The sequence below is a fragment of the Ambystoma mexicanum genome, chromosome 2p (genome assembly GCF_040938575.1).
Source record: "Ambystoma mexicanum isolate Mex_15411 chromosome 2p, UKY_AmexF1_1, whole genome shotgun sequence".
Classification (NCBI taxonomy): Eukaryota; Metazoa; Chordata; class Amphibia; order Caudata; family Ambystomatidae; genus Ambystoma; species Ambystoma mexicanum.
In genome coordinates this window covers 1,105,150,181-1,105,222,269 of record NC_090923.1, presented here as the reverse complement: position 1 = coordinate 1,105,222,269, position 72,089 = coordinate 1,105,150,181, and positions in this window count along the sequence as shown.

Sequence of the window (72,089 nt, the reverse complement as noted above, 5' to 3'; positions counted from 1 at the left end):
GAGCTTTCTCTAACAGCGCTGCGATGCCCGAGGGCAGTTGTGCGCTTTAAAAATGCAAATAAATACATTTCTTCAGAAGGTTGTCTCGACATTTCACCAGATTTCACCAGGCGCAGGACATTGTGCTTCTGTCATTTTTCCCCAGTTGCACTTCTCCAGAGGAGGAGCAGTGGCAGAAGTTGGATGTCAAGAGGCCTGTCTTGCCATTCCTGGACAGGACTGCTTTCATTAGACATTTTGTCACATTTGGAGGTCTAAAGTCAGGAATGAGGGCGCCTGTCCCTGCTAATAGCCGATGGACTCAGCAGGCTATTGCTTTAGCCTACACAGTGGGGCAGGTTTCATTGCAACCCTCTATTCAGGGTGCTCAACGAAAGGCATGGCGGCGACCTGGGCTGACCCTAATACTTTCACCAGACACTGTCGGTTTGCTGTGTCCTGCTTGCATGGCACCATGTAGTGAGCATATAGTGTTTTCCTTAAATATACTGTCATTCAAAGCACTGCATTTATTACTGCTTTGGATGACAGTACATTTCAGGAAACTAATATCCTGGTGCGGTAGGTCCCTGCACCGTGCTCGCTGCAGCCAACAGGGTGGACCTAAAAAGTACCTGCGCCCCTGTTAGGGAGAATTTTCATTTAATTCTCTTCCACCTTAGAGACCCCCAGCTCTTTTGCTGGAATTAGGACTTTTTAATTTTAACTCCTGAGTGAGTAGGACCTTTTTCTCACTCCCTCCTGTGTTTTTCCCTGACTAGGATTTTATGTTTTCACTGTTTTTGGTTTGGAGTCTGACAAACTCCCTACCCTCAGTGCAGTGTCACTGCCCATGGATTTCTCTTGACGTTTAAATACCTTTTCTTGGATAAACTACTGTTCCCAAGAATAGTAAGGTGCAATTTATCTTACCTTCTTACTTTGTAGGCCCAGCATGCACTATCTTATGTGGGCTGCTGGGGGGGTTACCTAGTAGGCCTGTACCCTACTTTCTCATGTAGCATTTTTTGTTACACTTACTACTTTAAATGGCTGGTGGCAGTGGTTTACCTTTTATTAATAGTGTGCATACTTACTGCAGGCTGAACCCTCAGCTGCAGTACAGCACCCATGGTTGACCATTTTGTCAAAATGGCCCGTCTTCCTATTTCGCCATTTTCTGCTTGTAAGGTCTTTCTTGGCTTTTACTCTGTAAGTTGAGACAGGTTTGAGCCCTTTGTGTGTTTTGCCTTTGCCGCGCTTCAGCTCTGAAGACCGTCCCTGGCTTCAGTGTGTCAGGAAGTACAGGAAATGAGGGAGGGTCCTGAAACTCCTGTGTCCTTTGTCTCTAGGTGTGCCTGAACGAAACCAGTCCTGATTGGCCGGTTGGCTGTCCGGGAAGGAGAGCCTCCCTGCTGGGTGATTGACAGCCTAGGGCTGTGAATGAAAGAGAATGAGCTTAAAAGGCGAGATTCTTGGGACTACAGGCAGAGACGACCACTGGAAGAAACATCCAAAGAGGAAATCATGAAGAGAAGCCCACTGCAATTTCCTGGACCTCGAAGTGCCCAGTGAAGCCCTGCTGCTGTGCAAACCTCCCTTTTCAAATCGACAGAGAAGCTCCAGTCGGAATGACTTCTCCCCTTGAGCTGGTGGGACCAACTAGCCCCGAGACGAACTCCACTTTGGTGCAACCCCCATCTTGCTGTGCCTCTCCAGTGCCGCAGAAGGACAATGCCATGGGGTGAGTGTCCATTATCGAGTGCAACGTCTTCCGCGGAATGAATCCAGCCAAAAGCTCCAGGAGCCAGGGAGCAAGGAAAGTCCGACCAAGAATATTCATTCTCGATCAGTGCTGTTTGAAAGGTGCTGAAACCACAAAGAGCCGCTGAATCTAAAAAAAATCTGTAGCTGACAAAGTCCTCTCCCAAGTAGTGCTGCAGGAGCGCACCAGACGTCCTCCCTCTTGTCACCACGACTGAGGCCCAGGAAAAAGGGTCTGCTTGGCTGTAGCAAGACGGAATCCAGCTGGAACACTTCCTTCAAACCAGAGGTACTTTGGGGGCTTCGGTATGTACCTTATTGCCATAAATCATGCTTTCTCACTTGAGAAGTGCACTGGCTTAACTGTTGAAGTTGATCTCAACTCCACTTGTGCATCAGAACTATTGACTTGGTCCAATTGACTTTGGCTGTTCTGGCTCCTTAAAGGCCCCCTTCTGAATCTATTGGCTTTGGTATTGCTTGTCCCCTCATAGGTTGTAATTTGTTGAACACATTTACTACTGTGAAAGGCTTACCTAGATTTCATTAGAGGAATCAAACTGCCTTCACATTATGCATAGCTCTCAACCATTTGTGTCGCAAAGGCGGGTGAAAACATCCGATTTTATTTTTGGCGGGTGAAAGGCCCATTGAAATGAATGGGCGTGCAGGAGGCTTGGCGGGTGAGTTAGCTGTTTACAAGGCTGGTGACACCCGCCAAAGGCGTGTGAGTTGAGAGCAATGCATTATTATTTTCTTCTTTTTTTTACTTGTATATAATCAAATATTGATTTTTACAAGATCTTTGTGCAGGTCGGTGAACATAGTGTAGTTGTAGAAAGATCCGAGTTGTGCAGACAGACAACGAAGGCGAATAGTTCGTAGATAGAGCATGATAAACATTGTTGGTGAGTCACTCTAAATTTTAAAAGTTAATGAGCCGCAGTTTTAGTCCGAAGGGGACAAACGTGAATTGATCTTTTTGAAGGCAGCTTCTAGTAGCTTCACCGTGGCAATAGTCCATTTTGAATTTTCCCCGGCGATCAGGTGGCTCCACCAAACTTCTTCTTCTGCGATGTCCAGATCAGCCCATAGCGGGGTCAGATACACTAATTTTTTATTTTTTTTTATTTTTATTGAAACATCAGTCAAAATATGTCACAGTATAGTACCGTGACATCAGACTTTTATTACAAACAAGTTTCATCAAAAAATTCAATTAATGTACTTTCCATTAGGATTGTCCTTCTGTGTTCTCTAGATCAAGTGCATCTATAAAGTTGACTATCGCACAGCAAAGTTTTACACCATTCCCGGCCATTGCCTGCGACCACCAATCACGTGCTTCTGGATCCGCTGGGCAAAAGTTGCCTAAATGTAAGGATCGTTTTGTTGTGAGCGACGTGCATTTGGTTATCAGATGTTCGATAGATTCAGGTTCTTTCATACAGAAACGACATCTGTCGTTGTTTACTTTATTTGAATGGCGAAGCCACAATGCTGCTTTTGTATTGATTGCATTTAATCGAATTCGCAAAAACTGAGCCCGGTGATGACGGGAAGGACAATTTGCCAAGTATTTACATAGAACACCCAGCTTGTGTTGTCCAATTCCGGTGTCTAAAGTTGTAACCATCTTGCAACGTTGGTCATTGTTCTGGATCCAATGCATGGTGTCGACCTTTTGCTTAACCGATTGAGGTCGCATTATCAGTTCATCAGTGTTTGAATTGGCATGAGCAAGGATGTTTGTCAGGCGTTGTTTCCACTCTTCAAGTAATACTGAGTTCCCAGGTCCAGATCTAGTGAGAAAGGGCTGATAGGCAGGTGGATTGGACGGCATAATCATTTTTCTAAATGCCATCAGAGATTTCCAAATTACGCAAGCATGAAGCGAATTTATGGAAAGTTCGTATCTTAATTGGATCATTGAAGTATAGGTTGGTAGCTTCAGGACACGCCGCCAGAAAACACCTTCAAGCTTCTGCCAGAAGGCCGCATCAATGGACCACCCTGCTTCGGATCCATAAGTAATCGCTGGAACGACTTTCTGCAGATAGAATTTCAGGGTTGGGGTGAGTGCGAATTTGCCATAAGATTTATCTAGTAGCTGGGCTTGAATTCCAAACTGTACCATTCGGGCTTTCAAGTCTACTTTCCAAGGAGTTTCACAAAGTGAATTATTAAAGGATATCCTCAAATATCTAATTGAGTCGACCACATCTAGTGGTTTTTTGTTGATATGCCAGGTGAAAGGACGTTGCTTATTAGATTTTGGTTTGCCGATAATAATAATTTTGGTCTTGTCGGTGTTAATTGACAAATCATTGCAGTCGAGGTATTCATTTAAGTTGGCCAATTGCCGTTGTAGGCCTATCTGGGTTTTGTCCAGTAGGACTATGTCATCTGCGTAAATTAAGTGACCGATTTCGATGTTATTTAAAGTTGGTGGAAAGCATCTCACGTTTATTCGGTGTTCAGGTATGTCGGCAATGAACAATTTGAATAGCTCAGCTGCTAATGGACATCCTTGTTTCACCCCTGTATTTGTTGGTATAGGGTTAGAAAGAGCACCTTGGTTGTTTAGTCGGATGCTGATTGAGGTATTTGAGTGTAGCGCTCTTATTGGATCTATCAAGCTACTTGGGCAGTTCCATTTCTTTAATTTAGCCCAGAGTTTTGAGCGATTAATGGTATCAAAAGCACTGCGTACAGTTTGGTTTTGGCCCTTTTACTTTCCAATTTTAGAATTGTCATTAGGAGCAGGTTTACTTCCACCCCAACCCCTTTTGTAAAACCGGTTTGCCGGATGTCGGGGATTGAGTTCGTCATTGACCAGTGCGTGAGCTGTAAGCGTAAAAACGATGCGAAAATTTTCCCAATGGTGTCCAACAAGGCAATCGGGCGATAGTTGGATGGATCTGCCCGATTGCCTTTTTTATATATTGGGACTATTATTGCTTCTCGCCAAGATCCGGGAATTGTTGTTGTTGTGGATATTCTGGCAAACAGGAGTTCTATCAGTTTAGCCCATTCCTCCACGTTATCTTTTAACATGATGTTTGTTGTTAAGTCGGGGCCCGCAGCATTAGAGTTTTTCAATGCTTGTATTGCAGTTTTTATGTCGGCGGCGGTAACTCGTAGTCCCCATGAAGTTAAGTTTGAATCTGGAACACTTTGTTCTTCATGTTGTATGTTACTGAAGATCTTTGCATAATGTAGTGTCCATTGATCGGGGGCAATTACGTTTATCGTCGTCGGCTGATGTTTGGAATTTCCAGTATTTAATATGGCCCAAGTTTCACGGGAGTTATTCTGAATTAGCTGTTTCAATAGTGACTCCGCTTTGTCTTGTTCAATTATGGTTTTTTGTGATTTAAGCCAATTACGGTACAATTGTCGCCGATTTTGGATGTCGTCAATAATGGAACTTCTATTGTCGGTGGACTTAATCAACTTCTTTAGCTTCCTCACATCTCGTCGCATTTCTCTTTTCGCCGATGTTATTATCATGGATGAAGCATGTTTATGTAAATGACCCATGGTTAAGTTGGGAGTATGTGCGGTGACAAAGTCGGAGAATAATGGAGTGTACTCAATCAGTGAATCGTCTTTGGTATCAAAGTTCTGTCTTATTTCCTGAAGGTTCCTTCTGTTTATTCTGAGACGGTTGCCACCTGCAGTCACTGAAATCGGAATTTCATAGGAACGAGAGTTCGATGACCATCCTAGCAGACAGGTAAGTCGCAAAAGATTGTGATCGCTCGTTGACATAGGCAAGATTGTTAAAGACAGGTTTTTCTCGAATAGGTTATGTGAGACCCAGAAGTAGTCAATGATTGAATGGGTCTTGTTATTTGACCACGTTTGACTTGGCGGTTGGTCCCCTGAGACATTCCCATTAACCATTAGACAGTTCCTTGTGCGAAGGGCGCGGCTCCATAGCATGCCACGGATGGGAATGTCTTTGTCTAGAGCTGGCTTGTAACTCTGCGTTTCACGCTCGTATTTAAACCAGGCACAATTAAAGTCTCCTGCACAAATGATTGAAAGATTCCTGTATTTCAATATGGCCTCATCAAGAATGTGGAGCATAGATCTAAGAAAAAGCTTGGTACTGATTTTATGTGGATTCCAATAACCATTTAAAATGAGCAGATGTGTCCTGGCGTCATCAATTTGATGATTTGATTGTAATAAGGCGCCTTGTATAAAAGGATTTGGGGCAAATGAGGCCTTAAGCTGCCACCATATATTGATTTTAATCATCATTAATAGGCCAGAAGAGGGGCGACCCTTTGGACCTTTGACAGCAGGATTTAATAAGGTCGTAAAGCCATCTCTCATAGGGGGTATACTTAACCAGGTTTCTTGGAGGCAGATGATAAATGCCTTGTCCAGATTGACATCAAATTGATTAAATAAGTGGGAAGACCCCCTGGTATTCCAAGAGAGAATTTCACGTGTACATTCAATTACACGGACTGATGGCTAATTCCGATCTGTAGTGCTATTCGTCGAGTTGTTCTTCGGGGTCCGATTCGTCCCAGATCTTTGAGATTCAACACGTGGTGATTTCTGTCTGTACTCCACATATCTTTGTTCACGATGTCTGAGAACGGAGTGCTCCGGACTAGTTTTCCGATTGCTTGTGACCAAATTTTGCGGTTTAATTGAAATGTCAAAGCCATAGCTCAGTAATTCGTTTGCAGCTTGCAGAATAGTGTTCCGTACTAAGGCGGATGGAATGTGCAGGAGCACTTGATCACAGCGTCGTTCCGTTGCATATTCCACAATTCTTATGTCAGCTGACACTATCGTTCGTAGTGACGGAATGCAAGTGAATAGTTTCATCACGTTCTTCCTGTTCATGTTCAAATCATGATCATCGTGATGAAGATTTTGCAATCTAAGTTTGTAGGGTGTTAAGCCGACACTAGAACCTAATGAAGTAGATGCCTGAGAATGATAATGAACTGACCTATTCCCATGCGAAGTTATGTGTTTTGGGTTCAAATGGGAAAACTTTTGTTCCTTATTTGGCCTCGTCCTCGCTGGATTTTTGTCAGTGTTCGTGGATCGATTAAGATCATACGTTGTCAACGGTAAGCGAGCCGATTGTAAAGCTTCTTGAGCTGTGTCCGGTCCAGAGTTTTGATGGTCGATTGGCAAGTCCTCAGAGTATGTAGATAGGTCGCAAATATCAATTGTAGAGCTGGAAAGATTATTTGGAACAATTACTGAGTCAGAGTCAACTCTTTGACGTTTATTCGGATGGACTTTTGGGGAATCAAGCTCCCTTGCCTGTTTTATTTGGTTTTTCCCAATGTTTGAATCGTTTTGGTTAACTACTTTGGCCTGATTAAATAATCCGGGGGTGGGGACCTTCGGTAAGTTTCTAATCAGGTTTCGAGAGTTCAGGGATGATGTACATTTCTTGACTCCCTGTCTTAGTGTTGTCGAGCGTGAATTCAGAACAGAACGTTTGATGTGGTTTACAGCGTTAAAGACTTTTGCTTCTGTTTGTTTTGAAGGGCCCTGAAAGATGCCAAAAGAGGCCGCGGACTTCGTCTGCGGGAGCTGAGATAAACGGCCATTTGTTGAGAGAATTTTTGAATGGTCACAATCGGAGGCTTCTTGAATTAAAAGAGGTTTGTTTAAGCTAGTCGCAGGAGCTTGCTGTGGAACAGAGATCAATGAGTTGGATGTCTTTTCGATTGAAGTTAAGGTTTGACCTACTGTTGACTGGATTGTTGCCTTTGTTGCAGCCTGCATGGAAGCGTCCTGCGTTAGAATTCTTTGGAATTCAGAGTTTCGCATGGACGTTGAGTCTGTAGTTTGGTACTCAGTTTTGGAACAGATTTCAGTTGAGAAATGTCGCATCCATTTCACCGCCTCAAGAAGGCCGTCAGACAAGGAGTCATTTTGGCAATGATGTCGAGCAGCGAGATCGCTTAGGCGTTCTTGCCAACGCATTGTCCTTTCGGCCTCCTGAGTCAACTGGTCCTGTAAAAAGTTTGTTACAGTCTCAAAGCTGTCCATCTTTTCCTTTAGTGAAATGATAAGTGTGGACTGGTCCTTGTATGCATCAAGCAAGGATTCATACATTTTTAGAAAAGGCAAGAGTGCTGTAGATGATGCAGCTAATACATTGTTGTAGATCTGCATTGCTGCTGCTGATGAAAGGCTCGGTTTAGGACCCGCTCCAGTCTGATCTCCTAAATTAGACTGATTGCTATTTATAGAGTCTAAATGAGAATCTGGTGTTAATACAGCATCGCCAGTTACATTCGCAAGTACTTCTTTTGGGGCAGGTTGAGTGTTTGAGGACAAATTCTTATTTTTTATTGGATACACGAAAGGTGTAGTTTGATGTTGTGATTGGGCATTGTGCGTCGTATGCCATGACGCGTGATTAGATTTGTCGTCAGTCACGTATTTGGGATGCATTAAATGCCCAGGATGAGGTGCTTGTCGCATCAAATCGCTGGTGTGAGGTATCCTTGCTAAGTTTTGCTCATCACTGTTTTTCTTGTGGGACCAATCGATATTATTTCTTTGGCCTCGTTGCTCCGTTTGAGCAATGAGGGGGGTCCTCTTTAACGGTATGGTGTCATTCTCATTGAAGGAATTGAGCTTTGTATAAACAAAGACAGTGCGTGTGGGAGTCTTGTCGAGGATGTCAACAGCTCGACGTTTGACCGCTCTTTGGGCTTTGATGTTCGTCAAGTTTGATACTGAGGAGCTCACGGCCAAGGTGGTTTCGTCATGTTCAATAGTTGCGGTTGCAATTAAATTCGATGCAGTAGAATTTTTGGCTTCAAGATTACTTGTTGAGGCAAGATCCTCATTGTCTTGTGATAGCGGGGTCAGATACACTAATCGCTCTTGTCTCATCTCGGTGTACAGGAGGGCGGTGCGACCTATGACAGGCCCATGGGATCAGAGCTCACCGTCGAGTACTTTAAGATGAGATAGCTGCACCTTGAGGGAAATGGGGTGCGGGATTCTCTTACTCCAACACCAATCAATAAGGACAACTCAATGGTTTGGCTGTAACGCTCACCTGATTCCCATAGAGGCGCCGGTCTTGACTGGGCATATACCGTATCTTCAAAGGTGATGTGTAACACACGGCTGGCTCTTTGGGCTGGACCTCTGTGCACTGTATGTCTGGCTCGAAGGGTAAGATGTCTTAGGTAAGTGAACGCCGTGCTCTCCATCTGCCTCGAGGCAGGGTGCTGTAACCAGTTTCTTCACTGGATAAGGGGAGCAGGCCTCTTGACTTCAGAGGACTGCTGTCCGTCGTTTACTGCACGAACTGTAAGTTTCGAGTAATTCTAATGTCTTTAAAGTCTTTAGTAATGATGTCTCTTGTTTTGCAGGGTTCCGGCAATGGCGGATGGCGGGCTGAAGTGAGTTGAAGATGGAGCCCGTGTGATGAATAGAAGCGCCTGGAAGCACGTAAGTAAGCGCTTGTTGCCTGCTTCACGATGCGCTCTAACTGTCTTTTTATTTTGCAGGTACAAGTTCGGGGCGGCTGCAGGGTGCCGGAATACCCACTGGGTTAGATGTGGAAAGGAGTAATGGCACGTGAGTTTTAAAGTTCCCCAATGTCTTTAAACGCACCTTGTTTTGTCTTTCAGATGCGGGATGCAGCGCCGAAGGCCTCCGGAGCGTGCGAAGAGTTGGTAAGCTTTTGTCTTTCAGATGCCGGAATGCAGTGTGAAGACCTCCGGAGCGCACGAAGAGTAGGTAAGCCTTTGTCTTTCAGATGCCGGAATGCAGCGCGAGGCGTTGGTGACAGCCGATGGACCAGGTAAGTGAAGAGCTGTCACTGAAGACCGTAATGCTAACCTGTTCTTTCTTGTCTTTATAGGTGTTGCTGAAGACTGGATTCAGAATGGTAAGCCTTTTTCCTTAGGCCCAGGATCAGATGCAGAAGACACGATGAGCGTTCTGCTGCTGAGAATGCAGAATAACGCAAAGCAAGATTCATCCATCGGGTGTGATTTAAATAGCCTCCTGTAGTGCTTAGGTGTCTCCTTCCACAGCCACGCCTAGGTAAGAAAAGAGTTCCTGCTTTCCAGAAGAGTTCCAGTGTTCTGAATCTAGGGAGTGGCTCCTGCCCCACCCAACAGGAAAAGTAATTCCAAACAGAAGAGGATCAGAGACTCAACTGGCAGGCAAGTAAGCAGCATGGTCTGCTGCAGGTAAGTCCACCCAAGCATTATGAGCCCGGCGCTTCCAGCGCTGGGACTGGGCATATTTATGAGCCTGGTGCCACTGGCGCCAGGACTGGGTCCAAAAGGTCCCAATTGGGACTGGTTGGCACTCGGAACCTGGGTTATGGATCTGCTTCCAAGGGAGTTGGGAAAACCCTGACCTTTTGGAAGCAGAGATCATGACAGTGGCAAAGGGAAGCCCGTTTAATGACAAGTACAAAAACGGGGAAGCAATAGGAAATCACCAGGGATGCGGTCGCCCGTCTCGCTTCAACTTCCAAATTCTTCATTTAGACAGCAATAGTTATAGTAAATTCTCATCATCATTGACGTGTAACGCTCAAAAGTTTGTCATGCAATTCCATTGGTTAAAAAGAAAACTTAAGTATAGGTGCTATATCTGTATATGGTAACAGAGTGTGAGGATTGGATAACTCTTATCGGGTGGGCGTCTACGCCCATCCCTCTACATCACTCATGTTAGACGTCACTACAAGCACGACGTCTCATTGGTTCTACTAACTATAGGACCCTAGATTATTTGGTCCATTGGGATTGGGTCAGTTACACCCCCAAGCATAAATCGTCACTTTAATTAGCAGCATGCAGAATGTTCACCCAGATGCGGTGTGCCCCACGATTCACCCTTCCTCCCTTCCATCAATCAGTACTTTAGGGCTATGTGTCAATTAGTTGGCCTCGAAACTGTAGCTTCTTATCGGGAAACGTTATGTCATCCTCTGGTTTTGGTTGACATCAGACATTGGTAACTCTTTGCGCTTGGCTGGTCACATCTTAGTACACTGTGAACCTGCTTCATTTTCCCTCTATTTGCGTATTCGATTCTCCCTTCGGCTTTGCCACCTGCCTGGGCCTCCTTATCTCGATGGGGCAGGCAGCTATGCTCTGAAGTTTCGATTCTTCGAAGTTGCCGCTCTCCTCCCTTCCTTAGGTTGACCTCGAATTCCCAGGCATGAGCTGCTTCTTGCTCAGTTTCGATTCCGCTCTTTCGTCTGGCTTTGTGCTGGTACATGAATCCTGGCCTGTTTGATCCCTACCATCCTGGGCTTAATTCTGCTTTTGTAAAATAGATTCGCACTTGTATAATGTGCTTTTTTTTAGGTAGATATATAGTTGGTGCTTGCCGCTCTATTCTTTTACTAAGCATAGCAAGCAGTACTGTTTCCTCAGCTTCTTGCGTTCCAGGCCTATTTACAGGCGTTAGCTAGTTGCATATTTTCATCCTACTTACTGGTTACGTTTCTTTATATTTCAACATCGTTTCTTCTTCCAAGTCCATTACATCATTAGTCTATACATTTCGTCTTTGCGTGTCATCTTTTGATTGTCGGTTCGTTTGTCTGTACGTTCGTCCGGCCCTTGTGTCATCAACATTCCCCTTCAATGAAGGCCCTTTGGGTCTCTTCGGGGACAGTTTGTAAGTAGTTTTCATTTCGTGTCAGCTGCTGGTACGGTTGTCTCAATGGGTACCGTGCAGCCCATGTTTGTCTGGTTATTGGTACTTCAACAGATATCTGATGGGCACTGGGCAGAGCCCTAGTGCTGCTCTCTGTTGGTTTATTTGCTCCTCATATGTCACATATCTCGGTGAGTATGTACCTGGTATTTCAAAATGGGTGGCTGAAGTGCAGGCCGTATCTGGGACCTCCTCTACACTCCCCCCTCTGGTCAGTTCATCGCCACTTCTGCTTCCTCCTTTGGATTCATCTTGATTGGTTCTTCTGTATCCATTTCTTCGTCTTCTGGGTTTGTAAATGTGGTGTGAAGGAGTGTATCTTTGGGGTCTAAATTTGTATCACTCCTTTCAAACTTCCTGCTGTTTTTACATGTTTGTCTTTGTTCCAGGTCATTAGCTGGCACTGTCCATTCAGGCTGCAATAGATCCATTTTCCTTCATACTTTCTTTGTTTTCTGGGATACACAAACTTTGTTCCTTCTGGCGCATATTCGCTGGCCTTCACAAAGTCTCTTATTTCTTCATCAGTCAGGTCTCTGGGCTTCCATCCTGGTTTGACATCGATCATGATCTTCATCCCCATTGCTTTCTTCACAGTTTTCTGGCATTGTGAGATGATTATCTTGATAACACAAAATCCTAATAGTATCATCAGTAGCGGGAACTTGAATATGTCTGCCATCCATTGTGGGACCCATGACAATAGTGTTCCAAACCAGCTGTCATCATCAACTTCGTCAGTTCCATCGATCATCTGGTTCTGTAGGTTTGTCAGCATACTTATGGCTTCCGTTAAGGTCCCATTTTCTTCGCTGTGATCATGTCAAGTACGTATCTGTTCTGTAGAGTCATGAATCGGATTGCTCTTAGTTCTTTAATCGCTTTGAATCCTTTTATGGTGGTGTTGATGGGCTGCAATAACTCCTATCTGGTTATCTGCAACCATTTGGTATTTACTCAAACTTGGATTCTTGGCATGAAGATCGTTGTGAACACTGATGAGGTGAGGCTGAAAAGCCTGTGCTCATACGGTATTGCATGGAATGCTTCTTCTGATTTGGCAGAAAAGTAATTTTCTCTCTTCATTCAGTGGGCATCTGCTTTCGGGAAACTGTCAATATTCAGGTCACTTTTCGGAATCACTAGTGCAGGAACGTGGACGTTCACTATTGTGCATATGCCTCCCCAGTTTTTTGGCAGTCTTATGTATGCTTTGGATCCACACGCCCAGTAATGAACCATAATTACAGTGGTTCCATAAGTCATTCCTGGAGCTTCAAAGATTCGTCCGCAGTTCTGATTCTCTCCCATCTTCCTTGTGCCATTGTTCCTGAAACACAATTTTGGGCTTGCCAGAAGCACTATCTGCAAGGGACCTCCTCTGTCTTCAACCCATGTATGTAATTTTGTGAGTTTTGGCCATAAAGGTTTGCACATTTTTTGTGAGTTTTCTATTGCTTACTTGCAGGCTTCAAGGACCATCCAAGCTCGGCAGATCACCAGTCCTTCTTCCCATCCGTTTGGGGAAACCACTGTACCCCAAATCTGCATTTGGCCTCTGTTTTTCCAAATTTAAGCCTCTTCTGGGGTTTTTCCCTGGACATTCAGTCTCAGGTTTATTTCCCATCTTATTTCTGTTCCTTTAACTTCAGGCTTTTCATACCTGATCATGTGATTCCTAGTATGAGCTCTATTTCTTGTCTTAATGTCCTGGAAGTAGCCATCTTCATCAGGGTAATCCATTTCAGTTGCCCATATCACCCCATAAACTGTCCTCTGGTGTCGCACATTGCTACGTGTGAAAGACAGTGTGCTGTCGGGACATCAATTTCTACTGCCACGAAGATCTTGGATTTCCCCATGCTCTACGGTAGGAGTGCACAAACAAAACATTCTCCTTCTGATTTCCTTCTTCCGACTTCTTTCATGTGCTGGTACCAAATGTTGTTTCCTAGATGTGCTGTGCTGTCCAGGTAGTTGTTCAATTCATTACATCTTCATGTGGGCTTCTCTTGATTCTTAGTGTCTTCCTGAAGTTAGATATAACTACATCTCTAAATGCGTCTGTGTGACTTTTCCTTGCTGGGGGTCTCTCGGGCATGCTGGTCGGTGGAACAGGTTTTATCTGCATCGATGTGGTAGGTGGAGGTTTTGCAATTCTCTCTTTCTCTTCTTGCATTTTTTTCCTGCCCTCTATAAGTGCCTTTATCAACCAACAGCCTGTCACCAGCCCAGTGTATGGCTGCATCGTGGGCCTGGTACTTGTTCCTTGTGTTGGAACTTGTGTGCTTGTCAATACAGTCTCTGCGGTTTTATTTTTCAGTTCCTCCTGCCGTTTCTTCGCTTTAGCTATAAACGGGAATAAATTATCTATCAACATTTGTGTCCTTGCAGTGAATTCTCCCGTAGCCGCTTCTGCCTTCTTGAGGGCTTTTGCTATGTCTGCTTTAGTTGGCCTTTCACTTGATTCTTTTCCGTCTCTTTCATTATTTACTGGGACGGGTTGTTTGGTAGGCAGTCTTGTGCTCTATGTTGCCTTTGCTTGAGGTTCTGTGGCCATTGACACTTGCCCTGGTTTGTGTGCATTCAGTGTGTAGGTGCGTGTAGTTGTCAGTGCTATGTTTTCATTCATTCCATGCTGACCCTGTCTCCAGCTTTTCTCTTAATTCATTACCACAAGTGTGTATGTATCACTGCTAATTACATTCATTTTCAATTCATTTGCCTTACCATCAGGTTTCCTCGGGACTGGGATAACTATATAGGGTCTGGGTGCTTTTGTGGGACTCATGCGTACACCATCACGTGGGTGTACTGACATTGGAACGCTTCGTGCACCAATAAAAAATGCAGTTCTGATTGTTAAAGATAGCAAAATAATGATAAACACAATGCATAGATACATGATAGTGCGGTAGGTTAAACGGCTGCATTTCCTTCCAGAGAAGCGAGGGCGCCCCTCTGCTTGTGGGAGGAGCAGGTTACTGTTCTAGGCCCCCATCTCAATCATTTACTCAATGTCACTGTTATTGTTATCCCCTAATTCGATATTGTTCTCAAACAGTTTGTGTCATAAAGTGTCTTGTGCTTCGCAAGTGTCCCCCCTCTTGCGGGTGACGATTGTCTCTGGATACAGGATACAGTTCTCTTGCTATACTATGGAAAAAAAAGATTAGACTAATGCTTTGGTGAGTCACTTTTACTGGGCATGCTCAAAGTACGTAAGTTCCCAGTCCACCCCCCAAATCTGCTTCAGTCCTGAGGACATGCTGGACACTGTTCAATGTGAAGAAATGGAAAAAATGGCAATCAAAACAAATAAAGGCGAAATTCTTGTCCCTGCTCCCTCGATCTGTCCCTTGGCGGAAAGATGAAGTGCTTGACTCTGCTTCCTCGATCTGTCCCTCGGCGAAAAGTTTCACTGGAATCTCCTATATAATCTCTCTGAAAGTTGGACAGCTCCACTTGCAGCATTATACCATGGAGGAGCGTTCCCATCTGTGTGACGTTAGCTGGATCTCTGATGAATGTGAGGATGTCAACCTCGATAGGTCTCCCCACCATTTCCGGAAAGTCAGTGACTAGTCGAAAGAGGACATTATGTGCCAGTCGGCTGTCTTCGGGTGACAGGGACATTTGTCCTGCCTTGCTGGGTTCAGGATTACAGGCCCTTCCCTTGACATGAACAGTCCTTGCACTTTCCTGATGCATGGAGTGCGACTAAGTAACTGAGTTTGTTCCACAGCTGGCTCAAATGTTCAGAGTTTGCTGGATCTCGAATAAACATGAGAGTGTCTGTGGTTCTCCCGACAATAGCTGGGCACTCCGCTATGATGCGAAAGAAAAGCGTATTGAGGAGTTCATCTATAATCGCCTGTGGTGGAAACATTTGTGTCCTTTTCGCTGTACTCAGGCAGTACAATGAAGGCTTCCGCGGTGACGGTAAGTAGTTGCCAGATTACTTTCTTGTTGGCAGGATCTTGGATAAAGTCTGTGAGACTGGTGACCCTCCCTACCAGCGACGGATATGTTACCAATACAAAATGGAAGTAGTTAAGCATGTCCTTTGTGATGCCTCTACTGGGGGACACCATAAGTGCTGCCAAACAAAGTCTTGATATTTGATGATTCAGGATACTCTGTTTTGCTCTTAAAGTGAAAGTCCTTGATCACTGTCTGTTAGAGTCTTGTTTCTCAATGTTAGGTAAGATTTCCACAGGGCTGGTAAATCTTCCTTGCCTGGTTCAACTCCAGAACTTTTTGCTTTTCTAGTGAGATATTTTCCATTAATACCTCAGTGAGTGGGAACCTTTTTCCACACTCACCTGTCTTTAACTCTTTTTATGGGTGTCATTTTTAAGACTCTCCATAGTGTCTTTTTAAAGTTATCATGTCTAACAACTTATTGGCAATAAGTGCCTGTTGTTGCTGGGTTGCCCTAGGGGCTCCCCCTTTAACTTTCTTGTGCTAACCTTGAGTGAACTACAGTTCCCAAGGGTAGAAAGGATCTTTGGATCCCTTTTACATTTACTTCTGTGAAACCAGCACACCCCACCTTATGTGGAGTGCTGGGGAGATACAATGTATCCCCTTTCACATTTAAACTGTAACAATTATGTTACAGTGACAAGCTTACCTTTAATGGCTGGTGGCAGTGATACCTTTTACTAATTTGGTGCACCTTTACCGCGTGCTGTAATCACAGCTGCAGTAAAGGCACCTAAGGGTGCTCATTTTTACCAAAATGGCCCCTGTCTTCTTTTTCTGCCATTTTAGTGTTTCTTGTCGTTTCTTGTTCCTTTCCCTGACATCCAGGGCTGGAAAATCCTTTGTTTGAGTTTTGTCTTCGGCGGGAGTCCCCTGGACACCCCGCCCAGGCTCCAGTCAGTCTGTAAGCACAGGAAGTGGGGGAGGGGTCCCAAACTTCCCCCTCCTTTGTCTTAGGTCTTCCTTCAACTGGTCCAAATCCCAGTGGGGGGTTGGCTGTCCTGATTGGACAGCCAAACGCCCCTTTCTTGTAAAATGCGGGGAGAGAATGCAGAGGTTGTGTTGCAGTTCCTGATAAATACTGGAAACCTGGAAGCTGAAGTCATGTCGACCACTGGAACTGAAAACCGAAGAGGATGACGAAGGAAAAGCGGCGGGAATGATTTCCAGCGGCCAGAGAGCCTGCTTTGTAACCGGAGCCTGCTGCAGCCCTTCCTTCCGATCGACCTGGGGTCTCCGAAAACGACGACCCGAACCCAGAGCCTAGTGAGACCCACTAGACTCAAGACGACCTGCATTTTGAGCCATCCCACGGGTTCCTGCGACCTTGCGTTCTTGCAATACCCCAATACCCTGGGACCTCCTGCCACTGTGCGGTGCACGGTCTTCCGAATTCCGAATCTCGCTGAAACTTCGTGGGCATCTTGGTCTATCTCCAGAGACACGAATCGAGTCCAAAAAGTCCCCTCACAAGAGTGCCGGACCTTTTAAACGACGAGAATTCAACCGCAATTTTCTGTCTTCATCTGTGCTCCTTGAAAAGGCGCCAAACCCGCAGAACCGCATTCAGCCGCGAGAGAAATCTTGCCTAGAGCCTTCTTCATCGATCCCTGCTGCAAAGTCCCTTCTGAGGTCTTGTGTTCAGTCTCCAGGACAAGGAATCCAGTGACCAGGTATTTGGCTGCAGTCCCTGAAGTTCTCCTGCTGCAATCTCTTCTTCATTGCTGAGGTACTGTGTTGGCTTGGGTATATACTTACCTTAAGCCTGTTGGGATTTCTGTGTAGTCCTGGGGTGTTTTCTGTGATTGGGAGGTCCCTCGTCCAGTACACCCAGTCCCACTGCTAGAATCCTGCTGGGGTGTCTTCTGTGAAGCCCCTGGACCCTCTTCTAACCCTAGAAGTAAAGTACTCACTTGTTGCCCAGTTTTCCTAAGGAGACTCTGGCTTTTGCTACTAAAGAACTTATTCTAACACTGCCTGTTGGTCACTAGTCCTAGTGACCCCCTTCTGCCACTGAGAACACTCATGCTCTAAGGGAAAAGACTTTGAAGGGATTGGGACTTCTGCCTAGAAAAGAAATCAAGTGTTTTTACTTACTTGTAAAGAGTTGGTTGGTAACTGTAATTCTAAGAGTGAACAGTTACAAAAGTTCTTACTGATCTTGGATGTGTGATGCACTATTCTTAAAAGTATGGTTAACATCTTTCCTTCCTTAGCCACTGTGTTGCCAGTCTAAAGGAAAGTAGATGTGAAGGTATTTTACTCTCCTGTGATTAGGTTGTGCCTCTTTACAAAAGTAATGTGTTGGTTTCACCAGATTATTCCTGAAGGGTAATTGTATGAGTGTCCTCCAACTGTTGGTATCACCAGGTTAGTCCTGTTAGGATAACTGTATGAGTGTCCCCCAACTGGGTCTTGCTTCCCCTGACTTGCTGCTAGCCTGTCTTTAATAAGTCTACATTAGGTTGTTGCCTACTTAGAATATCTATTCTGTAAAGTGTGACATTGGGTTTTACTTTCCCCTTCATTGTGAAGTTAAAGTAAGTGGGTTCTACTTACCTTGTGTTAGCTGTGTGCCATCCAAAACAAGTTACAAGAGTTATTGCTTATCTCCATCTGGGGTTCCCTGATTTCCAAAGCATCTGTAATTGTATATTACATCCATTAGGTTTTGCTCACCTGGTATAACTGTGTGTTATGACAAAAGTAGTGATAGGTTTTTACTGCACCTAGAATAAGTGTTTCACTATTCACCAAAAGTATATTGTCCAGTTGACTGTTTATGTGATTTGTTCCAAGAGTCACTGTACAACTGGTAGGGCCTACTGTCCTTGTATTACCACAAGTAATCTAAAAAGTAATCATTGGTCTTTTACTCCCAAAGAATAGGCTTGATCTATACTAAATGTGTATAACAAGGTTTTGACTTCCCTAGAACTACTGTTAGGTGTTCCAAATAAGGTCTATACTTGGGTCTGTGTACTTTCAAATATAGTGTTGTGTTTTATATTGTGATTTCATATAATGTTTCAGTATTTACTTAACCCCTAGATTTATCCGGGCCTACTTGTATTTAAATAAATCCTTTATTTTTATAATACATAGTGTTTCAGTGTTTCTTTGGATCATTTGTATTACAATTTTCATTTGTACTGTATCTACTGCCCTCTCTCCCTCCTAAGATAAGCCTGGCTGCTCTGCCTACGCTACCATGTACTCAGGTGGTACAGTCTTATACTAAGAGTGGAGTCTTGTACTGCCTCAGTTGAATGGTTTTACTAGGCCCTTAACTGGACTTCAGAAAAACTGTCCTAACACTGTTGGCATGCGCTGGGATCAAGGTAGATTACATTACATTGATTATTGATATACTTTGTGTCCAAAGGAAACCATCCAGTAGGTTTGGTTTAGCCAAGGTAAAGTGTACTTATTGTATTTAACACAAGAACCAACACCATGGCCTGCTTTAGGCCTGAGGACTTCTCTTATGTTGCAATGGAAACTGTGGTCACAATTTGTATAGAGAAGGGCCTCAATTGTGAAGGAAGTAAGCTTGAATTATTACAAAGGTTATGGGACCATATGCATGGTTCCAGTGAACCTGTGTCCACTTCTTACAATATTGCTGGGAGTGAGGATGATGAGGGTTCAGACAGCTGTCCAAACTCCTCAGAGGAGGAATATGAGGGTTCTGATGAGGAGGATGTTAGTTCACCCCCCTCTCCTTCTCCTGCCTCTACCTTACTGCCTACCATGTGCTCTGAGATATCTGAGGCACTGAATATAAGACAATTCCTGTGGGAACACAATATGAAGATGTGGGAATATGAGAAAAAGTATAACAGGTCTGTAGAAGACCATTTTCTGCACCCTTCTTCTTTTTCCAGTTCTTCTATGTCTGCAGCTTCCAGGTTTCCAGAATTGGTGAGTCAGTATGATCTGAAGTGTGACATTGTTGTATGGCTGAAAACTTTTGACCTCACTTGTAAAAGGTTTGGTCTGTGTGAGAGTGATAGAATACCCTGGGTTCTTTTTAGACTTCCCAAGAGGGACTACCATGTGCTCTTGGATTTACCTGAAGTAGAAATAGGTAACTGGGATAGGGTAAAAACAGCTCTCATAGATAGATATAAGAAAAAAGCTTCTACATATCTATACTCCTTAAGGGACTCTGAGCATAGATGTAGGTCAAAATGTGCTGTCTCCTCATCCATTAAGAAATCTGTCAATACTGAGTATAGCAGAAAAGCTGTGGTCTTAGACTCAGCTGAGCCCCCTTGTAACAAGGCTGAGGCTCTTAAACTTGAAGTAAGAGAGGTCCCCTTAGGAGACCCCTCTTTGGAGATAAAAGGCATTAACTGCCACTCTGAAGGGCACTTGGGTGTAGCACCCATAACTTCAAATAGGGACAAAGCCCCTAGGCCCACAAAGCTAGAGGTCACTCCTGTGACCCCACCTTTAGCTGCTGCTAAGGTGATAGAGCCTCTTCAAAAACCACATGTAGTGGAAGTGGTTCAACTAGTTCCCAGAAACTTAAAAACTTCTGTCCTAGTACCCATATGGTGTAATACCATTAACCAGGTCACTGCTGTGACCCCACCTTCAGTTAACACTGAGTTTATAGAACCTCTTGAAAACCCACCTAGAGTGGAAGTGGTTCAACCTGTGGATAGAAACTTATGTATTCCTGTCCAATCTATAACACTGTGTAAAAACTTTGTTGAACCTGACAAGAACCTTAGTGTTCATGTCACACACCCTGTGTGGTGTATGTCCTTTAGAATAAAGACCCCTTCAGTTAAACCTGTAGTGGCTGAAAGATTTGAAAACCCACTTACAGTGGAAATGCTTCCTAAAACTCTAAACATGGATACGCCTGAAAACCCACTTACAGTGGAGGTGATCCAGATGGATGTACAAAGCTTAGGTGTTTTTAACAACCCTAAGAGGGCAAGGAGTTTCCTTGACCCCAAGGTAGGAATTGAGTTTTCTCCTTTAGTTCAGAGTGCCCAGAATGTAACTTCTAGGCCTGAAAAACTGAACACCAAAAAGAGTTATAAGAAACCTAAGAGTAGCTTTCTTACTAGGCCTTCTAATAAAAAGCCTGTGACTCCAACTACTCCTACAGGAGAGATGGATAGGTGTTCTGACAAGGCTAGGGTCTCTGTTTCAAGAGACCACTCTAAACCAGTAGGATCCTCTATAGCGAATCCTACTGTAAGTCCTAATGTTAGCAGGGCAACCTCTAACAAAGGCAAATCAAAATCTAGACTATTAGGGAAATGGGAGCACAAACCATGTTCTACCATTTCGGTTCCAATTCTAAAGTCTTTGACCCACACTACTTCTGAGGAAGGGGTGGATAGACAAGATGGAAACCTAACTAGGCCTTTGAGGACTGGTAAACCTCAAAGCTGGTGGAAATCCAGAAAAGATATGTCTAAGGCTAAACCCCTTGACATTGTGGGCTCTTCTGCTGAAGACCCCCTTGTAAATCCTAGAGTTAGAAGGGAAAACCCTAACCAAGGTAAAAACAGATCTAAGAGGAAGTGGAAGGATGTACAATGCTTTGCCACAACCCCTCCAACTAGGATACCTGAGACCCAACCTGCTCATGTGAGAGAGGTGGTGAGGAATCATGGAGACCCCTCTAGGTCTAAGGGAATTCTTTATAAGAACCCCTTTAAAAAGCCTATTGTAGGTTCAGAGGTTGTCACAACTTCTGAAGGACTGTTTAAACAGATCCCCTATACCTTAGACAAGAGTAAAGTGCCCAACACTACTTGTAGGTCATATAGTTTGCAAATGATAACTAATATAAGAAAAAGTATCACAGCAAGGGTTACAAAAAGATTGCTAGTTGACTCAGCAAACAGTTTAACCGACTAGAAACAAGAGATCTATCCAGGTGAGGATTAGCTTCCCCTGTTCCTTAGTCTGGGGGGGACGAGTGTTAGGTAAGATTTCCACAGGGCTGGTAAATCTTCCTTGCCTGGTTCAACTCCAGAACTTTTTGCTTTTCTAGTGAGATATTTTCCATTAATACCTCAGTGAGTGGGAACCTTTTTCCACACTCACCTGTCTTTAACTCTTTTTATGGGTGTCATTTTTAAGACTCTCCATAGTGTCTTTTTAAAGTTATCATGTCTAACAACTTATTGGCAATAAGTGCCTTTTGTTGCTGGGTTGCCCCAGGGGCTCCCCCTTTAACTTTCTTGTGCTAACCTTGAGTGAGCTACAGTTCCCAAGGGTAGAAAGGATCTTTGGATCCCTTTTACATTTACTTCTGTGAAACCAGCACACCCCACCTTATGTGGAGTGCTGGGGAGATACAATGTATCCCCTTTCACATTTAAACTGTAACAATTCTGTTACAGTGACAAGCTTACCTTTAATGGCTGGTGGCAGTGATACCTTTTACTAATTTGGTGCACCTTTACCGCGTGCTGTAATCACAGCTGCAGTAAAGGCACCTAAGGGTGCTCATTTTTACCAAAATGGCCCCTGTCTTCTTTTTCTGCCATTTTAGTGTTTCTTGTCGTTTCTTGTTCCTTCCCCTGACATCCAGGGTGGGAAAATCCTTTGTTTGAGTTTTGTCTTCGGTGGGAGTCCCCTGGACACCCCGCCCAGGCTCCAGTCAGTCTGTAAGCACAGGAAGTGGGGGAGGGGTCCCAAACTTCCCCCTCCTTTGTCTTAGGTCTTCCTTCAACTGGGCCAAATCCCAGTGGGGGGTTGGCTGTCCTGATTGGACAGCCAAACGCCCCTTTCTTGTAAAATGCGGGGAGAGAATGCAGAGGTTGGGTTGCAGTTCCTGATAAATACTGGAAACCTGGAAGCTGAAGTCATGTCGACCACTGGAACTGAAAACCGAAGAGGATGACGAAGGAAAAGCAGCGGGAATGATTTCCAGCGGCCAGAGAGCCTGCTTTGTAACCGGAGCCTGCTGCAGCCCTTCCTTCCGATCGACCTGGGGTCTCCGAAAACGACGACCCGAACCCAGAGCCTGGTGAGACCCACTAGACTCAAGACGACCTGCATTTTGAGCCATCCCACGGGTTCCTGCGACCTTGCGTTCTTGCAATACCCCAATACCCTGGGACCTCCTGCCACTGTGCGGTGCACGGTCTTCCGAATTCCGAATCTCGCTGAAACTTCGTGGGCATCTTGGTCTATCTCCAGAGACACGAATCGAGTCCAAAAAGTCCCCTCACAGAGTGCTGGACATTTTAAACGACGAGAATTCAACCGCGATTTTCTGTCTTCATCTGTGCTCCTTGAAAAGGCGCCAAACCCGCAGAACCGCATTCAGCCATGAGAGAAATCTTGCCTAGAGCCTTCTTCATCGATCCCTGCTGCAAAGTCCCTTCTGAGGTCTTGTGTTCAGTCTCCAGGACAAGGAATCCAGTGACCGGGTATTTGGCTGCAGTCCCTGAAGTTCTCCTGCTGCAATCTCTTCTTCATTGCTGAGGTACTGTGTTGGCTTGGGTATATACTTACCTTAAGCCTGTTGGGATTTCTGTGTAGTCCTGGGGTGTTTTCTGTGATTGGGAGTTCCCTCGTCCAGTACACCCAGTCCCACTGCTAGAATCCTGCTGGGGTGTCTTCTGTGAAGCCCCTGGACCCTCTTCTAACCCTAGAAGTAAAGTACTCACTTGTTGCCCAGTTTTCCTAAGGAAACTCTGGCTTTTGCTACTAAAGAACTTATTCTAACACTGCCTGTTGGTCACTAGTCCTAGTGACCCCCTTCTGCCACTGAGAACACTCATGCTCTAAGGGAAAAGACTTTGAAGGGATTGGGACTTCTGCCTAGAAAAGAAATCAAGTGTTTTTACTTACTTGTAAAGAGTTGGTTGGTAACTGTAATTCTAAGAGTGAACAGTTACAAAAGTTCTTACTGATCTTGGATGTGTGATGCACTATTCTTAAAAGTATGGTTAACATCTTTCCTTCCTTAGCCACTGTGTTGCCAGTCTAAAAGAAAGTAGATGTGAAGGTATTTTACTCTCCTGTGATTAGGTTGTGCCTCTTTACAAAGGTAATGTGTTGGTTTCACCAGATTATTCCTGAAGGGTAATTGTATGAGTGTCCTCCAACTGTTGGTATCACCAGGTTAGTCCTGTTAGGATAACTGTATGAGTGTCCCCCAACTGGGTCTTGCTTCCCCTGACTTGCTGCTAGCCTGTCTTTAATAAGTCTACATTAGGTTGTTGCCTACCTAGAATATCTATTCTGTAAAGTGTGACCTTGGGTTTTACTTTCCCCTTCATTGTGAAGTTAAAGTAAGTGGGTTCTACTTACCTTGTGTTAGCTGTGTGCCATCCAAAACAAGTTACAAGAGTTATTGCTTATCTCCATCTGGGGTTCCCTGATTTCCAAAGCATCTGTAATTGTATATTACATCCATTAGGTTTTGCTCACCTGGTATAACTGTGTGTTATGACAAAAGTAGTGATAGGTTTTTACTGCACCTAGAATAAGTGTTTCACTATTCACCAAAAGTATATTGTCCAGTTGACTGTTTATGTGATTTGTTCCAAGAGTCACTGTACAACTGGTAGGGCCTACTGTCCTTGTATTACCACAAGTAATCTAAAAAGTAATCATTGGTCTTTTACTCCCAAAGAATAGGCTTGATCTATACTAAATGTGTATAACAAGGTTTTGACTTCCCTAGAACTACTGTTAGGTGTTCCAAATAAGGTCTATACTTGGGTCTGTGTACTTTCAAGTATAGTGTTGTGTTTTATATTGTGATTTCATATAATGTTTCAGTATTTACTTAACCCCTAGATTTATCCGGGCCTACTTGTATTTAAATAAATCCTTTATTTTTATAATACATAGTGTTTCAGTGTTTCTTTGGATCATTTGTATTACAATTTTCACTTATACTGTATCTACTGCCCTCTCTCCCTCCTAAAATAAGCCTGGCTGCTCTGCCTACGCTACCATGTACTCAGGTGGTACAGTCTTATACTAAGAGTGGAGTCTTGTACTGCCTCAGTTGAATGGTTTTACTAGGCCCTTAACTGGACTTCAGAAAAACTGTCCTAACACTCAACAATGCTTAAGTGTGGTTTGATTTACAAGTTTGTGTCAACAAAACGTGTTGTGGCTTTAATGCACAATTTTCTTCTTCACCCTGCAACTAGGATGCACAGAGTGTCCGTTTATGTCCTTATCCCCATTTGCTTAGAGGAAATATCTAGTTTAAGCCACAACTTGCACAAGGGTTCTTTTGTCTTGGCTTTGCTGCACATGCGTCCTTGTTCCTCATCATGGATCTCGTCTGCACGTACTGAGGTTCTTCCCCGTTGTCTGTGGTTTCTTCGCGGTGCGGTGCAGCTAGAGGGCTTTCTCCGATACAGGGCTTAATGTCATTGAGAAAAATACATGCTCTCCTGCCCTGCAGTTTCACAGCTGAAGGAGTGCAGTCCTCCACGATGAAAGGACCATTGAATCTCAGTTTGTCCCACTTTTTCCTCGTATAGTTTTTCTCCAACACGGCATCTCCAGGGAAGATGAGTGGAACATGTAGACCTTGAACTGCATCTGTTTCAGTGTCACCTGCTGTGTTTTGTGCTGAGCTGCACCCTTTTCGTCGTCGCTGCAGTTGGTCTGAAATTACAGTAAAGCTGGATGTCATGCAGTTCAGATATTCTTGCATTTCGGTTCCCAGGACCTCTCGGGTTGTCTGGGCATCACATCTAGCTCTGTCTCAGGGGGTTGGAGGGGTATTCATTCTTCTCCCTGTAACTATCTTGTGCGGCGTAAGATGATGGTCGGAGCCTGGTTGGTTCCGAAGAGCATACAATGCCAATGGAAGGCAGTGCAACCATCCCCTCTTTAGAGTAAGCTTCAACCTGGCTATCCTTTCCTTTAACAGGCCGTTGAGCCTCTCACAAATACTATTACCTTCCGAATGATATGCCGATGAGAACTTGTGCTTTATACCAAGCAACAAGCTAATCTGTTCAAAGACTGCATTTACAAAATGAGCCCCATTGTCTGATCTCATCACTTCACACACCCCCCATCTAGGGAACACTTCCCTCACTAGGAATTTGGCCGCACAGGTAGAGTCTGGGTGTGTACATGGACCTGCTTCTATCCATCTAGAGAATGGACACACCACTACAATTAAGTATCTATACCCGTTACACACTTGAATCATGTCGACATAGTCAATATTTAAGTGCTGAAAAGGCCCATTTGGCCTGGGGATGACTCCTCTCACTACTTTTAATGTGTGCCCAGAGGTGAATTGCTGGCAGATTATGCAGTTCACCATAAAGAATGCAACATGCTCTGCTAAATTCGGTATAAACCAGTCTTCCGCGAGCGTTGCTGTTAGATTTTCTTTTGACATGTGTAATGGGTAATGCAATTGCTCCAATGCTATTTTTAGTAGGGCTACTGGCATTACTGGTTTACCAGTGCTGATTTGCCTCCACAATCCATCAGAGGGGTTTAACCCTTTAAGTGCCAAGGACTTGTACTTAAGGGGTCAAAGAACACCCTCGACATTTCCACAGGTTCCACAGGTTCTTCTCGTCCTGTGGTGCCTCCCCTTGAAGCTCCATTAGTTGCGTCTGCCCCAGATTACTATAGGCTTCGGGTGTGGTACGTGCCACTATCATTCTCTCATGGGTACATGCCACTTCCACTTCCATGATCGTCTCACTTTTGAAGGCCATACGCTTGGCTTCCGTGTTGCTGTGTCGTTTCTGCGTGACACGAAATCTGTCCCTTTGGTGTGGGCGGCGCATTTCACGACTGCTATGCCCACTGGGAGCTGTAGTGCCTTAATCAGCCTGTCCAATAAGGCTGCATGCTGCCCTGGCGTGCCGTCTGCTCGGAGGTACCCCTCCTTTCCCAGCGTGCTAGTCCTGCGTGTACCATGGACGTCACATAGGCAGAGTCACTGTACACCGTAACTTCCTGGTCTCTGTGATTCTCAATGGCGAGTATCAATGCCAATAATTCTGCAGCCTGCGCTGAATAATGAGATGGTATTTGTGCACTGACGAGTACTCGAAATTCTCTGTTTGCTATGTGTTTCATTACGGCAATGCCTGTATATCTTTGTCCGTCTTCTTGGTCGATTCTCGAAGATCCGTCAATAAAAGCGATCTCTCCTCCCGCCAAAGCATTTTCTTTCACCCTGGGGATTTCATCATAGAATTCTTCATAGTTTTCACAGTCATTTATCGGCTCTCCTTCAGTGACTGGCTCAGCTATGAATGTAGCTTGGTTCACTATTTTACATCGAGCTATTTTGATCGATGGATTAGATATAATCACTTCATAGACAGAAGCTCTTTGAGATGTCAACGTACCCTTTGGTTTCTCTAAAATGGCGAATAATGAGTGCTCGACGTATAACGTCATAGAACATCCCATCACAATGGTTGTCGCTTTCTCTATGGCGAACGCTGTGGCAGCTAAGCTTTGTTCGCATGGGAAGTGGCCTCTCATTACTGGGTCCAGGTTCCCACTGTAATATGCCAGGGGCTTGTACCCCAACGAGGTTCTTTGAGCGAGCACTGCCGTCATAATGTTGCCATCTGTGAGCGACAACAGGTAGAATTCCTCTGCATAATTAGGAATCCCGAGAACTGGAGCCGTGCAAATCACTCTCTTGAGTTCTGCAAACCCCTTTTCCATTGCCTCGGTCCATTCAATCTTTTCCTTTGTCACCTGGGCCTTCTTCAGGGCCTGGACCAAGGGCTTGGTATATGAAATGTAATCAAATACCCATGCTCTAACATAGTTGCAAAGGCCTAGAAAGCTCTGCATTTGTTTTATCGTGAGTGGCTTAGCCGTGTGCATGATGGCTTCTGCCCTTTCTGGGTTCACATTTTTACCTTTATGTGAAATTAGCTGGCCCATGTACAGCACCTCCTGTTGACAGTATTGTAGCTTTTCCTTGTCAAGCTTATATCCTTTCTCAGCCAGTATAGTCAGTAGCTGAACAGAATTGTGCCTGCATTGTTCTTCTGTGGATCTGCAGATCAAGATGTCGTCCACGTACTGCAAGACGACACTTTCTAGTGCAATATTGCTTAGGTCCATCTGTAGGAAAATGGTTGGGGACTCACAGTACCCCTGTGGCAACCTCGTGCTTTTCAGACGCATTTGTCTGAATGTAAATGACGTCAGATCTTGAGAATCTCGGTGCAATGGGATTGAGAAAAAGGCATTTTTCAAGTCAATCACCATAAACTATTTTGCTTCGGTGGGTATGTTACATAGGATTGTAGATGGATTAGGGACTAGAGGGAACTCGGCTTCAACAATATCATTTAATGCTCTTAAATCTTGGATTAGCCGCCAAGACCCTCCCTTTGATTTCTTGACAGGATAAATCACTGTATTACATGATGACTCTGACGTCACTAAGATGCCCTGGTCCATCTTGGCGGAAATTGTCTTCGCAATTCCTTCATCTGCCTCTCTGGACATGGGATATTGTCGGGCTCTCAGTAAAATTGCTTCTGGTTTCAGTTTAATTTTCACTTCTCCCACCCCCTTTAGGAGGCCTACGTCATATGGGCCTGTAGTCCATACTGAGACAGGCACCTGGGCCATGTTGTCATCAAAGTATTCCGGACGTATCAGTGTCAACATCATTCTCTGAGGCACTTCTCTTTTGATAATTTTTACCCAAAAATATGAGACTCACTTCCACCCTTGTCTCCTCTCAGTCTGGTTGTTCTTCAAACAGATCATCATCGGTGACGTCAGTCACTCGATACCCTTCTACGATGGCGATAATCGCACACCATTGTCTGCCTGTCATGATGCCTACCCCCGCCCCCGGGCATCCGGATCAAGCCCATCAGCCCAGGGAGCAGGCATCCAGGTAAAACCCCGGCTGGGGGTTGTCTGGGTTCAGTCCTGGCGCCTTAGGCGCCAGGCTCATAATAGAAATCAGTCCTGGCGCCATAGGCTCATAGACTTTACTTACCTCATGCAGACCATGCTGCAAATGAATCCAAGCCAACGTGAGGCCTGGATGGGACTATTTTTCTACAGGGACTATTTTTCACTTGGGTGTGGTTCTTGGGACTTCTTACCTGGAACTACTTTGGAGGCTATTTAAACCACGCCCAAACAGCAGCACATGCTTTGTGTTATTCTGCATCCAGCAGCGTAACGCTCACCGTGCCTGCAGTCAGCATCCAGTCTTCAGCCACGCCCGTCTCGAATCTAGAGCTCCTAGCAATAGAAGAAAGAAGAAGGAAAGGTTAGAAAACAGATATTATTTCAATCCTTACCTGAATTCCGGATCCATCACGTCTTCGAACTTGAAAAGGACATTATTCTACACGCGTCGCATCGCCAGCTGCAGCGCCGCGCCATACTCACCAGTCCTCACAGCATTTTTTGATCCGGCGCAGCCTCCATCATTTTCTCCGCCAAATTCCACCATCTAGGGGACAAAATAAACATAAGGTGAGCCGAGAGAGCCAACAAACACAACCTCTCCACCATAGACTTACCTGATTAACAACCGGAGGCATTATTCTGTAACAAACCGCAACTTCTTACGCTGCACCTGTAAGGAGAGAGAAACCAGCAATTTAAACACACGCATCTTTTGCCGGACAGTGTTGGGTAATACAGACTCTTACCTCAACACCATCATCTGCCACAAGACAATCTTCCCTTGGACCCAGCTGCAACAGAAGAAAGGAATGTACAAGAGTGAACATCGGACATATTGAACTCTTTGAACTTTATACTTACGGGTTCTCGCATGGAACCTCAGAGTCAATATTCATCCGGAACTCTTCCAACGCCCTCAAACCAGTGAAGTAACTGGTATCTACGCGCTCCTGCATTCCACACAGGATGGAGAGCTCATCATTTACAAACATAAGGTGAGTTTACAGGAAGTGAATATCGGTGGTGATTAGTGGGGAGAATAGTGGGGTGCCATTACTAAAATCCACGGGTGGCTGAATCCCTTTCTCCACTTGCAGGAGAATATTTCTACAGGTCAAGCAGACAAGATTAGGCGGTCCAGTCCAACCTGTCATCTCTGCACTACGCTTCACGTTGGAGGAGGTCGCAGCTGTCCGGATCCGATCGACGCCCCTGTGGGAGCCAGGTGAGCGTAACAGAACACGAAGCCTATCTACAAATTCCCACCGGGGCGTTATGGAAACCTCCGAAACAGACCAAGTAGCCCAATTTTTAGGGGAACTTAGGGCGGAAGTGCACTCTGCGCGCCAAGAGACTAATGCCCTCAGGAGAGAACTGATTGTGTCAAAGGAACGCACAGATGATCTTGCTAGACAACTGCTGCAAAATCAAGCTGGGCAAACACCCCTACCTGGACTCGGGGGAAACCCAGCTCCTGTTTCATCGAGCAATCCTGTGCAAGTAATCCTACCAGGGGCTATTCCTATAGCTCCACCCGAACGCTTTGCTGGGGACCCAAAAAGGTTCGCAGTGTTTATGAATCAATGCCGCTTGCACTTTTTATGCAGACCTGGAGCTTTTCCAAATGACCAAGCCAAAGTAGCCTTTGTACTATCATATCTTAATGGCAGCTCAGCTGACTAGGCAATTCCACTAGTCAACCAGGATGATCCTCTTCTTCGGGATTTTCAGGGTTTTCAAAGAAGCATGGAAAGACTATTCGCCAGACATTCACAGGGACCGGCCCGGGATAACAAACTTTTATCCCTTCGACAGGGTAATCAGGATCTGCTAACCTATATCGCTACCTTCAATAGGTTGGTGGTGGAAACCGGATGGCCTGAGGAGAAACGAATTACATGATTTCATCGTGGGCTTCAGGGAGAACTCAAAGATGTTTTGGCTCAAGTTGTGAACCCACCTCAGGATTGCGCAGAATATATAGACTTAGTGGTCCAGTTAGACCACCGACTTCAGAATAGAAAGGCTGAGTGAGCTAAGTTCGAGAGTTGGGTATGGGTTAAACCCAATGTCACCCCCAAAGGAACAGATGCATCAGAACCTATGCAGATCGGGGGGGGTTAAAGGAACCTTAACTCAAAAGGAAAGAGAAAAGGGACGGCAGATGCAATTGTGTCTGTACTGTGGAACCGCAGGATATTTTCTACGGGATTGCCCTATAGAACCACCCAAGAAAGTAGTAGGAGTTGCTGACAAAAGTCAAATAGAGCCTGATTCGGGAAATGACCACACCCGACAAGCGTAGAGGTCCGCTTGCCGAGCTTAAAGAAGGACACTCAGACCTCCCACCTAATTATACCAATGGTCCTAATTGATCCAAGGCAGCCATCACGTATGCACGCAGTAAGGGCATGCATTGATAGCGGGGCCGTAGGAAACTACATGGACCAAGAATTGGCCTCAAGGATGAATCTACCCCTTTGCAAAAAGACCGCTTCGGATGTCATCACCACAGTCGATGGAACTGAAATTGCCTCTGGGCCTGTAACTCATTCCACTACTCAGCTGACACTGTTGGGTCAAGATGGGCATCGAGAAACTATTGTGTTTGATTTAATCAAGGCCCCGCAATTCCAAATAATTCTGGGAATGCCATGGTTGGAAACACATAATCCTTGTATTGATTGGCGAGAGAAGAGAGTGACCTTCCCAGATTCTGCACACAACTGTTACCTGGAAAAAACCTTGAACAAAATCCTGGCCACCGTTACTAATCCAGTTGTGCAGTTACCTCAGGAATATCAAGAATTTCAGGATGTTTTTCAAAAAGAACAGGCAAAAACCTTACCACCTCACAGATCATACGATTGTCAAATTGACGTAGTACCCGGTGCACAACCTCCATGCAGTAGAATCTACGCCCTTACGGAACCCGAAAATCTTCACCTACGACAATATCTGGACCAATACCATGCCAATGGCTTCATTCGTCTATCCAAATCTCCTGCACCCTCAGCTCTATTCTTTGTGCCTAAAAAGGAAGGTGACCTTAGAACGTGCATAGACTACTGCACATTAAATCAGATTACAGTAAAAAAAGATACCCATTGCCTCTGATCCCCGAATTACTATACCAAGTAAAGGATGCTTGTATCTACAGTAAGTTAGACCTCGGAGGGGCATATCATCTGGTACGTGTAAAGAAAGGCGATGAATGGAAGACTGCCTTTCGCACCAAGTACGGGTTATTCGAATACCAGGTGATGCCCTTCGGGTTGTGCAATGCACCAGCAGCCTTCCAGTATTTTATGAACGATGTCCTTCGTGAACTCATTGACGTCTGTGTTGTCGTATACATAGACGATATTCTAGTGTACTCCTCCTCAGAATCAGACCATGTGAAGCACGTTCGTGCAGTCCTAGAGAAACTACGCCAGCACAAATTATACGCAAAATTGGAGAAATGTGTTTTTCATTCTACAGAAGTTGAATTCCTGGGATTTATCCTGACTCCAAAAGGAGTTTGAATGGACTCTCGAAAGGTGGACGCAATCCTCAAGTGGCCATCACCCAGTTCTGTTAAAGGGGTACAAAGCATGCTTGGATTTGCTAATTTCTATCACAGATTTATTCCTGAATTCTCACATATTGTACACCCCATCACAGTACTTTTGCGAAAAAAAAACGTTTTTTGTGGACTGAAGAGGCTGAAAGAGCCTTCCAAGAGCTAAAATCGAAATTCACATTTGCACCTGTCTTAAAGCATCCACGCCCTGAGCTTCCATACATAGTTGAAACCGATGCATCCAGTTTAGCCATGGGAGCTGTCCTATCCCAGAAGGATCCCGAAACCGGTCAACTTCATCCAGTAGCATTCTGGTCAAGAAAGTTCTCAGCACCCGAATTAAATTATGCAGTTACTGATAAGGAGTTATTAGCCATCAAGTCCGCCTTCAAGGCTTGGCGGCATTATCTTCTCGGTGCCAGGCAAATCATTACTGTAATTATTATTATTATTATTTTATTATTAATCACAGATCACAGGAATCTGCAGTATTTGAAAAGAGCCAAGGCCCAATCATCGCTTCAACTTCAGTGGGCATTATTCTTTGCTGAATTCGATTTCGTGATCACTTATCGACCAGGTTGTAAAAACGGCAAGGCAGATGCCCTATCCCGAATAGGGATGGGAGAAGTATATTCGAACCCGGAACCGGTGCCTATAATTTCAGAACAAAGAATTCTTGGCATAACTACTCTACAGACTCTAGAAGACATTCATTTAATAATCCAACAACTTTTCGATCCAGCAGCCCTGCAGGACTGGGTAAAGAAAGGCCAAGATTATTCAGTCATCAATGACCTGCCTTACTATCAAGGACGTCTATTTCTACCACACAAGGAACTACAAGAACTAGTCATCTCCAATTATCATGACGCCCTTATGGAAGGACACCCAGGTATCGCAAAAACTGAAGTTAAATGTTACACTTCGGGCTTCCCCGTGGGCCTCCTTGCAGAATACGACTTCTTTACAAGCTCCTCTGTGGACCAGATACAGGCTGCCATGGCGCCTGTACAAACTACGACGGACTCGGGTCAGCTGACACGTCTTGTACGTGGAAGACTACGGCAAGACACGCCCCCTTACGACTATAAAACCGCCATCTTTCAAGGGGCTTGTTGCTGCTAATTAGCGTTACAAGCTACATGCGGTTATGTCCGTTACTTCTATGTGTATTCTCCACACGATTCCTCATCTGAATTCCTGGTTTTGACCCTTGCCTAATTACTGGATTGGCTTGTCTCCTCCTTTATTCCTGTCGTGCTCGTCTGGTTTTTTGACTCGGAACGTTACTGGATCCAGCTCCCTTCTGTCTCTTGCGGTACTTCATTCTAGGTTGCCGCTTCTACACACGGAACCAAAGCAGAGGGCTAGCTGTCAACGATCCAGAACTTTTCTACACCTACTCTGGATGCATGTGTGCTCAGGTACATATTTAATTGGCAAATCCCGTCTCTGCTACTATTTTCTTTCCACAACTTGTTTGGATATTTGTCTCCTGTTGGATTCTGGGACATTGAGTGACTATCCTGTGAACTTGTCTTCAAGTGCATATAAACGCTCTGCTGAAACTGCACCAACCCGGCACTAGTGCGACCCTCGTGCCGTCCGGGGCTACTTCCCTATACTAACATTCCTGTTTGTTATTTTCTCCTTTCGTTGTCTTCTGTTTCCTGGATTCTTTTCCTCAAAATATCCTTATTCAGGTAAGTTGTTACCAATTCAATATATAAGTTGGGACTGATACTTTAAAAGGCTCTTTACAACATTCCCACTCATTTTGTGTTATTTCTTGTAGATCCACCCTGGGGAAGCTCCACTCCAATACTTATCTATGTAGTTCCCCATTAAATTCAACTGTTCTGATTACTTGCCTTAACTTCAACACTGTCTAATATCTTTGTATTCCTTTGCAGCATTGGTATTGGCGGTGTGTATTCTCCCCGCTGTTTTATTCAATTGACACCTTTGTCTGTCCCAACTGAAACAGCAGAGAGGTACATTGTAGAAAAGAGCCCCTCTTTGAGGAAGCCTGAGTCTTGTACTCAGGGGAGCTGGGATGGAAGGCTGATTATCGATTCTTATACCACCATCATCTCCAAGGTCACTCCTCCGCATCTTCGGCCTATTTCGGAGTGGTGTGTAACACTAAAATGAAAAGACAATTCTGGTGGCCCACCTGGCGAAAGGACGTAAAGTCATTTGTGATGTCTTGTGGTATCTGCGCCCAAAACAAAAGTCAGAAGAAAAAACCAGCTGGCCTTTTACAACCTTTGGATATTCCACCTACACTATGGCACACCTTGTCTTTAGACTTCATTACAGATCTACCTCCATGTAATGGATTTAACACCATTCTAGTTATTGTGGATCTTTTTTCCAAAATGGCCCACTTTATTCCTTTAAAAGGATTACCTTCCGCTTCGATTTTGGGCAAGGAATTTCTCAAAAACATTGTTCGAATCCATGGATTTCCTTCCGTATTAGTCTCTGACCGAGGTAGTCAATTCATTTCGCTATTCTGGAAGAAATGCTGTCAATTGGCGCAAATCGACGTAAGGCTATCAACCAGTCACCACCCCCAAACTGATGGTCAGACGGAGAGGACCAACCAGACTCTTGAACAATACCTACATTGTATGCTACACCAAACCGAAAGCAATTGGAAAGATATTTTATGGATTTCCGAATACGCATACAATTACTCCGTACATTCAGGAACCGGACAAAGCCCCTTTTATACCATATATGGACATCATCCTCGAGCCTCAGAACTCGATTCGCCTCAACACTTAGAAATCCCTGCAGTGAATCATCTGCACTCTACTATTACACAAGCCTTTAAGGAAGCAATAGAACACTTGAAAGAAGCAACGGAGAAATACAAGAAAAATGCTGATCGACAGAGAAGTGAAACTCCACAATACCAGATTGGAGATCAAGTTTGACTAGCTACAAAACACATACCTCTAAAGGGAACTCGAACTTTCAATCCTAGATATTTGGGACCTTACACCATTAAGGCCATTATCAACCCGGTAGCCGTCAAATTGGAATTACCCTCTAATTTGCAGATTCATCCTGTCTTTCATGTTTCACTTCTAAAACCAGTTCAACCTGGGACAAGATTAACCAAACCACCTGACCCCATCCTAATATATGGAGAACCTGAATTTGAGGTAAAGAATATCCTGGACTCTAAGATGGTTAAATCAAGACTTTTTTATTTAATCGACTGGAAGGGTTACGGACCACAAGAAAGGTCATGGGAACCTAGTGACCACGTTCATGCACCTCGGTTGGTGAAGAAATTCCATCAGAACTTCCCAGACAAACCAGGACCAAGGGCAAGAGCAACTTTAGGAGGGGCCTTGGGGGGGAGTGCTGTCATGATGCCTAACCCCGGGCATCCGGATCAAGCCCATCAGCCCCGGGAGCAGGCATCCAGGTATTTAATAAAACCCCAGCAGGCCCGGCTGGGGGCTGTCTGGGTTCAGTCCTGTCGCCTTAGGCGCCAGGCTCATAATAGAAATCAGTCCTGGCGCCATAGGCTTTACTTACCTCATGCAGACCATGCTGCAAATGAATCCAAGCCAACGTGAGGCCTGTATGGGACTATTTTTCTACAGGGACTATTTTTTACTCGGGTGTGGTTCTAGGGACTTCTTACCTGGAACTACTTTGGAGGCTATTTAAATCACGCCCGAACAGCAGCACATGCTTCGTGTTATTCTGCATCCAGCAGCGTAACGCTCACCGTGCCTGCAGTCAGCATCCAGTCTTCAGCCAGGCCCGTCTCGAATCCAGAGCTCCTAGCAATAGAAGAAAGAAGAAGGAAAGGTTAGAAAACAGATATTATTTCAATCCTCACCTGAATTCCGGATCCACCACGTCTTCGAACTTGAAAAGGACATTATTCTACACGCGTCGCATCGCCAGCTGCAGCGCCGCGCCATACTCACCAGTCCTCACAGCATTTTTCGATCCGGCGCAGCCTCCATCATTTTCTCTGCCGAATTCCACCATCTAGGGGACAAAATAAACACAAGGTGAGCCGTGAGATCCAACAAATACAACCTCTCCACCATAGACTTACCTGATTAACAACCGGAGGCATTATTCTGTAACGAACCGCAACTTCTTACGCCGCACCTGTAAGGAGAGAGAAACCAGCAATTTAAACACACGCATCTTTTGCCGGACAGTGTTGGGTAATACAGACTCTTACCTCAACACCATCAGCTGCCACAAGACAATCTTCCCTTGGACCCAGCTGCAACAGAAGAAAGGAATGTACAAGAGTGAACATCGCACATATTGAACTCTTTGAACTTTATAATTACGGGTTCTCGCCTGGAACCTCGGAGTCAATATTCATCCGGAACTCTTCCAACGCCCTCAAACCAGTGAAGTAACTGGTATCTACGCGCCCCTGCATTCCACACAGGATGGAGAGCTCATCATTTACAAACATAAGGTGATCATACAGGAAGTGAATATCGGTGGTGATTAGTGGGGAGAACAGTGGGGTGCCATTACTAAAATCCACGGGTGGCTGAATCCCTTTCTCCACTTGCAGGAGAATATTTCTACAGGTCAAGCAGACGAGATTAGGCGGTCCAGTCCAATCTGTCATCTCTGCACTACGCTTCACGTTGGAGGAGGTCGCAGCTGTCCGGGTCTGATCGACGCCCCTGTGGGAGCCAGGTGAGCGTAACACTGCCTTCATCGTCGCAGCCTTCGACCAATGCTACTTTCCTTCGCATGGCTACAGCATGTATCATTAAGGGAAATACTTGTCCCTCCTCTTCATGCATCGGTATTCTGGGTCTGAATAAGAACTTATCTGGCGTTCTCATGATTTTATCTGTGAGGCCTTGTAATCCTGCCATAAACACACGCATGCCATATGCGAAAACTTTTGGCACTAATGGTATAGCTCTCATGCCTATGTGTCCTGAGTATGTCCTGATCATTTTGCACACGTTTGAATAATGCATTCATATAATGAATAATGGAGCATACTATGCCCTCCTCTGTGAAAGAGATTGTCATGTTCAATTTTGTCATTAGGTCTCGACCCAAAATGTTTACTGGGGTCTGACATGAATATAATAAAGGTACATTCATTTTGCACTCCCCTACGGAGACTGGGAGTGCGTCTGTAAAGGGAACTCGACTGTGAGCTCCTGTAAAACTCTGAGTATCTATGGCCTCGTCGGACAAGGAAAACTTGCTTTCTCGTATGCACGAGCGTGTTACACCCGTGTCAACTAAGAAGGAATATTCTTTACCCCCTATGACGACAGTCACCCTCGGTTCCCTATTAGGGTCTGGTGTCACTGATAGGATAGAGCACATCAGGGTTCCCAGTGAGCTGTCCTAGTTCATATATAAGTTCGGTCTACTGTACATTTGTCGATTCTCTGCATTCCCTGGGTTGCCTACCCTTCTGGAGTTTGTGCCCTGAGACATTTGCAGTGGTGTCTCTTGAAATTCCCCTTGTGGCAAATTCCCCATGTTTGGGGGGTTGAACCCCTTGGTGTGCACCCTGCTGTATGCCTGGTGCTTGCTGCTGCACTGTGTGAGTCTGTGCACCGCCCTGTTTTGAGATTGCAGGAGGATTCGCCATGCCTGCTCCCATTCCTTGGCCATTTTGCTATGCGCCTTTACTTCTACACATGTGCACTAAGTGGCCCGTCATTCCGCACAGCCAACATACTGGTGGTGGTCGGATTATCTGTACGTTTGACATATCTGGGCTGCCCGTTTGCACATTTTGAAAGCCTCCTTGATTGCCTTGGAACCCTCCTTGATTACTCTGCCATCCTCTTTCTCTAAATCCTCTTCCCCTTGGGTACTGTCCTACGTTACCTTGGTTATTCTGCTGTGGGTTAGCCATCTGTTGTAAGTTCTGTTCAGCTGGGCTAGTTAGCATGGCTCCTTCAAGAGCATACTTTGATAATTTCTTTTGCACCTGCTTCGTTTCCTCACCCATTCGTGTTGCCTCCTTTTTCCGATTCTTTTCTTGCAACAATCTACAGTAATTTGCGATAGTTAACTGTATTTTTGCTCAAGGTTTAGCCTCAACCCCTACCAATTTCTTGAGCTGTTTCTGCACTGGTTCTGGCAACTCTTGGCACAATATGTGGTAAAACACTGGTATAGATTTTGTCCAGAATTCATGCGTTTCGAGCACCCACGCATCTTGGAAATTCTGGATATAAATCAATGGATCTTCTGACTCCTTCATTTTTCGAGTCATTATAGCTCTCATATCAGAAGTGTCCGAGTACAGCACTCATAGCACTTTCCATACTACTGCTCTGCAATTATTAAATGGTGCTCCGTCATGTGCAGTGTTAATTATGGTTACACCAGGGTACCCTGCCCGTGTCCACACATCATCTGCTCTATCACCGAGTATGGTGATAAGGAGACCTTTAATGTCCCCTATAGCTAACGTGACACCCCCTGTCTTTTTTTCTAACTCGTGTATTCACTTCCCGGCTCCCGATGTCAGCATTGGAAGCTTGTTTTTCAGGTTTTCTAGATCCATGCGTGACCATGGAATATACTGCGGTCTTGCTCTCCCCTTTTCTAATAGTGGAAATTGGAATGCGCAGCCTTCTTTCTCTTCCCCCATAGCTCTCCGGTCTATCGCTGGGGTAACATTCTCACATCGCCGTCTGCCTGGCAATGTCCTCCTGTCTACATAGGTGGGTGCTGACACCCCCTCTGACCATGGGGTGTTCCTTCATGCTGGCCAGACTGCGCGGCAGACTCTGATGTCCTCGGTGCGGACTCGCTAGTTTCTGACCATCGTACCCCTTTGTCCCTTGGGAGCCGTTTTTCGCGCCATCTCCCATCTTTATTTGTCTCGCACTCCGTTTCCTCTCCGGAGTTGGTCGTTGATTGTTCCCAGTTCACGCAACTCCTTGTGCCATCGTTTTTACTGATTTCTACTCTGTCCAGGGACAGTCTCCTGCTCCCACTACTTCGAGTGACAACCTCAGTGTCGTACAGCTGAGAGCTTTCCAAGGGTTCGTCTTCCCTTTCCCTTTGGGACATTTGTTCTAGCCCATTTCATCATATATTTTATCGATCATTTCCCTGATGCTTCTGGTGTCGAAGTCATCTTCAATATTTGCCCCAATCGTGCCTGGTACTGAGTCGTATGCAGGAAAGAATTCTTCAATGTCTTCCCATGCTACAACAGGATCAGGTTTTCTAACTTCCGCTCCAGATATTCGAGATCGCGTGGCCTCTGTCTATGCTTACGTTCAATATCATCATCAAATTCTTTGCGCTTCCTCGCCTCTTCTCTGACCTTATCTTCTTCCCTTCTCCTTTCATTTCTACATTCATCTGCCCTTCAAACTTCCTCATCTTTTCGTCTCTTGATCCTTTTTTCACATACCCTTTGCTCTTCTTCCAACCTTAGCTGTCTCTATCTGTACTGGTCATAGGCTGCTTTCTGTTTGCGATCGAGCTGCTTTTCTTGCTCCTTGCGAAATAGTTGTTCTCACCTTAGCCTATCTTTTCTTCCTAACCTTTCGTCCCTTAACTCCTTTTCCTTCTCCTTCTCCCTTCTCTGTGTCTAATCGGACATTTCCTTAGGTCTCACATCGAGTTTCAACAATATCTGTCCTCCCATCCATTCGTCTTTTGCGAATGCTATCTCATCAGTTCTGCTTTCACCTACTTTCCATTTCTTTCCCTCTCTCTCTTTATCGAGAGATGCACTAATCTGTGCCTGGTCCTTCCTCTCATCATCGCGTCTCTCCTTGTCCCTCGGGACTGGGGAGGTAAGATTCTTATCCTGATCCATCCCTTTATTGTCGTCACTACTGTACGTAGGTGACTCATATGCGGGGTTGCTAAACTGTGTGGCTGCCTTAAGCTCTCTTAATGGGTACAGTCCCTCAGGGTTACTTCCCTCGGTTTCTGTTTCAGGTGGGGCAGGTGGCACGGTAGGCGTCTCACCCACCTCTGTGCATACATTTAATATCCAGTCTGCCAGTGGCTCTTCCTCCTTCGACTGTTCGAACATTTTCCAAAGTTCTAGAACAGCAAGGCGTTTCTCTAGTTTCTTGCCTGTATTTGTGGCATACTGGTAAGTCGTCATGTGCTGTAAGACGGCTTTAAATAAAGACCCATTTTGTGGCAACGGCATAAACATCTTGTGGGCAGTACCCTTAACCCACTCATTGCTGTATTTCTTAAGCTTGGGTGCATGTTTCGGCAGTTGTTTACATAAGTGTGCTAATGGAGTAATGTCATCCATGCTTAAATCTGTTTCTAACAAAACGTTCATGCAACTTCAACACTCCCAACAATATAAGCAAGAACCAAATAGCGCAAGCTCCAATCCAATCTTTTCCCGCCAGAACTTTGTATCACCAATTTACTTCAAGAACATCCATTCATGTGCAATTCCCTCTTAACTATAGAATCGCGTAAAAACCCTACTTAATTTCAAACAACAAGGAGACAAATTTCCTTACATGTGACATACGACAGAACACATACAACAGAAATTTGACAGACTAGACAGACACCAGCTGGACACAAATATCTCTGCCTCTAATTTGTACCCCGACATGGAGTTTAAACAAACCTCTTTTACGACGTCTTTAAATGTGGTAGTAGCCTAGTCGTCCCCTATTATGTGGGCTCTGAGTTCACGTTTCTTCTGACCGCTATATTAAAGCACAGGAATAAGGCGTATCCTCTCTCTTTATCTCAGGTGTCCGCCCTGGTATCCTCTCTCTTCTCAGGTGTCTGCCCTGGTAATCTCCGTTTTCTCGGGTGTCTACCCCGGTAACCTCTGTTTTCAATTATTCTCGAGTCATTATCCCCTTATGTATATGCAGTCTTCTCTACTTCTGTTATTTAGTTTTTTCCACCTCCCTCCGTTACCTTTTCACTTACTTGTTCTTCTGCCTATGACATTTGCCAAAGCATTCAATTTTTGTTTCACTCACCGCTCGCATCGTTCCTCTCTGGACCCTCCGGATCACCGCCTCCATTACTGCCTCTTTCAGTCTTTCGCCTGATCCGCTGCCCGTAGGAATGAAAGGGTTTATTTTTTAAAACGGGTCCCTTCAAACTCACTGCAGTTTTGGATATATTTAAACTATCATTGTCCACGGGAAGCTTCACAGTCTACTCGTCCAAATGGCGAAGGACTTGTGATATTGCCGAAGACCTAGAGTTACTTCGTGTCGACGGTCAATAGCTGTCTTACTTTAATCATAATCAATAATTGATGGTCACAACCATCCTCTGCTACCAAGTGTACAGGAGGGCAGAGCGACCTCTGACGGGCCTTTACTTTAAGACGAGATAGCTGCACCTTGAGGGCGATGGGGTGCGGGATTCTCTTACTCCAACACCAATCAATAAGGACAACTCAATGGTTTGGCAAAGGGAAGTCCGTTTAATGACAAGTACAAAAACAGGGAAGCAATAGGAAATCAACAGTGATGCGGTCGCCCGTCCCGCTTCAATCACATGTATGTAACCTAAGCTTAAGTATCCTTGTACCTGCTGCGCCCGGCTACCCCTGGGTTTTGTGCGCATTATCAAATAATAAACATAAACATAAACTTCCAAATTCTTCATTTAGACAGCAATAGTTATAGTAAATTCTCGTCATCATTGACGTGTAACACTCAAAAGTTTGTCATGCAATTCTATTGGTTAAAAAAAAGTAAGTATAGGTGCTATATCTGTATATGGTAACATAGTGTGAGGATTGGATAACTCTTATCGGGTGGGCGTCTACGCCCATCCCTCTACATCACTCGTGCTAGACATCACTACAAGTACGGCGTTTCATTGGTTCTACTAACTATAGGACCCTAGATTATTTGGTCCATTGTGATTGGGTCAGTTACACCCCCAAGCATAAATCTCCACTTTAATTAGCAGCATGCAGAATGTTCACCCAGATGCGGTGTGCCCCACGATTCACCCTGCCTCCCTTCCATCAATCAGTACTTTAGGGCTATGTGTCAATTAGTTGGCTAAGGTTGGCCTCGAAACTGTAGCTTCTTATCGGCAAAAGTTATGGCATTCTCTGGTTTTCAGTGACATCAGACGTTGGTACCTCTTCGCACTTGGCTGGTCATGTGTTAGTACACTGTGAATCTGCTTCATTTTCCCTCTATTTGCGTATTTGATTATCCCTTCGGCCTTGCCCCCTGCCTGGGCCTCCTTATCTCGACCTTCATGGGGCAGGCTGCTATGCTCTGCAGTTTCGATTCTTCGAAGTTGCCACTCTCCTACCTTCCTTAGGTTGACTTCGGATTCCCAGGCATGAGCTGCTTCTTGCTCAGTTTCAATTCCGCCCTTTTGTCTGGCTTTGTGCTGGTATATGAATCCTGGGCTGTTTGATCCCTACCATCCTGGGCTTAATTCTGCTTTTGTAAAACAGATTTGCACTTGTATAATGTGCTTTTTTTGAGGTAGATATATAGTTGGCGCTTGTCGCTCTATTCTTCTACTAAGCCTAGCAAGCAGTACTGTTTCCTCAGCTTCTTGCGTTCCAAGCCTATTTACAGGCGTTAGCTAGTTGCATATTTTCATCCTACTTACTGGTTACATTTCTTTACATTTCAACATTGTTTCTTCTTCCAAGTCTATCACATCATTATTCTATACATTTCGTCTTTGTGTGTCATCTTTTGATAGTCGGTTCGTTCGTCTGTACGTTCGTCCGCCCCTTGTGTCGTCACCATTCGACCTTCAATGGAAGGCCCTTTGGGTCTCTTCTGGGACAGTTTGTAAGTAGTCTTCATTTCGTGTCAGCTGCTGGTATGGTTGTCTCAATGGGTACCGTGCAGCCCATGGTTGTCTGGTTATTGGTACTTCAACAGGTATTGCTCTTCTGATGGGCACTGGGCAGAGCCCTAGTGCTGCTCTCTGTTTGTTTATTTGCTCCTCATACGTCACATAATGGGTGAGTATGTCCCTGGTATTTCAAAATGGTGGCTGGAGTGCAGGCCATATCTGGGACCTCCTCTATATCGGAGCAGTGCAAGAGGAGGAGTCATAGGGTTTCCGTTTGTTTTGGGATCTCGCACAGTCTGCAATCGTTAATGTTTGTCTGCATTCTGGTAGCTAAGATCTGAAGGGTATGGAGAAGGTTCAGACATGCTCTCATGAAAGTTTTCGTCAGTCGGTTGTCTGGAAATTTAGAGCAGTAAGCCAGTGGGGTTTTTAATTTGCTGAAAGTGGGTGGCAGGTGTTTTAACAGTTTATTGGCTACTGCTTTTTCTGAGGTTAGAATCCAATCTTGGCATTGCCTTTTGAATTTAATTCTTTCCGGATTTCCTTTCAGATCATCTTCAGTACAGACTAGATCGTTTCATTTGTTCTTTTGGTCCGCAGCCCATTCGTTTAGTATTTTACATTGCTGATTTTTGTTTTCTTCATCAATGATCCTGTAGCTAGGGAGACTATCCTGAAGAAGAGTTTTTTCTTTATAATTGCATGGAGCTCTGCTCTACGGTAGCGGCTAGGGACAATAGACCAAGTTCCCGTCTAAGGGTGGCCATTGAGACCGATTTGGGCAGGCCGAGCACCCTTGTAGAAGTGAATAACAGGAAATAGAGAAAACTTTCCATATTTTTTATTGATGGCTCTCATTTGGGCCTCAAGGTCCCTTGTTTTATCCCATAGGATCTGCTGCATTTTTTGCTCTTTTTTTGATCGATCGATTGTCACTCCAAGGTATTTAAAGTATGGGACCACTTCTATTTTTATACTGTCCAAGAACCAGTTTAATTTGTTTTTGTTCTTATAGGGATGTTTTCCCAGAATCATAATCTTAGTCTTGGATGTATTGATTACTAGGTTGTTTGCTTCCATATAGATGGCAAGGTTTGTTAGCTGGCACTGGGGGCCTATATGTGTCTGATCTACTAGGATCAGGTTGTCTGCGTATAGGATGCGAGAAACAGCGACGTCACCTATTTTCGGAGGGAAGACTCTAATCGTTGTTTCTGAGTCCTTGTAGTCACCCGAGAAGGCAACAAATAGGGTATCCAGGCATTGCATCGAATACATAGTTTCGAATGCAAAGGTTTTGAAAAAGAATGCATCGAAAAAATGCATTTTTGTTTAAGGTAAAGTTTTTTTTTACTATAATGGGTTTTAAGGGGTAAAAACAGGGGTTCAGGGGACCCCCCCAATAAAAAAGAAATTAAAAAATTGCATTTTTTCGATACATTTTTTTCCGAAGGTTTTGCATTCAATGCAATCACTAGGAACCAACAAATAGCGCTGGTGCGAGTGGACACCCCTGCTTTACCCCTCATTCCGAAGATATTTTGTTTGATAGAAGACCTTGACGATTCAGGCGGACCCGTAATTTAGTTTCCGTGTGTGGAGCCATTACTGGGTCTAGAATTTCCGCTGGACAGCTCTAGCTTTTAGTTTGTTCCACAGGATACCTCTGTCTACCTTGTCGAATGCTGAGACAAGTCCACAAATGCCAAGAAGACTGTTGGATCGCCCTGTTTGATTTTTGATTTTATTATGTTTAGCAGTAAGATGTTCACTGCTGTGCTTCCATTTTTTTTAAATCCCTTCTGGAAAGGGTCTGAGCTTGGCGATGTTCTGGCCCATTTTTGAAAGTGTTTCAGTAGCAGGGTGGCAAAGATTTTCCTGATAATATCTAGGAGAGCGATCGGGCGGTAGTTAGCCGGATCCTCTCTTTTGCCCCTCTTAAAAATAGGAACCACCACAGCTTGCGTCCATGAAGTTGGAATTTGTTTTGTTCTTCTGCAGTGAGTGAAGATTAAACTGATAAAGTTAGTCCATTCCTCGATATGTTGTTTAAGGTCAGTATTCGTTAGGCCGTCTGGGCCCGGGGTTCTTGATGTTTTTAGTTTTCTTTTTACTTCTCTTATGTTGTCTTTAGTTGTTAGATCGATCCAGGGAACTTCTGTGTTTCTCACAGATATCGCCATGGAGGTGGACGGGCCGGCAAAGAGCTCTGAGAAGAATTTTACCTACTCGGCTTCTGGGACTGAATTGGAGATTTGGCTATCCAGAACGGAGTCCGCTTTTTAATTAAAGACCAAAGGTCCCCGGATCTTTTGGTGCTGAGGTTCCGTAACATAGGGCCTCATTACACAGTAGGCCGTAAGGGTTTACCGGTACCGGTAAGGGCACCGGTACCAGTAAACCCTTACCGCCTTACTACGTGGTACCTTTGCGGGACCCGACCTTAACGGCTGGTGTAGACCAGCTGTTAAAGTTGGGACCCGCAAAGGGACCTTGTGTCATGACCCATAGAACTTGCCCATTCTGGACTTCCTGGTCCTTATCGCGACGAAGCTTGTATTCTTTGTTACTTCCAACATGGCCGCGCCAAGCGACTTGCCTCGCACCAGCCTTCTCGTCGCACACGGCACGTTCTATAAATTGGCCACACACCCGCGGCCCCACGCGTCTCAACGCTATCATTAGCTAGTGACTTGACGTGTGTGTGCTGTTCGGCGAATCCACTATTCCTAGATCCTGGTTCCTTCTTCCTTCCTTTCACCCCTTCCCTCTAATCTGCTCCTAGAAACCCTATTCTTAGGGGCCGCTACCTTTTTTCCTGGACATCCTGGAACAGCGGCCTTCCCGGAACTCTGAACGCGCTCTGCAGCCGGACGAGACTCAAGCGAGCCTATACAAGACGCGATCCATCCACAAGAGGAATCCTCCCGCGGAACAGAGCAAGAAGCGATCCCAGGTGAGACGGGGGGGAGATTTACGACACCTTGGTGCTAATTACGGTACCACAATTTGCGGTACCGTAATTAGCTCCTTCCCCATTCCCATTGAGCCCTATGGGGCAAAAATGGGAATGGGGAAGGGCCATAGAGAAAGGGGGAATTATCGGCCCGCCAACCTTGGATGGTACCGGCGGCAACCATGGTGCTAATAGCACCATGGTTTACTGCATAATGTGTAATGAGGCCCACAGTCTTGGCGTTGTTTTGGTAGAGAGCATGTTTGTAGCTTTTTAGCTACGATTTGTAGGTCTTTGTTTCGTTTTGCCAGATCAGCCAGGCCTTTTTTGTGTTCTTCGTTATAGCGGCTCTTTTCAGTTTCCTCAGAGATCTTCTTTTTTCTACCACGGTTATGTTGTAAACATGATTAGTTTTGGTGGTGGCTTTGTTGCCTTCTTTGGTTGCCACCTTGTACTTCAACAGTAAAGGGAGATAGTTCGGTCTTTCTGGTGTTGTCGAAAGAGATTTATTGGGAACTTCTCTAGTATACTTTTCTGTGAGTTCTTTAATGTTTGCAGCGGTCATACGTAAACGTGTTTGTTGGCTGTTTGCCTCTACCGTTGGTATGTACGTTTTGTTCTGAGGGCAGACCGAGGCCCACGACATTGATAGTAAATTGTGGTTGCTCTCTTTTGTTCTTATAACATCGAATGACTCTATGTATGAGAGCAGACCATGGGAGATGAAGAAGTAATCAAGGGTCACATTTGAATTGTCACGCTCCCACGTCGGGATCAGTGGTTGCCAGTCTTTCAGCCACACTACGTTGTGGTAATTCCACAAGTTCATTAGATTAAGCCATGCCACTCATCTTTCTTCCGACGAGTACTGCATAGACAGATTGTTGCCTTGTGTTGTGTGATTCAAGCATTTTGCATTTAGGTCTCCACATGTGATCGTATAGGTGGTGCTCTGGTCAATGCTGATGTTATCAATGACTTCCGCTACTGAGTTTCAGAAGTGCGGTATGGATGTTTTCTGTGGGTTCCAGTATACGTTCACAATAGCTAGTTGTGCCGTTACCCAGTGCTTGGTGGTAGGTTCTTCCATATGATTCCACCATCTTTTTGATGATCTCGATCCCTGAGCCGAAACGGACTGCCAGTAAAAGACCTGAAGAGCGGCGGCCGAGCAGGCCTTTTGATGCAGGTGATATCTTGATAGAGAAGCCGGCGAGGAACGGCTTCTCCATCAACCAAGTCTCTTGTAAGCATAGAATGTCGAAAACCCCCAAAATCTTGATTATGTGAGTTGGTTAAGTGGGCGTGTCCTCTTGTGTTCCAGGAGCCCATGGTCAAAGATTTTTTGGGGAGGTTTTCAAATACGGGCTGTAGTGGTTGCTATCTGCCAAAGTTTGTGGTTAGGGCTGCTTGTAACTATTTCCATGGGCCCCTCGGGAGTCTCTTCTCGCTCTGAACCGGCGTTGTCTCTTTCAGTGAGCCAATTATATTATCGGATCGGCTCAGTCTTCTTGGTGTCTCCATGGTGTCACATTGTAGGTGTCTTTCTTCCAAACTCTGTAGCCGTTTTCCGTCCATAGGTATTGTCAGATCTTTGACCGTGGTTTCTTTTTCGGTCACTCTCATTTCACGCCTGGCCGTTGGAGGATGTCCGTCTTTCTGAGTAGTGTCCGTAGGGTCTTTGGTAGTAGCTGTCCCGGAGAGACCGATCGGTCTCATATGTCTGAGAATTGTACAGTTCTTCAGTTTTGGTAATGTAATGATACTTTTTTGTCCTAGAATCGGTGGACTTTGTTTTCCGAAATACCGCATGTGGCCCTAGAATTTCTAAGAGTATAAATTCAGCCCGCTTGAGGTCCTTGTAGACGTCATGCGGGACGTCTTGAAGTGCAGAGGCTTTGATCTGGAGATAGGCTTTTGCTTTTTGGTCTCTGTGGTATGGTTCAATGAAAGTGAAATCTTCTGTTCTTAATGACTGGAGTGTGTCTATTTTGCCTAGTATTCTAAGCACCGACCTTCTATTTAGGACCATCTATCTGTCTTTGCACAATGCTTGTTCCAGTTTGAAGATGCAGGTCCTTTTTTGTGGTTCTCGTCGGAGTTCCTCCGTGAGAGACACGTCTGATTCGCTGGTGCCACTTTTGGTGTTCGATGGTTCTGTGCTTGTGCCGAGGCTGATGGGTTACTGGCCTCTGAGTTTGATGAGTCGGGGTCTGTTTGTTGGGCCACATGTAATGATGCGTTTCTGATGTCAGGATGACACATCGTAGATTTGACCTTTGAGGCGATTTCAGAAGGTAACTGATTGTAAGTCATCACGGTAGTTCTTACAATGTCGTGACCAGCTGCAGAAATGGTATTCGAGCAGCTGGGTTCCAGTGGTTCTTCTGCTTTAGCCTTCATCTCCGAATGCTGGGTTAAATCCATTAAGGCAATCAAAGCCAGAAATTCGGCTGCGGTTCTAGGCAATTTGGTCAGATCTAGGGTCACTAGGGACTCCCTAGTGATTGTTTGTTGAACAGCTGGTTTGTCCATGGTTAGGTGGGTGAGGTTTTTAACTGACGATTGAGCTATGTGGGAACTGCATTTTGTGGTAGCTCATTGGTCTGTTCCCGCTAATCTCCGGGCAACTTTCTGTTTTGTAGAAGAGTCTTGATTCAGGGTTAGGTGAGTGGTAGCTAGACCCCCGTCACGTGATGGACTTGTCGCTCTTGTCGCTTTCGTTTCTAGTTTGTTGAAAATTGGAGCAATTACCACACTGGAATTGTCAGTCGTGGTCTGCTTAGGTTTTTCTATGCCCACTCAGATGCCCTGGTGGGTGGGTGTTTTCTCGTTCTGACTGGCTTCCAAACGTGCTAGTTTCGATTCCCAAAGGGCCTGTTAATTGTTGTTTTTCGAATCTACGGCCATTATGTAGCCTTCGACAAATATATGTTTTGAGTGGATCATCGCCAGCATTGTTGTATTGTCTTTACTTGAGTCGCTGATGGCTTCATAAAGCTTGCAAAACGGTGCCAGGGCAATTGTTATTGCTGACATTACTGTTGTCAAATCCAGTTTCTTGTTTGGCGAGTCTTTTTGTGAATCTCCCAGTAGTTTGCTTAGTCTTCTATTTTTGAGCAGTGTTGACTTGGGCTCTGTGCCATGGTTCGATAGAGAAGGGAGAAATGATTTTTCGATCAAATTACTTGCTTCTACCACTGAAGTTTGTCTCGGGGATGTTGTCAAAGGTCCTCCCTTGTTCTGGATCAGCGGTATCCGTTCTCTAGGCGTAACCGCCAGCGTGATTGGCAGTTCTGGTTGATGGAAATGGACTTTTGCCCACGGTTGCTGGCTTATCTCTCTCCTTGAGGAGCCTTCTTGATACGACCGCCGGCGAGTTGGAAGAATACCTTCTCCACCTATGTTGTTAGCCCCCAGGGGAGTCTGCTGCGATTGTCCCTTTTGCATTTTGCCCCCCCCCCCACGATTGGCTTTGATCCTCTTGCCTCCTATCTTGCTGGCTGTTTGTCGCTTGCTGGGGATCTTAGAATTCTACTATGAGGAGATGGTGGTGCTGGTGAGTCGTGGTACTTACGAAGAGGGTTGTTGGTTTTTCTGAGCTTAGAAACTGGTTGTGGTTCGTCTAGCGCCTCCAGAATTTCTGCATCGGACAGTTCAGTTTCTGGGTCCAGTTTGCGCTTACAATGCTTTTAAAAGAAGTTGAGAAGGGCACTTGATATCAATGGGTTTGGTAGAGGTTTCTTCGCAGTGTCCATTTTTTTTGTTGGCTGCGAATTGGTTTTTCTTCAAAACTTGAGGCATAGCATTATTTTCTTTTTTTCAATTTTTTCACCTCTGTTTTCTAGTCTTTCGGTGTTCAAACCCCCTTGAATTTTTCCCTTTCCTCTTTTTTTGTATAAGATTATTTTCGTGGTGAGGTGCGAGTTTTTTTTGGGCGTGGATGCCTCGATAATTGACCTCGATAGGTCTGTGTGTGAGTGATCTTTAGTCGTCCCCTTTGGTGATACCAAGTCATTTTGTTTGTCATAATCGTGTCCCTGGCCAGCTTCCAATTGTAGGCCGTCAGCTGCTAAAATCAGCTATTTTGGCGTCAAAGTTTGATCGTTTAGAATCGAATCATGATCTTGGGGACACATAATGATTGAGTCGCCTGGGTCGGGGTCTGCACCCACATGTATTTTGGCCGTCGCCCTCAGGTGTTGGTTGCCAGTTGCACTAGGTACAATTTCAAGCTACTTTGGGTTATTCGAGCGATCCCGTTGAAGAGGAGTCTTTAGCATTGTCAGCGACACGCCTTCCATCTGCCTAGATCCACTGTGCGGCAGGGCCGTAGGTAGCCTGTTACTTTGTTTCCTTTGAGGCTTGCATTTGCCTTGGATCATTTGGGGGTCGGCCAGAGCATCCTCCTCGAAGCTCCTCTGCTCCGCCAGATGAAGGTCCCGCCCGGACAGTCCTCCAACTATCTCGGCCAGTACACCTCTCATCAAGGCGGTAGTCTGGGGGGCAGGGGACAGAGTCGAGGAGGCCTCCGCCGGCCGCACCTGTGAGGGCTGTTTAGAGGACGTAGAAGGTGATGCAGCTGGAGCCGGTGCTTCTCGGCCAGCCGTGGACCCGAGCACCTCAGCCTCGCCACCCACCGATACCAGGATAAGCTGGATCAGGTAAGACCCGGTCCAGTCTGACGTTTTCAGCATTTTCAGCGTTTTCACAATTTCCACAATGTCCATCAAAGTCCGGGCTTGTGCAGACTTCTGAGACTTCAGAGCCTGCCGGTGGAGCGGGTTGGGCAAGGAGCACAGGCACTAACGTGTCGCTGCAGACAGGAAACGTCTTGCCTCGCTTCAGCTTCAGCAGGGATTTCTTTCCCAGTTGAACCGAATGGCTCCGCAAACATCGAAAGTCAGTTTCGACATCAAGAGGTGGCGGTTGGTTTGTGTCCGGCATGCAGCTCCTCAGGTCCGACATCTCCGACTGCCGAGGACTGCTCCAACTCTGCGGTCAACTTGCGTTCTGCTCTGCATAAGATAGCACACATTAAGTGGGTCCACCCACAACAGCAGCCACAGACAACAGACTGCAGGACTGCTCCAACTCTGCATTATAAAAAAGTATGTTCTAACCTTCCTATTTCCCTAACCCTTCCTTCCTGAAAATAAGAGTCTAAAAAGTATATTGGTGTTTGCTTGTTATTGAAGTCCCTTCACGGTGTAGGAGAAATGTATTAGCATGACCAAAGACTATTCACCAACTTTATTGACTTTGTAATGTGATTCCAAAGTTTGCTTGACGTGTAAATAAATAAATATATATAACTGATACCTTGATAGTGGAAATGTTACTTTTTTACTTGCATTGACTGATTTCATCTGTACAGCTCACGTTTAACCCTCTTGAGATAGGCCTGGCTGTTCAGTCACACTACCAACTAGCGTAGTACAGACCTATACCAAAAGGTAGTTAACCTAATGCCTGGCTGCTCAGTCACACTACCAACTTGTTAGTACAGACCTATTCCAAAAGGTGGTTTACCTAATACCAACCAGATAAGTCTTGTGTAGTCCCACCCAGTGTGACTGCACCAACTCGTACCTAAAAGCCCACTGCGCAGTGCCAAAAGGGCTAAGCCTAAAGGGGGTGTACCTGACACCATACATGCCAACATTCCAAAACACCTGGGAGGGCGATTTCTTCAGAGAAATCGGGAGACAATTTCCCCATAGGATTGCATTGGGGAAGTAATTATTTTAGGCGGGAGAACGTGAAAAATAGCAGTATTTTTCACTGAAAAATCGGGAGTCTCCCGCCTAAATTGGGAGGATTGGCATTGTTGTGTCCCGGCTTCCGGCCGATGCGTCTGCGGGAAGCAGGGAAGAGTAGGTCCGCATGGGTGGGCCTCGCTGCACAGCTTTGGCAGGAGCAGTGAAGACACTGACACCTTCGTGTTGCTGTCTTGCCCCGGAACTGCCTCCGCGGCGCGGGGGCGAGGCCTTTATTCGGGCGCCTTGCGTCACTGCGTAGCGGGACGCAAGGTGGATATAACATTCCTCCTTTATTATAACTGAACAATAAACAAATACACATATCTCAGCCAACGGGCTGCCCCCTATTCATCATGTCACTTGTGGGGTTCTCTACAACTGATAGTCTTTGAGACTGGCTGGAGGCTGGGTGGTGGCTCATAAACCATATCTTCCTCCCCTGGGTATGGCCCCCTGTGTCACCTCGGGTTGCTCACCTTCATTGTCCTGCTCACCCGGTTCTGGTGCGCTCCACGGTTCCTCGGCTCCTTCGTCCATGTTTCCACCATCGCGTGGGTTTTCCTGTCCCTCGTCCCTCGGCGGATTCTCTTCTTCTTCCGGGGGACATTCGGCATCTGTCCACAAGTTCCTTGGCACTGCTTTGAACCATGACGCATTTCTCGTCACTTGTCTTTGCCCCCTTTTTGCAGTTATCATGGTGCCATGGCATCCACTTATTGTCCACGGGGCTGCGTCATAGCGAGTGTGCAGTTTGGATTTGGATGGGTTCCTCACCATGACCACTTGATCACCAACTCGGTGGTCGGACTGCTTGGCACGCCTCTTGTTGCTAATGTGGGCTTTGGCTCCTGTCCTCCTTGTTTCGGTGCGCTCGTGGTGATGTGGTATGGAGGAGTTGATGACTGTGCCATACATTAGGTCTGCCGGCGGTATTCCTGGCGTGTTGTGGGGTGTGACCCTGTAATTCCGTAGGAATCAGTATAAGTCCACCTTCTATGGGCTAGCGTTGATGCGCGACAGGCGTAGTACCTTGTTAATTGTCCGCATGAAGCGTTCCACATCGCCGTTTGCCTGTGGCCATCACGGCATTATGTGGTGATATCGGATGTTGAGTTCCATGAGGTATTTTTTTAACTCTTCCCCTGTGAAGGGTGGGCCATTGTCGCTCCTGATTCTTCTTGGTAGTCAATGCATCGCGAACATTTTCTCGATCGTGGGTATGACGGCCTCTGCTGCCGTGGAGTTGAGGATCTTGACCTCTGGGTGCCTGGAGTGGTCGTCAATAGCCACTAGTAGGTGGATGCCTTCCTGTATTTTGCAAAAGTCTATGCTTATGGCGTCCCATCTAGCGGACCCTCGCACCGCCGATTGGATGGGCTCCGGATTGGGCAGAGGCCCTGTTATTTGGCATGGGAGGCAGGTGCTGACCAGCCGCTCGACTTTTCCGTCAATCTGGGGGAACCACACCTGGTGCCTTATAAGGGCTTTCGTCCCTGCTACTCCCTGGTGGCCTTTGTGTGCCAACGCCACGACTTTGTCCTGTAGGCTCAGAGGGATGATGATTTGGGTTCCTCGTAGGATGAGCCCTTCTTCTGTGATGGAGAGGTCCTGTCGGATCGCGAAAATCCCAGTGAGGAATTCTTTGGCTTCTGCTGTCTTATTGTGGATGTTCTGTAGGAACGACCTCCATTCCCCTGAGATGAGCGTGTCCTTTATCAGATTGCAGCATGGGTCCCTTTGCATGGCCTCTACTATGTCCTCAAGACTGATCACTTGAGGCATCATGGTGTGTATCACCTGGCAGATGTGCTCTTCCGTCTCTTCTGCTACGTGGATTTCCCTTGGTGTTGCCGCTCTCGGGTGTCTTGACAGGAAGTCTGCCGGATTGCCACTGCCTGGCTGGTACGCCAGTTCGAAGTCATATTGTTGGAGGTGCAACAACCACTTGGCAATCCGGGCAGGTGGGTGAGAAGAGGTGCCTGTGAAGATGGGGAGCAGTGCTTTGTGATCTGTGTAGGTTTTGAATTTCCGGCCGTACAGATACAGATGGAAGTGGCGGCAACCCCACAGCACGGCTATCGCCTCTTTTTCGATGTGGGAGTATCGCTGCTCCATTGGTGACAGTGCCCTGGAGGCATAGGCAATCAGCATTTGCTCTCCCGTTTTTGTCACCTGTATAAGAATGGCCCCTAGTCCCACGGGGCCGGCGTCCACGTACAGTTCAGTTGGAAGTGCTGGGTCGTAGTAGGCCATTGTAGTGTCAGCTGATAGTGATGCTTTAATGTGCTCAAACGCCTCTTGGCAGGCGGGTGCCCACTCCCACTTCGTGCTGGCTTTTGTAAGTTCTCAAAGGGGTTCCGAGAGCGTGGCCAAATTTGGGATGAACCTCTGTGATGAGGAACCAATAGCGGCCAATACAGAACAAAACAAGAGGGAGGGGGATGGGTCTATGATCACACCAGACCAGATAATGACAGGTTTAAGAGATACGCGGGAACAAGTAAAAGCCCAGACTACATGTCCCAGAATGCCCCACAAGAAAAGTATCATGACCAAGGAAGCAGACCCAGGTCCTTGAAGATAGGGGACAAGGTTCTGGTACTACTGCCTACCCACACTAACAAAATGCTGGCACGGGCCTTATCAGGTAACCAAAATCCTGGGACCAGTAAACTATGAGGTAGAACAACCCGAACGAAAAAACAAATATCAAAATTACCACATCAACCTACTCAAGCTGTGGAAAGAAGGAACCCAAAGTGTGCTGTGTTCAACCTTATCAGATATGTCCGTCCCTGAACAATTGGTTCCAAACCAAACTAGAAGCATACAGGATGTGCAATTGGGGGAACAATTGAATGAGAACCAAAGAACAGAATTATTTGATACATTCAACCCAGTAGCTGAAACCTTTTCGCGTATACCAGAGCGAACACATTTGGCAACCCATGCCATTCCAACGGAGGAAGGGAAAACGATACGCCTTAGACCGTACAGAATTCCAGAGGCAAAACGAGGAGAGATCGCCAAAGAAATAGAAGAGATGCTGGCTCTAGGAACCATTGTACCCTCAAAAAGCACCTGGTGTTCTCCAGTCGTCTTAGTGCCAAAACCAGACGGCTCCACCAGGTTCTGTATGGACTTTAGGCAGCTGAATGCCATTTCGAGGTATGAAGCGTATCCAATGCCCAGAATTGATGAGCTCATAGAAAGACTGGGTTCAGCCACATACCCGAGTACCCTAAACTTGACAAAAGGTTATTGGCAGATTCCCCTCGAACCGGCTGACCAGGAGAAAACAGCGTTTGCCACACCCCAGGGCCTGTTCCAATTCACGGTTTTGCCCTTTGGGCTACATGGGGCTCCAGCTACTTTCCAGGCACTAATGGATAAAATACTGAGACCACATGAACGATATGCGGCTGCATATCTAGACGACATTATAATTTTCAGTAAAACGTGGAATGAACATTTATTACATTTAACCCAAGTAATACAGGCGTTAAAAGAAGCCGGTTTACATATTAACCCAAAAAAATCGAAACTGGCTGCCCAAACCACAAAATATCTCGGGTATGAAGTTGGAGGTGGTATCGTAACCCCATTGATAGACAAAATCCAAGCCATCCAAAAGTTGAGAATGCCGGAAACAAGAAAATAAATTCGAGCCTTTCTAGGGTTCGTGGGGTACTACAGAAGGTTCCTGTCCCATTTCTCAACCATAGCAGCCCCCCTTATGGACGCTCTGAAAACAAAGCGTCCTCTACAAATCTCCATTGAGGCAAAACAGGCTTTTCAAACGTTAATACAAATGATTTCCTCCAAACCCGTTCTACATTGTCCTAACTTTGCCAAAGAGTTCTATTTGTAGACAGATGCCTCAGGATGTGGATTGGGAGCAGTACTCTCACAGGGTACCGAACAAGACCTATGTCCTATAGCTTTCATCAGCAGGAAACTACTTCCACATGAGATCCCGTACTCTACTCTGGAAAAGGAATGCCTAGCAATTAAGTGGGCAGTAGAGACACTAAGGTATTACCTACTGGGAAGGCGGTTTACCCTCTTTACTGATCATGCTCCCCTGAAGTGGTTGGCAACACAGAAAGACTCCAACCATAGAGTCCTACGGTGGTTTTTGACTTTACAACCATACCACTTCATAACAGTTCACAAACCTGGAAGATATCAATTGGTGGCAGACTATCTATCCAGAGCCGTTGACATGCTCGAACGGCATGAGTCTTTGGGGGGGAGTATGTGATGAGGAACCAATAGCGGCCAATACAGAACAAAACAAGAGGGAGGGGGATGAGTCTATGATCACTCCAGACCAGATAATGACAAGTTTAAGAGACACGCGGGAACAAGAAAAAGCCCAGACTACATGTCCCAGAATGCCCCACCACTATCACACCGGACAACACAAATATAAGAGACACAAGAGAAAAGACACAAACTACATATCCCAGAATGCCCCAACGGATACATAATCAAAACAAAGCCAGAAAATGGGAATAGAAATCAGACAAGGAAGACGAAAAACCACATTTCCATATAATGGGGGTTCCGGGCAGGCGGGGTTAAATGCAAAGCTAACTCTGTGAAGCGGAAGCTGGGAAGAGGTGAATTAGCCTCAAGTCGAAGGAGCCCAGGGCGGGGAACGCCTAACGCTAATTACTGGGGAGGAGACTCACCGGGGTTAAAAGCATCAGAAAACAGCTCAACTTGTCTCTCGTTTTGCAGGAGTGGAAGGAGGCTGACAGAGTGGACTCGGAATGGTACGAGGACAGTACCCCATATCGGTGGGCGTATTAGAGAAAAAAGGAAAACTCACCGGAGTGTACCGTACCGGACCTGTAGTCAAATCCGACTGCACCGTATATGAAGACGAGTCTCAACGGCGGAAAAAGGAACGTTTTGGTGATTTACTGAAGTCCAGCCAAGGCCAGTGTGGAACGGCTGGCTCCGAGCACCGGCCGCAGAGCTTGAAGAGAAAGGCTCTGAACCATTCGGAAGTGTTGAGTAAACGCTCAAGTCAGAATATTGCTGTTTTGAACAAAGAAAGGCTACCATTCCTGTGTTCTCCATATTTTGAACTGCATTCGGTTGTGGACAAGCAATATTGCAATCCTTGAGTTTGTCTTTTGAGCAACCTGTAAGATCCTTTATTTTTTTGTTTTGTTGCTATGAACTCTAAGTGAAGTTAATTGGATAAGGAGAAGTCCGGGTGAACACCCATTTAACCTCTGGTGAGCTGTAAGAATAAAATACTATTGGGTAACTTACCTTCTTGTCTCTGGCTCACTACTTTACAACCTCCGACAGTAGGTGGCCATTCCTAAAAAACTGTGCACTTCCGTTGACGTGGTGGGGGGTGTGGCAGCTTGGATGTCCGCCACTTTTTGGGAGTCCGCTGAGATGCCTGTGCCATTGAACGTGTACCCAAAGAATATTTCGTCCTTCAGGAATTCACATTTTTCTTTATGTATTGTCAGGCCTGCGCTCTCTAACCTGCTGAGCAGCATGTGAAGCCTTCTCATGTGTTCCTCTTAGTTGCTGGCATGAATCAGAATGTCGTTGCTGACATTTAAGACTCCCGGTATGTCTCGGATCACCTCCTGTATTGTTTGCTGGAAGACCTCGGCAGCTGAGGAGATTCCAAAGCTCAGGCGCTTCTACCTGCGTAGGCCAATGTGAGTTGAAAATGTCGTTATGTACCGGGAGTCCCGGTGTAGCTTCAGCTGGTGATAACCGGCGTTCAGGTCGACCTTTGAGAAAATCTTGGACCCGGTGAGGTCTGCCACTATCTCATCCAGGGTCGGGGTGATGTGGCGCTCCCGCTTGATTGCTGTTGTGTAGCCGCATGTCTATGCATATTCTGACCTTCCCCGGTTGTTTTGGCTTCTTTGTAACAACCATGGGAGAGACCCATGGCGTGGGCCCCATCACTTCCTCGATGATGCCCGCTTTCTCCAGTGCCCTTAGCTCCTTTTCCACTTGGCTGCGGATGTGGAACGGTGTCTTTCTGTGTCACACTGCTCTCGGTTGAAGTGACTCATCGATGTGTAGCCTGATCGATTTTCCTTTTAGGATCATATTCCCTTGAGTAGATTTGGGTATTTCTCCAGCATGTTCTCGACTTCTTGTGAGTCGGTCACTTCGCAAATGAAGCTTACCAGCCCTAGGTCCTCTGCTGCACCTCCACTCAGGAGACATTCGATGCCCGCATTTACCACTTAGATTTTCGATTGCAGTGACTTTTCTCTGTGGCTGATGGTGGTTCGGAATCTGCCTACTATGGGCAGTGGGGTCTTACACCCATATGCAAATAGTAGGGTGTCTGTAGCTTTCATGTCAGGTTGGGGCTGTAGTGTCTTGAACGTGGTCAGTGGCATCACTTTTACAGAGGCCCCGGTGTCTATGGTCATCAGTATGTTTTGGCCCTGGACCGCTACCTGACATTTTAGTCTTCTCAGCTTCCTCTTTGGCGTGGTGTTTCCATAGTTGAGGGCTGACACCAGGTAAACTTTCCTTCCTTTCTTCCACTGCTCGTTCGCGGATTCCTGTTGGGCATGTGCTGCATCATCACATTCTCCCTCTGTGGAGGAGTTTGTGGTTTCGATCCGCCAGACGCTAACCTGTTTCTTTTTCTTTCCCCCACTCCTGTCCTGGGATGCTTGCGGTGTCTGCTGTTGCACGCCCGACGACCTGCATGCCTTGGCATAGTGGTCTTTCCTGCCACATGCGCTGCATGTGATACCCTAAGCCGGGCAGTTGCGTCTTCCGTGGCAAGGCCCTCCGCACCACCCACATTCAGTGGGTCCAGGGGTTCGGGGCTGCCATCTGGGTTGCGTGTAGTTTCCACCGGTCTCATCCCTCATAGGCTGGCGATTCGTGATCTGGGTCACGGTGGCTGATGTGAGGGCCGGCTGTAGTTTCTGGAGGGTCATGCCCGTGTGTGCTGCCCTGGCGTGTGCCAGTTCCCTCTGGCGGCCCAGTTCAAGGATTCGGGTCAGGGAAATGCCCTTCTCGCTCAGCACCATTCTCCTCAGTTTTTCTGATTGGATGCCATTTATGAGTTGTCGTTTGATCTCCTTCTCTATGTCCGTGAACTCGCACGAGATTTCAAGCTTCCGGAGCCTGGTGTGGTAGGCATCCAACGTTTCCTCTTCTAGCTGGATGGTTGTGCAGAATATGAATGTCTCGTGATCTGGATTGAGCTGGGGCAGAAAATGGGCCGTTAGGGCGTCCTTCGTCTGCTGATAGGAATCAAGGCGGTCATCGATAGTGAATTAAAGATGCGTAATATCTCATCCCCCACATTTAGCAATAGGTGCAACCTCATTTTCCTTGTTGTGGTAATGTCTTTACACTCCATTGCATCTCAAACTTCTGTAACCACAGTTGCCATCTTGGACCAACTGATGATGGGTCAGTGTAGGGGTCAAACGGATGGAATGCCACTGATGAGCCACCTTGTGGGCGAGCTTGCGGTGTGGACGACAGGTTCGCGGCCAATCTAGATGGCGTACCAGACCTGGGGGTGGATGTGCCTGTCGCCATGTTTGAAAAGTCAACTGCGCACTTGTGGGGATCGATGTCTCACCTTGGTGTGCCCCTGTGGGAGTTCTCGGCTTTCCTTGCGTGTTTCCACGTGCTGGCCGTGGTGGACCGCCTTCTCCCCCTTCAAACACCTACTACGTGGTTCAGGTGAACTCTGGCTCCGTGTGGCCGTGTGGTGGAGCCAATCCGACGTTGCAAATGGATCAAGTGGATCAAGGAAGATGTGGGAGGAATGACAAAAATTAGAAAAAATTATTCTTACTTTTTTTTTGGGTGGGGGTTTGTGTGCCCCACCGTGTTTCCAAAAATGTTGCTGTTGGCAGCGGCTTCAAAAGAAGCTGAGTGTGGGCGGCACACGTGCCGTTATGTTCGCTTCCTCGTCGCCAGTGTTGTGTCCCGGCTTCCGGCCGATGCGTCGGCGGGAAGCAGGGAAGAGTAGGCCCGCGTTGGTGGGCCTCGCTGCACAGCTCCGGCAGGAGCAGTGAAGACACGGACACCTTCGTGTTGCTGTCTTGCCCCGGAACTGCCTCCGTGGCGCGAGGGCGGGGCCTTTATTTGGGCACGGGGACGCAAGGCGGATATAGCTGACACTATCACCTCAACTTACATAAGCGGGGATCAACCTCCTTCGGGGAGGGGGTGTTGAGCTCTGCTACACATCCTTGAAGGTTATTTATCATGGTGTTTGGTAATAAATTGGTGATGGGGGGTTGTAACTGCACCCTAGTTTTCTTCCTGGATCATTTTTACCGCTTTCTTTGGTATGCCTCACAAGCACTGGGCATTCCTGCCTAACTTCCAGGTTTAGCCCGGAGACGCAGGGTTTTTACGCTCTTCTCCGGGAAAAAGCATTGAGTATCTGGGTTTTCCTGCTAATCAGCTGCTCTTCATCCGCAGTCTCTTGATGTGCACTCGTTGCCGACATTGTGGGCTGCCCCGAACTGTGTGTGTGCCTTTCATGGCGTGGTCCTGTCCTCCTGTTGCTGAGCTGACAGCTGAGGCACAGTACAGAGGCACTGGAGACATCCATCCATCATAAGCCACTAGGAGTTTGCCCTCGGTTCGGATGGACATCTGAAGGCTGTTGCTTGTGTGTTCTGTGAGCCAGCCCCAGGAGTCTAATGTAACCCTTACTAAGGCTTTATATAAAAATGTCCAAAACTCTAAATAATCCTTACACCTTTTACTGCATTCATTTATATATTTGTATATTTTAATACTGGTTGCATTTAAAGTCATTGGTTTGTTTTGCTGCATAAACCTAGACTGCTGGCCTGTAACCTACGCAGTTCTGGTAGTTCCTTTATTTCCGACCCCGACCTATCACGTGACCCCGGTCTCCCGTAGTACACGTGACATCACAGAGGTGATGGAATGGAATCCTGAAGTGAGGGCTGGGACTGCACAAGGAAGTACTGTGAGGAGGAGGAGTAATCCTAAGGGTTGATACTAGTTCCCATCCGAGAAACGGACCATCGGTTGTTAGGGCCATTTCTCAGATGGGAAATAGCTGCTTCAGTGTGAGTGAGCTAGTTCCCATTAGAGAAATGGCCCTTTTTTGCCCCCTAGTGGCTAAGTCCTGCATAATAATGGGAACTAGCCCACTCACACAGAGAAGGCTAGTTCCCATTAGAGAAATGGCCCTTTTTGCTCCCCTAGTGGCCAAGTCCTGCATAATAATGGGAACTAGCCCACTCACACAGAGAAGGCTAGTTCCCATTAGAGAAATGGCCCTTTTGCCCCTAGTGGCCAAGTCCTGCATAATAATGGGAACTAGCCTACTCAAACTGAGAAGGATAGTTCCCATTAGAGAAATGGCCCTTTTTGCTCCCCTAGTGGCCAAGTCCTGCATAATAATGCAAACTAGCCTACTCACACTGAAAAGGCTAGTTCCCATTAGAGAAATGGCCCTTTTTGCCCCTAGTGGCCAAGTCCTGCATAATGGGAACTAGCCCACTCACACAGAGAAAGCTAGTTCCTATTAGACAAATGGCCCTTTTTGCTCCCCTAGTGGCCAGGTCCTGCATAATAATGGGAACTAGCCCACTCACACAGAGAAGGCTAGTTCCCATTAGAGAAATTGCCCTTTTTGCCCCTAGTGGCCAAGTCCTGCTATTTCCCATTAGAGAAGTGGCCCTTTTTGGCCCTAGTGGCCAAGTCCTGCATAATAATGGGAACTAGCCCACTCACACAAAGAAGGCTAGTTCCCATTAGAGAATTGGCCCTTTTTGCTCCCCCAGTGGCCAAGTCCTGCATAATAATGGGAACTAGCCTACTCACACTGAGAAGGCTAGTTCCCATTAGAAAAATGGCCCTTTTTGCCCCTAGTGGCCAAGTCCTGCATAATAGTGGGAACTAGCCTACTCACACTGAAGCAGCTATTTCCCATTAGAGAAAGTGCCCTCCGACCTGGAAAGGCAGAAAGGTCCACTCGTCTAATGGGAACTAGCCCACTCACACTGAAGCAGCTATTTCCCATTAGAGAAAGGGCCCTCTGACCTGGAAAGGCAGAAAGGTCCTCTCGGCTAATGGGAACTAGCCCATTCACACTGAAGCAGCTATTTCCCATTAGAGAAGCGGCCCTCCGACCTGCAGAGGCAGAAAGGTCCTCTCGTCTAATGGGAACTAGCCCACTCACACTGAAGCAGCTATTTCCCATTAGAGTAACGGCCCTCTGACCTGCAAAGGCAGAAAGGTCCTCTCGGCTAATGGGAACTAGCCCACTCAGACTGAAGCAGCTATTTCCCATTAGAGAAACGGCCCTCCGACCTGGAAAGGCAGAAAGGTCCTCTCGTCTAATGGGAACTAGCCCACTCAGACTGAAGCAGCTATTTCCCATTAGAGAAACGGCCCTCCGACCTGGAAAGGCAGAAAGGTCCTCTCGTCTAATGGGAACTAGCCCATTCAGACTGAAGCAGCTATTTCCCATTAGAGAAGCGGCCCTCCGACCTGCAGAGGCAGAAAGGTCCTCTCGTCTAATGGGAACTAGCCCACTCAGACTGAAGCAGCTATTTTCCATTAGAGAAGCGGCCCTCCGACCTGCAGAGGCAGACAGGTCCTCTCGGCTAATGGGAACTAGCCCACTCACACTGAAGCAGCTATTTCCCATTAGAGAAACGGCCCTCCGACCTGTAAAGGCAGAAAGGTCCTCTCGTCTAATGGGAACTAGCCCATTCACACTGAAGCAGCTATTTCCCATTAGAGAAGCGGCCCTCCGACCTGCAGAGGCAGACAGGTCCTCTTGTCTAATGGGAACTAGCCCACTCAGACTGAAGCAGCTATTTCCCATTAGAGAAACAGCCCTCCGACCTGGAAAGGCAGAAAGGTCCTCTCGGCTAATGGGAACTGGCCCACTCACACTGAAGCAGCTATTTCCCATTAGAGAAGCGGCCCTCCGACCTGCAGAGGCAGACAGGTCCTCTCGTCTAATGGGAACTAGCCCACTCAGACTGAAGCAGCTATTTCCCATTAGAGAAACGGCCCTCCGACCTGGAAAGGCAAAAAGGTCCTCTCGTCTAATGGGAACTAGCCCATTCACACTGAAGCAGCTATTTCCCAATAGAGAAGCGGCCCTCCGACCTGCAGAGGCAGAAAGGTCCTCTCGTCTAATGAGAACTAGCCCACTCAGACTGAAACAGCTATTTTCCATTAGAGAAACGGCCCTCCGACCTGGAAAGGCAAAAAGGTCCTCTCATCTAATGGGAACTAGCCCATTCACACTGAAGCAGCTATTTTCCATTAGAGAAGCGGCCCTCCGACCTGCAGAGGCAGACAGGTCCTCTCGTCTAATGGGAACTAGCCCACTCAGACTGAAGCAGCTATTTCCCATTAGAGAAACAGCCCTCCGACCTGCAGAGGCAGACAGGTCCTCCCGGCTAATGGGAACTAGCCCACTCACACTGAAGCAGCTATTTCACATTAGAGAAACGGCCCTCCGACCTGCAAAGGCAAAAAGGTCCTCTCATCTAATGGGAACTAGCCCATTCACACTGAAGCAGCTATTTCCCATTAGAGAAGCGGCCCTCCGACCTGCAGAGGCAGAAAGGTCCTCTCGTCTAATGGGAACTAGGCCACTCACACTGAAGCAGCTATTTCCCATTAGAGAAACGGCCCTCCGACCTTTCTGGCTCTCTAGGTCAGAGGGCCGTTTCTCTAGCTACTTTAGTGTGAGTGGGCTAGTTCCCATTAGACGAGGGGACCAATTGATCTCCTGTTGATCATCAACTTGTCCCGAATGTCCTCTTTCTGATAATGTTCAAAACAACACTTTATAGCCAACCCTCACAGTGCTGTAACAAACTCCTCAATGGTCTCACAACATTTCTGTTGTCTGATGGAAAATTGATAACAAGCCAAAATGTTATTCCCCTTCACCTCATAATGCTTGTCCATCTTGGCTATGCATACATCAAGCTGGTTGCCCATCTTGATGCATTCAGCTAGTTTTAAGAAATTGTTGTCCAGCCCGACCTCGACAAAGAAACAGTGCCTCTTTCTTTTTACTCAAATAATTAGGACCATATACTGCTAACATATGCTTCTGGAATCTTTCTTTCGATATAATAACCTAGGAATAACCCAGTGCCTGGTATATTTCCCATAATCTTTGAATTCATTTCTGTTGCTTCCCTATTTTTGTGCTCTTGGTATTTGTCACAAATGTCCGTAATCTCCCTTTTAAAGTGCAATGAAAAAACACCTCTCAGAGTAACAGCCAATTGTGCTACGGCATGCTCCCTTCTTTATGTGTGCAAGTGTTTCTTTCGGTCGCTACAGTGCACGTGGGACAGGCACAGCACGGAGCGCAGTGTCCGCAGTGAAGGCCTTCAGCTTGTCACATAGCTAAGCAACAGACATGTCAAATCCTTATCATGTCTAAAATTGCCAGGTAACAACTTGCAACACCGGACAATGCGTCCTTGGATCACGTGTTCTGTCGTCTGCATGCACGGCTATGCTGCTTGGGTGCTTCCTGTGTCCTCATAGGCTCACGCACAGCCCAGATTATCCCCAATAGATGCCTGGAGAGTCCCACTGAGCTACCATTTTGACTGTGCAACTAACCCTGTACCTGTTCAGCCAGGGCAACCACACTCAATGGCAAGTGCAGGCTCTTTGCCATTGCCGCAACTCATCACCAGTTAAGGAAGTGAACCAGAACACAGCCAGTATGTGTGACTTAATTTCTTTTAAGTTCATTTTATGCTGTAACAACTCTCTCTGTCCTCCCCCTTACACCAACCACCATACAACTTGCCTTGCATTCTCTTCTAGTGTTCTCTGTTCACATTCCACACCCATAAGATTCCGTCTGCTGACATTCCTAACACTGTAAGGAGTCCCCCTTTCTTCTAGAGGACTTTAATCCCATGGCCACTTTCCGTATTCTGATATTACTCAACTAGAGTTGTATTGCCAAGTGGGAATGCTTCAGTTAGTCCCCCTCTAGTGCTCTATATGAGCATGGGTTGATCCTCCTCGGATTGACGATGCATTGGCCCTATTGGGCATGAAGATTTGTTTGCTCTCCTGGCCAGAAAGACCATTTGTTTGTCCCGGGCTTGAAGATGCGCTGGCACTCCTGGGCTTGAAGACAAAGATGGGCCCTTCCAGGGGCCAGAAACCGATGATGTGATGCATCGGCAGGGCCAGAAACCGAAGACAGGCCCACTCAGCTTGGTGTTGAGAGTTAAACCACAGTCAAGTTGGTTTACCCAGGGTACTGCACTCCTCCTCATCTTTCCAATACCCCTCTCTACTTTTGATGGGCTAGGTATTAGGTTAAGATGTACAACCAGGCACCAGCTAGCATAATACTTAATGGACACAGGCTTTCGTCCACAGCATTTACCTTATTTTCAGGGTCCACCTTCTGCACTTCTTCCTTCCTCCACCTTCCTTTTCTTCCTCAGTAGCTTTCCAAAAATGTTCCTCCATCGGTGGCCCTCTTCCTACACCGATTTTGTCTGTACCTTTTAAACTGTTCTCCAAGTAATTTCTTCCTTTCTCTTGTGTCTCACCTTCCATCTCTGCTTTTCCCCCATTGCTAGTTTTCCCCTTTTTACGCTGCTCTCCACTTTCCCTTCTTTTGTCCCATCTTCACCTTCCTCTCCCATCCACCTCAAGTCTTACTCTCCTTCAACTCCCTTCGCCTTCCTTCTTCCTCTTTTACTCCGCTCTTTACTGCAATGCTTGTTTCTAAACTCCCATACTAGGCCCTCTACCAAAGCCTCCCTGTATAGTCCTGCCCCTTTTTATACTGGAAAAGGAAAGGTGTTAATTAATGTGCCCAACTCCTTGTGTGTACGTGACAAAGTGATTGGCTCTTCTGAGTAACTCGCCATCTTCAGATGTAGTGATTCTTATCAGTTATAAATTGTCAGCTGCCAACTTGAAGTCAAGCAGCGCTGTCATGGTAGCTGCCTGACCCCACCATGGTGCCTCCTGAAGGCAGCTGCGCAATAACTCTGCCAACCTTGAACCTCCTCATATGCCAACTTCATTGCATACACAAGCTCAAGTAGGTCTTTTCCACAGTCCATCCTGCAGACTGTGTATTCAAATATACTTTTAGTGGGATCAAAGACGATACCCACAAAACTTTTGACCTTCTAATGCAGAGTTGTTCATTCTTCAAAACTCTACCAGGTCTTGAATTACAGACTGGTACCTGGCAAAGGATAAAGTGTATAGGGTATACGCCTTGGGAATACCTTATATACTGGCTATTATCTTTTTGAAAGTACAGGCCCCTCCAGGGTCTCGTAGCTCCATTCCCATATGTCCTCCTAGAAACATGGTCACAGTTCTCTCCTTTTTTATGCTGTCACTCAGTTCATTGTTGTACTTAATATGTAATTATTTTCATTGATAGTTTCATATTTTAAGTCGTTTGTATTCCATGAAAGTATTTATATTGTTAAAGTAGGCCTTATTTTCATTTATTTTATTACTCGAGTTATCAGTTCATGGTTCTTACATATTTATCATATTCAAGATTTATTATAACCATTTAATTGGACCAAAGTGTGAAATATCTTAGCCGTTGGCATAATTATGGATCTATGTGTTTAAATTGAACCTGAAGTAGTTGCATTTTTTCCAAATGTTTTGTACCCATTTTTTTAAATATCAGATTTTGGGGTAGGTCGCTCTCACTGCACTTGAGGATGGTGGACTCACATGGGAGACAGATGCCGAAGGCCGGGGACATCACCTCCAGCCGTCCTCGAGTTTTGGCTAGGCTACATTACAGCTTTTCCCTTCGTGGAGGTTTTGGCACACTGCCGAGGCTCCTTGGTGGGGGAAAGCTGTAACATAGGCCAGCCAGAGCTCCAAGATGGTTGCAGGTAAAGTGCCCGGCCTTGGGCGGCTGTCTCCCATGTGGGTTGACCATCCCGCAGCCCAGCAGCGGTTCCAGGAAGCACCAGAAGGGTGCCACTTCCTCAGGGTAGGTGACCCTGTCAGTGCTCCCTGGGACAGCCGCTGCACTTGGAGATGGTCACTCCATATGGGAGACAGCTGCCCAAGGCCAGGAACAAACTATCCTGGAGTTCTGGCTGGCCTGTGTTACAGCTACTCCCTCTGGGAAAGGTCGGGGAACCTGCCGGGGCTCCCTGGGAGTCCTGCTGCACTTGGGGATGGTGGACCCACATGGTAGAGTCATCCAAGGCCGGTGACATCACCGCAGACCATCCTGGAGCTCTGGGTAGGCAGCATTACAGAATTTCCCCTCATGGAACGGATGGAGACCCTGCTGGTGCTCCTTGGGAGTGTCGTTGGACTTGGGGATGGTTAACACTTTTTCACCCAGGTAGGTACACCCACACGAGGTACTGTTTTCATCCAGACACCTTTGGGAAGGTAGGCCATGTGTTGGCGGTATGTTTCAGTAGTTTCCAGGTTGGAAATGTCTGAAAATTGTGTTTATTTTCCCTAAATTTCAGACTTTGCCGGGCTTTTGGGTAATAAATTCTAGGGCAATTGGCACAAGTCAGACCTCTGTGGGTTCCTACGGGAGTCTGCTCTCCTGAAACGCTTGGGTTACCAGTGGTTTAGCCCTTTCCATTTGCACCCAGGTAGTTGCACCGACACATGAGGTACAGTTTTCGTCAGGGCATGTGTGGGTATGTAGGATAGTAGGACATTTGTTGTTTTCTCTTGGTTTAACATTTTCATACATTTGCTATTGCACTTTGTTACACAACCCTTTAATTTCCCAAATGTGAACTACATGTAGCTGCCGATTTAAGCACTGTATGCTTTTGTAACCTGCTCAAGTCACCTACCCTTCAAAAGGGCTGCCTGTGCTCTTTCAAAAATGGTATGCTTGCCATTCCTCACATTTATTTTCCTTATTTACACATGCTAAGTATGTCTGTTTAGGCCGTCAGCATAAAATTCCTGTGTACTAGGGCTCCGTTTTTGGCTTATGGTACATGCGATTTCCTAACTGGAAAAGTCAGGGGAATGTAGCGGGGCACTGCTTTTCTAAATATTCATAGAAGCCATTACCTTACAGGTCCAACCATGTCCAGCACATACCTTTTTTAACTGTAATATTTCAAATCTTTCCCCAAACTATGGGCATTTTCCCTACATAGATGTTGCCTCACCTGCACAAATCACCCTTTCCTAAACTTGGAATGTTGTCTTCTTTTCAGAAATGTATGCCTTGGTCTTCCCTTTCAGCTTTACTACCCTCCTCTTCCATTCCGTCCCCGCATGGACTATTGGGGGGTTGGTGGGGCGCTAGGGGTAAACCTGCATAGCTCTCACAAAATTGATGGTAACCTTATTTTTTTGGTTTTCACTCAACCTGTTCTTGAAAGCCTGGAAAATGGCAAATTCAGCACAGCAAATCATTTGTTCCTAGCTCTTACAAGGAACACCCACAGGCTTCTTTCCTCTTTGTACATAATTTTATTGCCATTGTCTGAAAAAACACAAAATGTGCTCTGTTTTCGGTTATTTTCTCTCACCCCCATACAGCAAACTAGGATTCCTAGGTGGCATTATGATCACCTACATGTGGGAAGAAAGGGGGCCAAATTTGAGGGAGATATCACATGTAAATAAAGCATTACAAGGGATTGAATAGCAACATACCGAAACCACCAAAAAAGGGCTTGGCGCGCGGGGGGGTGGGAGGCATTGGCAGTTAAGGGGTTAAAAACAAATAACACATTAGCTTAAAGAAATAGACAATTGGGTAACTGAAGTGTTTTTATTATGACAAGTGCTTACACTGTAAAGCAACAAATAATACATATACATGTGTAAACCAAAGATCAAATTGGTGGAGCCATATGGAGTGAACCTGCTTTACCTGGGGGATTGGAAGGAAAAAGAAGCCGAATAGTGAAACATTTATGGAAAAACAGTTCTCATAACTGCACATGAGTCGCTGCAAGAATTGGATAAAAGAAAAAGTAAACTTTATTATTGCAAATGTTCACAATCTTTTGTCACAATATTTCCTGTAAGGGCTCAACAGATATTACGACTTCACACCTTCAGCAGGGGAACGATGGTACACAGTGCCGGAGGTTTGTGACGCAATTATCGATCTATAAATTATTTGCTTTTCATAATGGTGCTGTAGTGTGAATAGGTACAGGTAAACTATAGACAACTAAAGGTCTCAGAATATTTGCAAGTAAAAAATGTCACTCGAAATATGGATTTATAGGACAGTGGGCCTCATTACAAGGTGGGCGGAATAGGTTTAACAGCGCCGGTAAACCCAATCCACCCTATTACGAGGTTCCCTTGCGGGACCCCCCTCGGAACGTCTGGTCAGACCAGACGTCCTTTGCGGGTCCCGCAAGGGGACCATTCCCATTGAGCCCTGTGGGGGCTCAAATGGAAATGGGGATGGGGTTTTTGAATGAGGAATTACCGGATCCTCCAAGGTTGGAATGGCCTGGTAATTCCTCATTCAAGGAACCCGGACCAGAGTTTGGAGGCAGCCATGGTGCTAATAGCACCATGGCTACCTCTAAACTCGTAATGCGGCCCAGTGAGTTAAAATAACATGAAAAGCAACTCGCACTGCCTAAAATTAAAAATGCGATTAGAGTGGAAGGAACTCAGAAACACTTGACACGTTTCTCAAGCGCACCTGGCACTCTTTGAATCCGTTATACTCTTGGCACTTTAGTCAGGCATTTGCAATAGTTACGATTTGCCTTGAAGTAATATGGTTCTGCTTTGACTTTATGGCGCATTTGCACACAGCACTTTTATATGGATGTATAATGGATCTATATGTACGAGGCAGTTTGTCAGTATTTAATATCAGGCATTCCAAGCGGAGTGGCCGAGCACAAATGTACAAACAGAATTTAGCCTGTAGACATTCTGCCCCAGTTCCATAAAAGGCATGATGTACTAGACATTAGCCCTTGACCTGAATGGGCTTGGCCATGGGTAGCCAATGAAGATGGCGCACACATGGAGTAATGTGAGCACAACTAGGTGTGTAAGTGGCTACTCTGGCTGCAGAGTTCTGCAGGACCTGAAGGTGCCATAAGAAGTAGCCAGTTTGTGCCAGAAATGGGGCGTTGCAGTGTTCCATGGAGGACATAACAAGTAAGGACACCAAAGGGGCACGTAACTGAGAAAGGAGTAAACAAAGAACCTTACTATGGGGTTTTCAGTTGAAGATGGCCCCTTTGACATACTAGACTTAGCTTTTCTGTCTGCGGAATCTCAGATGACATACTTACCCCTAAAGATGGCCAAAAAGAGGGGGTCCAAAAGGCAGTAGAGGAAGGAGGGCCCACCACCAACACCTCATTTTTTCCCCTTGAAGCAGCTATTACACATCCATGCACCCACAGCTTCGAGACAGGACCTAAATCTGGTCGCTGTCTGGACAAGAGAGAGATCTAAACGGACCAGGATCTGTGTGATCTGTTAAGAATAACAGTGGAAGCCGTGAGAGCAGATAAGCTTGGTAAGAGGTTACATGTGCATGTTAAACAAAACCTGGAAGATGGAGGAAACCTGAGGGAATCCACATCTCAAGGCAGACGGTACAGAGTGAAAAGGAGGGTGATGGAAATTGACTGTTCGGTTAGAGGAAAGCAAAGAAAACCAGGAAAGTACGGCACCAGAAAGGCCGGCCCAGACGAGCAAGGCGGCATGGTCAACGGTATCAAAGGCGGCAGATAAGTCTGGTAATAAGCACTGACGCTGCCAGAGTTGTGCATCCAAGCCGCATCATCAGCGTTGGAGACCAGCACCCCCTCTGTGCCACATCCTGGACGAAAAATGGATTGAGAAGTGTGGAAGAAAGATTACTCAAGAAAGGGAAGACGAAGGTTCAAAAAGCTTCATAAGGAGATTCCAAAAGGGCCCCCGCGACCACCCCACCGTGAGGAGCGCGCTCCTCCCCGGCCATCCGAAAAAGGAGCAATAAGCGGCGTTACAAGAGCCTAGGGCAGCAAAAGCAAAAGGGACGTCCCGTGAAGCGAGCGGTCCCCAAGAAAACTTCAACTGCAGCGTTTGGGGGCAGAGTTAGTGGACCTGAGACCGCCAGCAGCGAAGCCTGTGTGGGGACTGTCAGTCAAGCCGGAGGAGATCAGAGAACCCACGCGGGTGGTGCAGAAGACGCAGGGTGCCCATTCAGCCAAGGCAACATAGGCGAGACTGGGGAGTGTGAGCGGACCACCGCGGATCCACTGGCAATACAGCAGAGCCGGCGCAGCCCGGACACCCAGCTACAAATGAGAGGGAGCGGGTAGTATTCCCCTGAAATCCTGCGCCTGCCTCTGCCCCATACAGCAAGCCCGGCTCCACGCAGCGCAGGGCCTCCACGAACCACGCGGCATAGGGCCCCCATGAGCTGTGATGCGCCCCAGCTGGCGCAGGGTAAGTAGGCATAATTAAGGAAGTTGGCAGCCATGAAGCAGGCACACGCAAGACACTCCTCTCCCAAACAACGGACATGGAGGTTTATGAAAGCATCTGCCCCAGCGCACCATAACCTACACTTGGAAGGAGACCCCCACCCCTATGGCAGGAGATCCGCAGCATACCCGGACCCCAGCAAAGGCCCATGCCCATACCATTCAACAACATCAGAGGCAAACTGCAGTAATAGAAGGGTGACAGCACTAAGTCTCCTGCAGCATCCCCCCGCTAACGGCCAGGGAAGGAACTTTGACTCTGCAGGAGAGCGCTGCTTCGCTCCACCACCCACCCTTATGAAAACTAACCCTGCCATGCAAGATTAACCGAGAAGGAACCTCCATGGGTTCAAGAGCATAGTTAGAGGCTCAGGAGTGGTGGGAGCACTGGGGCCCACCGGGAAAAAATTCAAGAAGCTCCTGGGCTCCAGGCCAGTGTGACACTGCAACCATAACCACTTTCACCTTTGAGCGTATTAGCCCCACAGCCCCCAGGGGGCAACCAACCCAGGCTCTAAAGGGGAGCTAGACCCCCGCTGCGCACAGGAGGGAGAGAAAAGCATCCCCTTCCTACAGAACAACTGGCCAATACCCCGGGGTCAAGAGGACCTCAGAGGCCTGGGAAGAAGCCCCCTACAGTAAGGTGCAGGCAGGCACTCGCCATCAGCAGGCAATGTTGCGCAACAAGGCCAAGGAGGCCAAAAAAGTCCCCTCAAGGACCAAGATCTCAAGAAAACAGAAGGGACCCTCCAAAAGCTATGTAGAAATGAGGGGGAAGCCCCGGAGGAAGAGGATCCATGGGTGACAGAGAGGCAGCAGTTGGAGGAGCCCCTGACGCTACCACAGGAGCAAGAGGTCACGAGCAAGGGGCTGCAACAGTGCTTTAAGGCATTCAGTGACCAAATGACTGCTACCCTTTAGACACAATTAAGCCTAATACGCACAGAACTTGCACAATCCCTGCAGGAAATCAAAGGCGACAGTTGAATTGATACAAATGAAACGCAATTCAAGAACTCACTTAAAACACCCGGAAGATAGATGTATTAGCGAAGCTGCAGGCGGTAGCGACACAACCTGGAGCTCCAAGCCAAGCACTTGGAGAACCGCTCGGGAAGGTCCAACATCAGGGTGAAGGGGCTGCCAGAACGTGTGAGCGATGCCGACCTCAGGGAAACAATGCAGCATGTGTTCAAAGATTTGCT